This window comes from Anarhichas minor, unplaced genomic scaffold (assembly GCF_050575085.1).
Source record: "Anarhichas minor isolate MPS153535 unplaced genomic scaffold, ASM5057508v1 ptg000011l, whole genome shotgun sequence".
NCBI classification, from domain to species: Eukaryota; Metazoa; Chordata; class Actinopteri; order Perciformes; family Anarhichadidae; genus Anarhichas; species Anarhichas minor.
In genome coordinates, this window is record NW_027466457.1 from 7,693,141 (window position 1) to 7,765,229 (window position 72,089).

General features: G+C 41.5%; 1 protein-coding gene across 1 annotated transcript; it reads right to left on the reverse strand.

Annotated features, from left to right (window-relative positions):
* Nucleotides 1-6,748: 6,748 nt before the first annotated feature.
* Nucleotides 6,749-56,095, reverse strand: megf11 (multiple EGF-like-domains 11). The gene is made up of 24 exons (XM_076089763.1): nucleotides 56,022-56,095; nucleotides 54,509-54,610; nucleotides 53,984-54,084; nucleotides 49,658-49,750; nucleotides 29,387-29,633; nucleotides 29,095-29,215; nucleotides 27,997-28,133; nucleotides 25,905-26,117; nucleotides 25,258-25,432; nucleotides 20,190-20,310; nucleotides 19,490-19,653; nucleotides 19,270-19,372; nucleotides 16,400-16,546; nucleotides 14,897-15,031; nucleotides 12,580-12,708; nucleotides 11,802-11,930; nucleotides 11,075-11,203; nucleotides 10,681-10,809; nucleotides 10,346-10,577; nucleotides 9,485-9,614; nucleotides 9,335-9,398; nucleotides 8,060-8,098; nucleotides 7,180-7,386; nucleotides 6,749-6,924 (listed from the first exon to the last, which is right to left on the reverse strand). Exons 3-24 carry the CDS (start codon nucleotides 54,042-54,044, stop codon nucleotides 6,749-6,751), a joined length of 3,081 nt encoding a protein of 1,026 aa, XP_075945878.1. The 5' UTR covers nucleotides 54,045-54,084; nucleotides 54,509-54,610; nucleotides 56,022-56,095.
* Nucleotides 56,096-72,089: the final 15,994 nt, after the last annotated feature.

The window sequence follows — 72,089 nt, forward strand, 5'->3', positions numbered from 1 at the left end:
TAGATATGGCCATCTGACTATTGTTGCATTGGTTACTGACTGAAACATGAGACAATGAAGTATAGTTTCTGCAGAAACACATCAAATGACCCTAGCTCAAGAGCAATAGATCAAAAAACTGCTTGGAGTTCCACTCCATCAAATAACAAGGAGAATGGAAAGATGAAGGCTTGTCAATACCTCCAATACGTCTTCTGTCAAAGGGGAGAAACAGAGCATCCATGGCAACAGCCTATTTTGAAAAAGTAAACTTCCTATTGCAAAACCAAGAAGCCAAACAGGGTGATTTCAACAGTCTGAGCCTCTTTTACAAACATGTGACAGACAGAGAGAAGGACTTTTCACAGGAACAGCATCTTCTGTTTTCACTTAGGATGTTTACAAGGAGCTACAGTTGTGTTGCAGCTTATTTTGAGAATTGAAATCAGACCAATACTGTGACAGCTTGACTTTGGTCTGTCTTATGTAAATACAATCTGTCATCTTTGAGTTGTGAGACAGCCTGTCATTAGTTATGACTGATAAGAGCATGAATCATAGACACAGATTCAGTCAATATCTCTGCTGAAAAATACAGATGGAGTTACCTTATAATTGAGACTGCTCCACTGAAGGTGTGAGCCTATCGTTGGTGATAATTTACATGGTCAAGAGGAGTCAAAAATGTTTTTTTAAAACTATTGAAATAAACTTCAATAAGGCTGGAAGAACATCAATCAGCCAGCCTGATATAACTAACAGAAAACACTGTATATCATAAAACACAAAAAGCTCAACAACAATGCTGATAATGTGTCATACAAGCCGCATCACCTTTGTGGAGGTAAACTGACATGACGCATTAACTTTTACCAGGTCACCATGGAACCACTTCTGATTAAATGTCAGCCACAACACACCTGGAGCTAGTTGAACATTTCATGGTTTGTCATGTTTTGTATTTGCATTTTCTGCGATTTTAGTTGGGGGGCAATGATTGGGGGGCATCCACACAGAAAGAAAACTCTGTACTCGTGTACTGTCACGAGTCTCATCTCTTCATCCTCTCTCACACGTGGTCACAATGTCTTCCCCCTGGTGGCCAATAGGCGGAACAGCCGTTTTTATCTAAACACCTTTCCTTTTTCTTTTGTTCCAGTTCACTTATTTCCAATACTTCTTGCAGGAGTTTTTATTGTTCTGAGGGAGGGACTATGCTTATGAATAATGAACGCTATTTTAATTAGATCTTTCATAACGTGGGTACTGTGAAGCCCTTTGAACTGTCATTAAGGGCTGCAGCATGAACACCCAGCTTCACCTAATAATAATATTCTAGCTGTCTGACTAAATCTTGATATAATTCACAATATGACTTGGGATTGGATAAACTTTGGCCTTCAAAGTGGGTGAACAATTTAAACTCAAATGAGTTTAATAATAAATAACCCTTTCGCTCGTTTATGTTATTAAATTATAAGGCAACTGATTAAATTTAAATATGATCATTTAATAAGCATGTTTCTGCATGAAGTTGATCATCTATCTCCCCGCTACTTTCACCTCAGCAAGTGGGTGTATACTACAGTGAGTTTATGGACGTAGATGATAATGCTAAATTCCACCAAACTTGTGGCAAGAGTAATAATCAGCTTTTGTTCAGATAAATGTCTGGAATGTCTCAGCTTAAACTAATATGGAAACGTCCAGAGTGTTTTCACGGAGTCCTCCTGACCTCTCTATTTATTCTAATCTAGAATAATCTTTAAAGGGATTATTGGTGTGGATCTGCGTGTGTAAAGGTACATTTTGAGTTTGGGAGCAGTTATAGACACGGAAGAAGTGAAAATGATCACCCTCACTGGGATGAATACTGATTGTGCATTAAGAGTGGCTAAGTAAAGATCCAGCTCTAGTGTGATGGATCCTCACAGTTCCTGTAGCAGGACGTGACCGCAATAAAGATCTGCAGCTGAGCTCTGATACGGACTCATCCACAACAGAGTCAGTCAAATGGCACATGCACTATTAAACTGAGCACGGATTAAACTCCTGATTTCTTCTGGAATATACAAAACGTTAACAGTCGTGTGCCAGTCCCTTCAAAAATGTTTGATGTTCATTTTTCCTCACCCCACATGAATCTACCACTCTGGCTCTAAACAGCTGAAGTCAGACTGAAGTGAAGGTGACAGGTTATCCAGCGGCAGTGTGGTCAGCATCCAGGTACAGCCTCTTGAGAATAAAATATAGGTGGGACTCTGTCAGAGCATTTAGAGGTATAGCCTCTTCCCGGTGGCAGCCTCAGTGAAAAACAGCTTTGGCTGAAAGATGCAGCGGACAGGCTGACTGCAGCAGAAAGGATTACGCCCAAAGCCTGCATTAGTAAGCGAACGTTCCTGCAGTTCTTCTTTGGCTCTGCAATATTTCACATTTTAATAATCAGCCGGAAGACAGTCCTACCTCGAATTGATACATGGTCCAGGCTGTATGAACCTTCTGAGGGATATTTTTACATGAAACTCTTCGGCCTCTTTGGTCTGAAAAGAAACGTGCGCTCTTTTTTGCTAATGTTGGTTGTAATGACACCATTTGATATTGTCTGTTAGTTTGGTAGACAAGGGCTTTGTATATTCCAGATAAAAGTACCATTTTCCAGCAAACCCTTTTCCTTAGTATGTGAACCTTTATTCAAATACTTACAAATATTGTTCGGGAATTTAACACTCATCAACTTAAACATATTAAAGTTACTCTTCACTTTCTCTCTGCTTCTATGACAGGGAGAATGAGGGTTTATCGATATTTAACTTGTACATTCACACTTTTGTGAGGTGGGTGAGGGTTTCACTGGGTGTTTTTTCCTGTAGGTTATTGTTACATTTTCTTATTTTCTTCTTCTGCTGTTACTGATGTTACTTGTTGCTTTAAGAATTTCAATGTTTATTTAGTAAAATGTGCTACATCAATTAAATTGACTTGCCTTTCTACACCAGAAAACATGCAATGCAAAATTGTCAATAGTGAGATAATCGGGTGATAATGCAACTAACTTTGTATAACTTAATTATTCAATGTATCACACAGGAATTTGTTTTTTTTCTCCTGCCAGGATTGATTTCATACCTAAAATATAAGAAAAGAAAACAAATCCTTCCTCTGAAACGGTTGACGCTGCTACAGGAAATTAGAAATGATGGAGCATGGTTGTGTACAGATGTGAATGTGTCAGTGAGACTCTATTAATCCTCGGCGCAGAGGAGGGAAATAACTTTACAATTACATATTTAATGGTCAATGTACTTTGCATTGAAACTTAATCCAGATTGGCTGAGCAATGAAAAATCGAAGTAAATCAAAAATGTGCTTTTTTCTACTGTCACAGTGACTCTGTGTTCTCCAGATACATTTAAACACGAGTAGTAGTTTCAGCACCTTTTTAGTAGGAAGTCGTGCTGGGAGACATTTCATTTTCACACTGTTTAAACTTTTCACCTTTCAGTCTCTGCCCTGCTCTCAATCCGACATCTACATTTTTTTTTATAAAATCTCTGTTCTGTTGCCGTCTTTAACTCTCTGTCCCCTGTGAGCTGTGAGAAATCACATTCATTGTTGGGAGGATATTCAACAAGCTGCACAATCGAAATCTCTCTCTCCCGCTGCAGTGTGACCTCGTCTTTTCATGCTTCTCTCTCTTTCGAGCACTCTCTGAAGTACTCAGAGGTCCATCAGGTCCATCAGGTTCTTGACTTACTGGCTGCATTTCCTTGCAGTGGGGCATCACTCAGGGCTTGTTGGCTGTCAGCTGGGCGGCATGTCTGTCATGTGTGGTGCTCGGAAAGGCTGCTTCTTACTACGAGTTACTGTGGTTCACATTACAGACGCATTGTTTTAACTGCATAATATGTATGTTTTCATACTCACCTTGCTGCAGTGATGTAGGCTACAGGTCAGAGGTGAAACGGGCTTGAAACCTTCAATCATAGCCTTTATTTAAGCTAAATTATGCAAAAAAAACCTGTGCTGAATTCCCTCACACTGTCAGCACTATGTTTATTTGAAATGCAACATTGGTGGTGATGCCTGTGCAGTGGTCAAAGAAGAAGCCTATTCAGATCCTTTAAGAAAAAGTAGCTGTACCAATGTGTAGAACTACTGCATTGCCAGTAAAAGTCCAGCATTCACAATTTTACTTAAAGGTGCTGAAAGCGAAATTGGGAGCAAATCTACTACCTCTCAACATGACGACAGCTGAGTTGGCGGCTCTCAGCTAACAGTGCATACAACAAATGTGCTGACAGAGCTAACAAACAGTGTTTACCTGAGGGGGAACCGGAGGGTTGGTGCTACGTTTAAGCAACACAGCCGTCAGTCAGGACGGCGTTATCAGCTGTAACCACTGTATGCGAGCAGTGCAGTATGGCGGCCGTGAGTTAGACAGTGAAGCAGGCTCATATGCACTAACATGCATTAAAAGCACACACGGCAGGCCCGGCTATGTCAACAAAGAAGAAAAAAGCTCGGATAACAACACACACAGACGGAGAGACTTAATTCTCTGCACAGGAAGACATTATTCCACTATAACTTTACATGGCAAATATATGTTTGTTATTTTTATGTATTATATAATTCGATTAATAAATAAAAAGACATCTTGAAAACATCTTTACAGAACTTCAAAATAATAAAATGCTGTTTAAATTACAAGTTGTTATACAGAACTGTGAAACCTACGATGCATAAATCCTGTGATCACCTCTCAGAAAAGCTTATTTAACATGGGAGTACTTTGACAAAATGTCCCTATTCATGAATCAAGAAGCAAGAAAAATATGAGGCCATGCTTTTTCTGGACAAGAATTTGGCACCCAGTAACAGATATTAGTAACATGTCCTATTTGTGAGAGTGGAATCCTCATCATTCATCAGGCTTGTCAACATTCATTGGCATTAATGTTTCAACATTCAGAGCAACAGATGAAGAGAGACATATCCTGTTTAACACTCGACACTCAACGTAAATTCCTCTTCTATCTATCCAGGTATTAACCTGACCAAAACATGTTTCTGATGGCAGAATAGGCTTTTAATTTGAAACTTATGTACCAAAACAACAAGCAGCATTGATATGACAGCAACTGGAAAAAAATCTTCCTCGGAGGAAAAACAGTCACGTAAAATATGATCCACTGTCACCACACCGGTCAAAGATGTCATGATGTCCAGCACTAATGAATCGCTGTCTGGGCATCGATTGTCAACATGTTATTGCTTCTACAGAGGGTGAAATGGAATTCACATAGTGAATGAATAAATTCAGTTCAATTAATAAATAATTTAATTTGCCTGATACAAACAGAAAATATTTTAGAAATGGACTTTTTACATACGGTGTAGTTCCTTTTGTAAATACTTTGTGGGTCTTGACTTGCTCAGATAAAACCTTATTTTCAATTTACAATCCGACAGAGAGAGAAAGAACATTTTAAGTAACTTCAAAAACACACACAAAATGACACTGATCATCTCACAAGAAGATAAATTGTGTGTTATCTACATCAGTGGGTATCCATTATCTGATCATGCTCATCTTTTTTTTTTTTAATTCTAGTGTCACATTGATAAAAAGTCACCATCACTAATATAAATGAATAAATAAAGCAATTAGCTGTATAAATACAAAACATAAAAGGACAAAGTAATCCCTTCTTAACACCCAATAATTCAAAAATGTAAACTGAGACATTTGCAAGAAAAATGCTTTCACATAGAAAACAACACAATATCTGATACCCTCATCCGTGTGGGGTGAAAATCCAAACTTGAGACCTCTTGTATGTGTGTATCTCTTAGTACCGGCATAATGCTTAAACACTGGTGACCTGAATGCATCTCTGGATACACCAGGCTTCATTTACACACTGCAATTTAAAAGAAGCTCTGGAGTTACACACAAAATGTTACGCCTTACTTTTAACTGTGTGATCATTACTGGATAACAGTGAATAAAAGGACCTTTACAATATTTTACGATTTATCCATGCTTTATCAGACTTGGATCACTCTCAGCTGCGTTTCCATGTTTAACATTTTGAACAGAGAGTTCTCTACTATTTGACTGAACATTTCTTCACATCATAGCAAATTATCATAATCTCTTCGTGTCAGCTGTGTTGTGATCTGCAGCTGCTGCACGCAGTAACAATTCACAAACTCTGAAGTCTGTATGTAGTAAATCTTCACCTGCTTTGAAATGGTCAAGGTTGCCATACCTTCCTTCCCTGTGGAGAAAATCACTTCCGTTTATGGGGCATTATAAACCCTTGGCTGCTCCAGAATAGTAAACCTATATCATGGGCTTAAAATGAGCGTGAGCATAGCTCTCTCCCTGTAAATAATCTGTCCGCCCAATCCATGTATGCTGCCCTTAGCACTGTTTGGAACCATTATGTTCCACTTCAGGAGGTCCATAAAGAGGCCGGGCAGCAGTTTGAATGATCAGTTCTATAAGAAAATAAAATGGGTGAATGGTCGCTGGTGTGTGTGACACTCTTTCCTCCCCTCCCTCCTTCAGGGCCACAGAAAAAGTGTAAGTGAGGGAGCCAAAGAGTGCAGGGTCCAGAAGAGCTGTGGCTGTCCCTCCGTCTCAACATCTCAGTATCTAATTGAACACACTCGGAGACAGAGGGAGGGCCGTTGGTTGAAAGTTGGCTGAACGTTGCCTGGATGCCGGCACCCTTTCAGAGCCGGATGGAGGGTTCGCCCTCTAGAGCAGGGAGCTGGGGCTTTCTGGGGGAGGCGGGGGGGTGTGCGTGGGGCTGTGACGCATGGGCAGTATGTCATAGTGGCTGGGGATGTGGCTGCTGCGAGGGAGGTCATAGGGGCTTTGGGAGAAGCCGGTGGCCATTCCATTGGGTCCCTGCAGGACACTCACTGTTGGCTCTGTGATAGTTTAGGGAAGAAGGAAGGAAACAAGTCGGAGAGGTAGGTAAGAAATACTGAGGCTGAAGAGAGTGGCAGGCACAGGATGAGGAACAAAGGAGAAAGGAGAGGTGCATGCAATCGAGAGGCGGCTCACATTTCCTCTTATCAAGGCTTACAAAGTCTGTACAGGCTCACAGCAGGGGACATGACCAGAGAGGCTATAAGCTGCAGGACCCTGCTGAGCTCCACACACCAGAGCAACAACACACTCACCAACATCATAGACATTCCTGCTTGCACTGCCCAGGAGGGTGGCAGTGCCTCCAAAGGGCACCTCACGGTGGGAGGGGGACTTCATCTCCACATAGCTGCTCTCTGTGTGCTTGCAAGCCAGCCCTGGTGGGTCTCTAATGGTCGCGTATGGATTCTCACTATTCAGGGAGCAGGAGCTGTTGCCGCACATGGAGCCCTTGATGTAATCTGCAGTAGCCGCGAGACAAGGACATATTCAGCATCAACAAAGATGGATGGATTTTCACTGACTTATTGCAGTGGTATTAATGCTGGGCTCTGAAATCCACGACTAAAATTTAAACAGACAGTCTGCGGCCTGGAGAATGGCAATGACTATCGTTGCCATTCTGAAGAAGTTGTACTTCTTTTGTCTCCGACAGGTGACTAATGGTGGTATATAGTAATCAGAGTACAAAGGGGAGAGAGTTGAAGGCTCATCTCATCCATAACATAATCCATAATCAGTCTGATAAGAGGCCTCATTAGAGACCGCAGCAAAGCTCCTTCAGACCACTCTCCACACCCCTGGGTCCCCCACATTCACCACCAACTGCACAGTATTGGGCACTGAGCCATGGAGAGCAATAACCGTTGGAACAAAACCTCAGCCCACCATGATCTTGTCCAAAGCGCAGAGAGTTTTCACATAAATCATGGAGAATATAAGGATATGAGATTTGGGGTCAGAGAATATCTGAGGGGAATAGAAACCAAATGGGGAAATTGATACATGGGATGTTGAGCATAAAAATAATTTTGTAATATTGGTGCTGGTGAAGCTGAACAGGATTCCACACGCAGTATGTCTGCCCACACACAAACGCACGCTCGCACACAGCTACTAACATTAATGACTTACCTTGTTTGGAGCCTCTCTGTGTTTCTCCCTGTTGAACATCTGTAGAAAATGTCAAAACATGATAGTCAAACACAACATTTGAATTCCTTCCCCTAATGTGAGAGGGTTGACAGGGAATACATCATTAAAAATGTTCAACGTAGTATGTCTTTATTTAGAAGAATACGAGAAACGTGAATTCGAGGAGGTACTGGATGTTTCACCTGCTTGCTATCACATTCCCCCAAGGCTTACAAGCTTATATAATCAACTGTGGTCATAACGGGATACTTGCCAAACAACAACACATCACGAAGAGAGGACAAGCCTGTTAAGGCTACATCAGTCCATTACTTAAGTACAGCAGGATGTACATCCAAGACTTTCTTTTTTTTTTTTTTTTAAGAGGGACCTGTCATTATGATTGATCTGCTGTCTGCTTTTACACAAAATGAAAATGTGCAGATTGAGATATATTTTAAGTAAAGCATTACAAAAAAATGAATCATAGATTTTGCATGTCGCTCAGCAGTAACAAGCCTGAAATCAGTACAGAAGCCTATAGAATATATAATCTCAGTAACGCTGTATTTTAGCACCCACTATTCAGCATTTATGAACACTGTATAAATATTTAACAAATGTATACAATAGATACACAGATGGGCATCTTAAAGAGTTTATTAAATGTACAGTATTTGTCTCCTATGACAATTTTATATTATTACAACTGTGTTTTACTATATTGTCATTCATGATCTGTTTATACACCAGTCCTAATGCCCACAGAAGGTTTTGAAAAATACATTAATCATTATTTACATTTGCTCACAACTACATTGCAGAGTGTTATAAACCCTTTATGAAATGTCAATGTATTGTTTATAAGGTTAAAATATGGGTTTTTGAACCAGAAGTAATTTTTTTTGTGACGCTTCATTTTCTATAATTCACAACCAAGGAGTGTAGTATCTGACCCAGTGCAAGCCATCACTGAGAAATGTGCCACTGGGGGAAGTGAAAGAGGACTAATGAGCCCACAGTGAACCCTATTCACCTCCTCGCCACAGCTTTCTCTGTCCCACCCGCATATCTTATCAAAATCAGAGCAAAGGTTATGTCTAACAAGAAACCCCTGGTTCATCTTCATTCACAGCAGGGTGGCTGTGTCCTGGCTGGTGCCTATATGAGGTTTGTGCTAACGACACAAGGGTCTTTACCCTTGAAGTAAGGATTCTACAAAGTCCAAACGTTCAGGCTGTATGTGGAGCATTATAGTAAGTAAGAGAAACTGACCGAGGTCGTTGAGGTTGCAGTAGGCTCTCCATTCTGAGCTATTTCGACTTTTCAGAGTGCTTGACTGAAAGAAAGAGCACAGTTTTGGTGTTGCTTTTAAATTGTAGTGTGATTAAATTGTATGTTAATACACGTTGAGAGTGGCCATACTTTGAGGGTCAGAGTGCCATCCAGGTTGCTGGAGATGGTTGAGACAACGTTACACTGGGCCACAGTGTGGTAACTAGGGTTGGAGAAGCACTGGCCACTGCTGCCCTGGCTCTGGTTGACCTCAGCAGCGCTGGTCCTCATCGCAACAGTACTGCCACACTCTGAGGGTTTAAACAACAGGTGAGAGGTTTGAAAACCAAATAAGTATTCCTGCGTCAATATTTTTGTGTCTACCACCTTCAAAATACTGACAAATAAAGTCATCAGCACTCAGCCTGAAACGTGCCTGTTTCCTTTAGCTGCTGTGCATCATTTGCGAGTGCTGATGACTTAATTTGGCAATTTTGTGATTTTTGGGTGGGCACCCATCATACTCTAAAGACGATTGAGTTGAGCATGCCGGTTCTTTTGTTTATACATGATTTCAAAATGTATTTTGCCAACAAAAAAAATCAAGATTAATCCTAAGTAAAGTCTAATTGATGGACAAATGTAGAGTTTGTAGATTTATAACAAATTTTCATAGTCGATTAATCTGCTGATTCCTTTGTTGATTAATCAATTGTGAATAAAAAATTTAAATTTCGCAGACCCCAAAGCGAAGCTGGTTTTGACCAGCCAACACTCCAAACCCAAATACATTCAGATTACTATCACACAAGGCAAAGAAAAGGTAGCAAATCCTTTCATTTGAGAAGCTGGAACCATGAAATTATTGGTATTTTTGCTTGAGAAATGAAATTTCTCGCCTAATCGATTAATTGACTAATCATTGCAGCTCCACATTTGTCCATGGCAGTATGCAGCATCCGTCCATAGTGAGCAAATATTTTGAGTGGTCTGTAAAACATCTTACCAGACAGGGAATAGTCTGTGTTGGTGATGTGCATCGCCTGTGTGTAGGACACACTGGGCGGGATCTCATGGCCTTTGTCCCTCTGCCTCTGTCTGTACCACACAAACAGGCTGAGCATGGCCATGATGATGAGGAGTAGAAAGATGATGCCCATGACGGCCCCTGCCGACTGTCGCTCAGAGCCTCGTGCTGGGCTAATCTTGGTGTACGGGTTCAGCTCCTCCATCATCAGAGCTGCTACAGAGAAAACACAGATCGTGGGTTGTTTAAACACTCTGTACACATCAGTGTTTGAGTGGTAATACAGTGATGAGCCTCGATCATCTCGATCACCTCTCACCTTGATCGCAACGGATGCCTTTATATCCGGGGCTGCAGTAGCACGTTCCAGTCACATAGTCACAGGTAGCATTGTTCAGGCACTCACACAGCTGCTGGCAACCATATCCAAACGTACCAGCAGGACACTCTGCATGGGAGAGAGGTGCATTACTAAATCCATCAAAATTAAAGCACTTAGAGTGGGAGCCAAAGTGTTTATAGAACACGAACACGAACACACACACACACACACACACACACACACACACACACACACACACACACACACACACACACACACACACACACACACACACACACACACACACACACACACACACACACACACACACACACACACACACACACACAGTAATTTTGCTCAGTGCTAGAATGTGTTGGGCCCACTCAACTCTGCTCACAGCTCGTCCCAATGAAGCCTGTTCGGCAAGCACACAGGCCAGTGATGTGGTCACAGTCTGCGCCGTTTTGGCAGCGACAGACTTCCGAGCAGTCCCTGCCGTAGAACCCTGAAGGACAGCCTGGGACAGAGATGTATAAAATGTTGGGGTGGAGAAAACAAAGGGAGGGGAAAACAATGTAAAGAGTCAAGGTCATATTGCAGGGAGCCACGGAAATCAATACTATTCAATGTGTCTGCAGCATACTCAATAAAGGACAATGTGAATTGAATGAAAGATTTCCTGCTTCAGCAGAAAGTCTGGTTAACATGTCAACGTAACATGTAGGTGGAAATAAAGAACAAGACAACTGGAAATAGTATATACGTGAGAGAAAAAGGAAAACGGCAAAAACAAAAGACATTTCCATGCACAACAGCAGGAGCCACAAGACAAAGACCCTTAGGGTGATAGATAACGTAATTCAAATCAGTTGACTGATGTAGATGATATGCACTAGTTGTTGGTGAATGACTGGAATATATAATTAGCAAATGAATGAAGTGACCATTAGTGTTATTTTGATTTTGTCCCCCCCCCCTTTAAAAAATGCAAATAAAAATCACCGAGTTGCCCAGTTGTCTCTAAAGAAATGATTCCCACTTGTCATCTACTGCAGTTCTGTTTGACTGCCAGTAGATGCCACTGTGTGTCTATTAACTGGATGGGAGAGACTCACGCTGTGTACAGTAGAGTCCGGTCCAGCCGGGGCTGCACCTGCACTCTCCTTCATAGGCGCTGCACTGGGCTCCGTTGTGACAGTTACACGAGTTGAGACAATCAGGGCCCCAGTGCCCAGAGGGACAGGCTGCAGACGCCAGAGAGACAGTCAAGCTCACGGTCACACACCCTCCCACACAAACTCTATGCCCCTATGCATACATGAAACACACAACACTGAATTTTGAGGAAATGCCTAAATATTTTCCACACATACAATATTGTCACTAGCCCATGAGTTAAAGTTAAGTGCAAAACTACTTTACTGTCTCCCATGGGAGAAATTTGTCTTGGAAGTTGCTGCATCAAGACCAGACGAGGAGACGACGAGCAGATGTGTCAGGTTAAATAACTTAAAAGCACTGGCAATGTAACATCCAACTGATGATACGTTTTTGTTTTTTTTGCTTTAATTAGTTATTGCAATAAAAAAGACACATTCATTTTCCATGGCATGACAGCTTAAAGCTCTGCTAATGATCTTTGGCCTACAGCGCTGTAAATCAGAGAGCACAATGTATTGTAACAATCACTTATGAAAGCTATCAGTTTTAAATCAGCTGGGGATGAGGGTACTTCTTGGAATATGTAGGTTCATGAAAATGATTAATGTGTATAAAGGTAATGTGAGGTATAAGGTTTGTGAGGGAAAAATTAGGAGTGGAGACGAACAATGGGAGGGAAAAAATCGGAGAAAAAAAGGCAATCAAACACAGGATGGAGGAGAGAAGTCATACCATGAGAGCAATCCTCTCCTATCCATCCAGGGAAGCATTGGCAGGAGCCATCGATGGGGTTGCAGGTGCCGTTGTTGGTACAGAGGCAGATCTCAGCGCAGACCCTCCCATACCTGCCACTTGGGCAGACTGCAAAACACACAAACACAACAAAAACACTTCACAAAACAACCCTCATCTGCATATTATCACTTACATGCAAAGACTAGTAAAATGTATTAATATTATGACATCAAACTCATTCTGTGAAAGGTTGCGTAAACATATTCCTCTCGTGGATAATACTGTTTTATTTGAGTGGACATGAAGTGAAGTGATCTGTTTAAACAAAAGGAGGAGTCAGTCACTGCCTCCAGTGGCACAACTGCCCCATTTCCGCTCACTAGAGTGGGATGAGTGATGTGCCACAGAATTAAAATAGACCATGTACACAGACCACTGTATACATTTTTTATGAAATTAATATTTCAATGCTCTCTGGCACTCTTCAATAAAAGATCTCATTTCCAATGAAGCCTCCATTGTGTTTTCGTGTTGGCCCATGAGACAAATTGTACCAAGGTGTATCTAACCATCAGGATCAGGAAGCAGCAGCACCAGCAGATACATCAAAGGTCTTATAAAAAAAAGAATAGCCCAGTGTAAGAAACATCAGATAAGGTGGCTGGCTGTGATAGAAATGGGTCTCACTCATTTTAATGTGGGGTGATTTTAATGAATACATTTCAACTGGCTTCCCCCTCTTCTTGAGAGCTCTTTCAAGCAGGTTGTCATTAGGCCATGAGGTTGGCTTCACTGCTGCTTCTGGGATTCAAGGCTCAACACACTGGGAGAGCTTCATTAGGCTGGGACTTTGTGTGCTGGACACAGGACGAGTGACAATGCAAGTTGGGCATGTTGTTGGCCACCTTCGTCCCTCGTGGCTTAACGCCTTCTCACCAGTAATTACAGTCCAGACAAATTAGGGCTCGTTTTTTTCTTTTCTTCCTTCAGCTAACCTATTAAACTTTTATTTGTAAGACATTGCTCAAAGCCATGACAGAGAATTCAAAAGTTTCCCATTGCCTTTCTGTAATTTATATATAAAAAAAAAATAGTGAATCATTAAAATCAAATCTACAGTACGTTTATATGTAGGTGTCATTCCTCAACACGTGATGGAGAGCAGATTCCTCTACACTTTGAGGATACATTGACACGACACACACCCGTGGTCACATAAAGCATCACACGAGTCAATATTGGACAAATGGTTAACATATCTGCTTTTGAATAGATGATACTTTGAATTTAAATTAAACATTTAACATGTCAACCCAAATATTTAACATGTTGACATATTTACATTGTCTTAATCGCTTTATAAATTTCCTTTAAAATGTCTGAGCCTTTAATATATACAACAAGGCTAATGGCTACGTCATCACGAAAAACACGTTTTTACAAGTAACACATTTATGATATTGTCAACACTCTTATATTTAAAATGTATATAAGATGTGCTAAAAGTACTCATGATTTCGAAAAGTGCGAAATCCTAATCAAACACATCTGAGGCTAAAATAATGAACTGTAAGGATGTTTTCTGTCAACAAGATCTACCTATGTGATTCAAACAACATTGCCGAGGCAAAACTCAGGAATAAACAAAAGTTTGCCTGGTTGTCTTCCAATTACCCTTAACAGAAAGACATCTCTTCTGCACATGTTTCTTTGGCTCTGTGTGTGTATAAAAAGCAATTTACATGCAGCTCTCTTTGCAGAATTAGGCAGAGGGACAGCAGCATTTACTTGTTTGTCTAAAGCAAAGTCGGTCTCAGCAATATTCAGGTTTCTGTTGAAGGTTGTTTGTTCCTTTTGGTCTGTAATGCACTGATAATAACCATTATTCAAAGTTTCAAGGCTAAGATGCCAGTGGGATAAACAGCAGGTCATCCATCCATTTGATCTGAAAAGAACACTGAGCACAGCAAGGGCCGAAGAAAACGTACATGTGTCCTCACACAATGCTGTGGCAGGAGGACTTTTTTGGACGTATAAATGAACCCTTCATATTATTAGCTATTGAACGCATCAGCACATAATAACCTTTGATGTACCATCTTTACTATCCTACATTATTGTCTTCCTTTTTGTTATAATCAATGTCATTCCCTGACCATTTTTTTTAATTTCCTGTCTACACCAAATGCCAGACATTTTCAGATATAAAATGAACGTACCGTTTTCCAGTAACGACTAAAAGCTTAACCGTGAATGAATTTGGCAGGAAGTGAAACAGCAGGAAAAGGTCAAAGGGAGAGAAAAGGCTACTTGCCTTGGTTGCACAGAGAACCGGAGAAGCCCGACAGGCACTCACAGTGGCCCGTGACATGATGGCACGGCCCGGTGCTGTGCACACACTGCGGACACGACTGGCTGCAACGATGCCCGTAGAACCCCGGAGAGCAGACTGCAGCCGGCAGAGCGTGGCAGCAGAGCAGAGGGAATCAGTGGACAACATTGGATGGAACAAGGGGTATATAATAATGAAACAGGGCATGACAAGAGTGATCAAGGGAGTATAGAAACAAATCAAGGCCGGAAGAATTAAAGCAGAAAAGACGAGAAGAGACAGCAAAGGGTGGGGGAGAAAACAGAAAAGTCAGTCTTTATTGTAATCACTTCCATTTTATCCGCTGCCATAAATGGAGTAGTAAAGTAGTTAAGAGAATGGGGAAAGTCTGTTTTATGTTAAGTTTTGATCATCTATAAAACACACAACTGTGTTATATTGCAGATTTTATTGAAAGAATGTGGATCATTAAGATATATTTAAAATGGGGTATAAAGGTAATTATATACTAACATTTTATACAAAGAGCAGTAACTGAGCAACCATGATAAGAGACTGCAATTTATATAAAAAACATTTTCATTTCAGTTCAGGGAGAACGTTAAAAATTCATGTTATGTTTCTATTTTCATAGCCGGTGATTTGCTTAGATTCCTACTCCAATAATCACCATTCTCAGAAGACACTCGGGTCCTTTTAGGAGTAGACAAACACAGCCTTGGTTTGCTGTTTTACAAGCATGCAATGTTGACTTTACCCCTTGGGTTCTGATTTGAATTAAAGCACCAGGTGTGATACGCCTTTATCATCTCGAGAAGCATGTAATCCTCCAATTAAAGTTTTCAACAGGAAAAACAGCAAAACTGCAGTTAGGAGGTTTTCACCTGATGAGAACATTATCTGTGTAAACATTGAATTCGGAGGAGTAATAACTTCCTCTCCCTCTCTCACACATACACAGAGCGAGGGAGAGAGAGAGAGAGAGAGAGAGAGAGATTGTTTTACATTCCACTCAAATTGAAGTTTACAGGTTTGTGACTGTGAATATCACCCCTAATCAGTGAGCTCATCACTTGAGAGAGGCCCCAGACAGACCCCATTCAGAAACCAGAGCTAGCACTCCCAGTGAGCACGCCCTCTGATGAGCCTTGGACGAGGACTGTGAGTCTCCCACTGTGCATTGGTTGTTGAGGACAGGGCAGCGGGGTGAGGAGTGTGTGTGTTTGTGTGTGTGTGTTGCTGTAGGGGTAAAGACACTGTGATTAAGTGATAGCAGTGATGAAGGGTTTACACTCAAGCAGTTATGACCGACAACTAAGTGCTCCTCCTCAGCAGGCTCACCCTTCAACAATTCTGCAAAGAATCAAAGCAAGGTCAATACTGGGATGGAGTTTGTAATGGCGGCGTCCTAAAGCTCGTGCCATTATTACTTAAAAGGCTTGGATAAAGAGAGGTTGCTTGGGAAAAAAAGAGAAAGAGGCTCACTTCTTTTGCAGGATGTCCCCCTGTAGCCAGGTGCACACACACATGTACCGTCCTCTGGAGAGCAGGATCCTCCGTTCTGACAGGAACAGCTGACTGAACAGTTGGGTCCCCAGAAGCCTTGTGGGCACACGTTATCACAATGGATTCCTGCGGGAACATTACACAAATATTCAGCGAATGCACACTAAGAAGGCTAAGAGTGGTAGGCTGAAATATTCTTAAGAGCCTGCCATCTGAAAAAACACATCATCAAAGAACAGCATTCACATGATTACAGTGAATCTGTGGAGGGCTATTCACCCAGCATGGATCCTCGCTTGATTTCAGTCCTGAATGAAGAAGCTGCTGTTTGGAGTGTGTTTTTTTTTCAGTTCAGCCCATCCTTTCAGACTCCTTTCTCCTTTCCAAATGCATTTGATTTTTGATCTGACTGGGTCTCCCTGCCAGTGCACTGTGTTGATTAACAGGGTTGGGTCTCCAGAGAGGCCCAGCCTGTCTCCCATTCTCTTTCAGCAGAGCCGAGGTAGTGTACAGAGCCGAAGGGATGTACTCGGGCTACAAGAGCACAGTCTGGAAGTGTCACTGTGTGTTTGGCGCAGCTCCAACCAATAAACGCAAAACACTGCCTCCATACAGTGCTCTCCCCGTGCACACGATAGCATTAGCACATCCGTCGAGGCAGCCTGTTTTCTCTCGGTCATAACCATGCCTTCAAAAAAGGGTAAATCACATGTACTGTACATACATGCAGGCTCATAAAATAAAATATATTGCTGCAAACACCCAGGCACATATACACACATAGAGTCAGATATTCACGCACACGCACAAACGCTGCAACTTTTCAAGCACCAGCCCTTAGTTCGAACTCTCATTTGAAATTTTCTTTGAGAGACAATATCTGAGAATGGTATGGCCATTAAAGCAGCATTAGTGCAGTACCTTTGAATTAAACCTGGGCTAAACTCTAGGGACTGATGTTATACAGTAACCAGGGCGCCTTAGGGCTGAGACGGAGGAGTAAAGGAGAGGAAATGTTCGTGCTGATGAGGAGGGGGCATGGTAGCCGTGATTTAGTCTGAGGCCCGGCCATGGACATCAACAGGAGGGCAAGGGCTTGTGTGCAAGGGTGTTTGAGGTTCTGCTAGGCCAGGCAGAAAAAAACTGCCTGCCTTTACTATCAAAAAATGAATGCGGACAGAGCATCACACTTTTCAGTCTAATGGTGACAAACAGAGGGGCTTTGGATGCCTAGCGAGGGAGAAGAAGAAAGACTGTGAGAAGCCAGAACTGAAGCGTCTTCAAAGGAGGCTTTGCGCTGAGAAGTGCCAGAGGTCCCACTATCCAATTTGTAGAGAGTGAGCAGAGAAAAGCAAACCTCTCTCTCCCTCTTTAAGTCTCTCTCTCAGTGCATGTAAAGAAACACTCATATTGACTGCTCTATGACATGGAATCTCTTCACAAATAAAAGGTGAAACCCTATTTAACATGGACTAGCATGAAGCCCGTGCATCAAGTGTGCAATCACAGCGCTCTCTTACATCTTTGTATAGGCTGATGTCAGGCTTACGACAGTTCAGCAACAACTATGTGGGTCACAGACGACTTACTGGACACACTCCCAGAGTCAAGCTTCTTGACAGTTCACAAAAAAAAACACACAATAAAACAAAGAGCAAGTTGACAGCAAAGTAGGATGCCGTAACAACTCTGAGGCTAGCATGCTCAGTGATATGTCAGTGTTTACAGAAAAAATAGATAGCTCCAGCCTTTCTGTAAATAGCCATTTTATTCCTTTCCTGACTCAGTTCTGTGACAAAACCGACATCTTCCTCTCTCTAGGTGCTCGTTCCTTTAGAGAGCCCCATTGTCAAGCCTCTACAATTCACATGCGTATGTATGTGTGTTTGTCCGGCCCAATGGGCTGCACGTTGCCCCCAGCCCTGCACCCCGGTGACTCAATTAAGGCTGACAGATGGTCCCAACTTGTGCAGGATTCAGAGCAAGAGACGCCTGTTTTGCCAGCTCCATTCTTGCAGATAATAAAACCCACATTGTTTCCCAGAATAAATGCCCTAAGCTCAGGAGGCTGAATGGAGTGGGCTGCTGAGAGCTCACAGGCTTGACCTTTCCTGCTGAATCTATTCCCTCCCTGACTGCACCTCTCCACCCAGGCTCAGAAACCAGGTCCTCAGCTAGCCCCCTGTATTTGACATTCAGATGCGAGGCTTCATTTTTAAGCATAATGATCCTCACCCTTGCTGTGACATTCATACCTCTCCCTCTTTCCTTGTAAACAAATGCTTGAAATGACAAGAAACCAAACAAAGAGCCTATGACAACTAAGAAATCCTCCATATGGCAGTTGGTTCAGTCAGATTGCACAACAACCTGGAACTTTAAATAATTAACAGAGCCAAAAATAGAAAATATCGGAGGCCATGTTTAAAACTCATGAGAGCATTCTGGGCCAATAATTTGATTCGCTCTACAAATATTTACCCAGTGAGTCACTTCACTTTGTCTATAACCAATAAGGGATGCAACATAAGCATGATTGCATACCAGCATCCAGTGTGTTAGCTAAGATAATTAATTTAGAGCTCAATTCTCAACATTTCTCATTCTCATACCCTGCCGGCTCAGTGGCAAAACAAATTGAACATTTAATTATCAAAACACTGGTGAGACATTCTGTAAACATACTGTAAAACACAACTCATGAGTGCCCTGCTCTTTTGGTAAATAAGTATGTCTGACTAGGATCTCATGTCTTTGATTTGATGAGGAGGACATATACATACAGTTTGGATCTCAGAGGTTATGTCTGTCCCGACTCTGAATAGTTTTTTTCTGACAGCAATACTGACCTGTCCAGCCGGGGTAGCAGCGACAGTAGCCACTCACTGGATCACAACCATCAGCATGGCTACAGTCACAGCGCTCACGACACTCCAACCCATAGGTGCCGTCCTGACAACGATAAACACTCGCTGTTATATCTTTAAAACTCCACACGGTGGGACAATGAGACAGTCCAAGTTCAAGACCCGCAGGATTCTTTGCCGCTCAGTTAAAAGACAGACTTACAGGACAGGACTCGTCACAGTGCTCTCCCCTCCACCCAGGTGAACACGTACAGGTGCCATCCATAGGGTCACATGCTGCTCCATTGGCACATAAGCATGTCTGATTACAGCCCAGACCCCACGTACCGCTGGAACAGAGGATGGAGCAGTCCATACCCTGCCAGCCTGGGGTTAGAGAGAGAGCAGAGCCATATATAAACCAAGTATTGTGGATACAGCCACATTGTATTTCAGCCAAGCATGGCTCTAGGGATGTGTCTTGGTCAGTCCTACACTTTGGTCAACACTGAAATATCTCAACAACTACATGATGGATTATGATGACATTTTTTGTGGACAAAGACAGACAGGATGATCCCATGATTTTTCCTGTAGCACCTCGAGCAGGTCAACATTTTCACTTATACAATGAAATAGCTCAACATGAGGGATTGGCACCAAATGTTTCCTAAACAATACATTCATTAAGAATTGCTTGTATGATATTTCATTCATTTAAAACGAAAACTGAACATAGCAAGCAGAGAATAAATGAAAGGCAGCGGTTATCTGGTGGTTGTGTGAAAGACTGCACTTCTACAAAAACAACCTACTTCGTAAAGTCTGTATGTGTGCATCCTTGTAAGATGTATCCGTGTAGCATATCTTATAAAGCTCAGGAGTTGCTTTGAACCTTTAAACATGAGTCAACCGTACTGTACCTTCCCTGCAGATGCAGGAGCCGTCGACTGGAGAGCAGGAAGCGTGATTATGGCAGGAGCAGGTGGACATGCAGCTTCGTCCGTAGAGACCAGGAGGACACACTGTAGCACAGTCCTCACCCTGATGTAGAAATAATGAAATAAAGTCATGAGACAAAGAATCAGCATGGCAATAAATGCTGACTCTGGCAGACCAAAAATAGGAATAATATAGTCTGAATAGATGCAGACAGAAAGGCAGGTAAGGTTCACTGCACTTCTCCAACGCTTACTGAACTGTTTATTTATAGTCATACTGGGTCTGTGCACAGTATGAGGAGCAAGGCAACTGTAAAACTCAATAGATTTATGATCGTAACTGAAGTTCAAGAGGGAGGACCCCCCCCCCGAGCTATCGCCTCCCAGCTTCCAATTATGCACTCTATATATTCTGACAGCACCTACTCCCAGCCACGCTTCGCTTTTCTTCAACCACACTCCACCCTATCTCTACACTTCACTCTCCTTATCTCTCTCCCTTTAGGTTGGTCTCATTGGGGGGGTCTCCACTGTCATTAGAGGAGAGACTGGCAGGACACCAAAGCCAGAGGATCGAGACTCTTCCCGTCTCCAACCACGCTACAACCAAATCTGCAACTCTGTCCAACTAGCTTTAGTTCATTAATACAATCATTACTGTTCTAAATAAACTTGACACAAGGTTCTTGCTTGGTGAAATGCCTGTTGGAACAGGATGGATTTTGGAGACACAAGTGTGGGGGGGGGGGGGGGGGGGGCCATCAAGAGGGATTCAATTCCAGGGGTGAAGTGATGCAGGGCTCAAGGCCAGAGTTAAATCCTCCATGTTGTCCCTACATCCACACACAACTGGATGGACACAACTGACTGTTTGAGGATCTCGTCCTTGTCCCCTTATGAGTGACTCGTATTGGTTGGTTGTGGCGCCTGCACAAAAAGGGTTAGGATGAGAGAAGAATATTGTAAAGCGTCCTGTGCTGAAGCAGCTGGCGACACCATGTGTATCGGAGGAAGCACATATGTCTACACCTGCCTCAGGCCAACAGTGGGAGTTAACAGTACTAAGAATGCCAATTTGATTGAACAACAAATAAACTCGATGGTGAACTGGGTGGACAGGGTCACGGCAGGATGCCAGTGACTGCAACCGACTCACAATCTACTATTAATAAGCACACGGATGGGAGATCGGCAGCCATGCTGGCGCAGCCTTTAGGTCCCTTACCATTGCATTAGAGTGAACTAGCTGGCAAAGGACATGGTGTACTCCTCTGTCCTCTGCAGCCTGCTGTCATTAGAATTCCTCTGCTTTGAAGGCTGAGCACAGCCCACCTCCACTAGTCTTGTCCCTCCCTAAGCTGGAGATCACAGCCAGTCTATGGATTCCCACACCCTCCTTTGCACATGCTACCTTGAGTGACAGGTGACACAATGATTTAGAGTTCCAATTAGTGGCCCAGAGGAGTCCTGAGTGGCGCTTGCTTCGCTCACCAGAGCACTGGGGGACTGCTGGCTGCTCACCGCTCTCATTATGATTTTGAACTCAGTTTAAACAGGAGGCAGGAGGAGATGTGCCAGTGGACGCCAGGGGCAGAACACACATCTTAAAACATCTCTCCTCCCCGTACACCACATGAAAGCGCCCGTCTGTGAATGAAATTTTTATCAATCGGTTGCAATAACCTTTGTTCTGCTGAAAATGACAGCTTCAAGACTGCTAACAATAGCAGTTCAGTTACAGTTGTTAAGTGCGGAGAGAAGTTCGACCAGCCAGTGGGGGCTGGATGGGTTGGGGGGGGTTCAGCCTGTCTTCAGAGCACAGGCAATTTACTGGTGGCTGGACTCATGGATAAAACGTCATGCAGCCACAAATGACCACATGGATTTTGCTGCATCCTTGGCTGCGTCCGATTCCACTTGGTTTCACCCTCGTGGCGCAGAGACCAGCGGTTGGTCTGCTCTCAAGAGAGGATAGGCAGCTCTCTCATTAGTCGACTGATTCATATTCCTTCTGAGCCGCGAAGGATAGAAGTCTGTATGTGGAGAATCATTATTAATACACGGGCTGTCAGTCCATTGCACGAGAGCAGCAGGACCTTACATAACGACACAGCCAATGAAGGCTGCAACCAGACCTGAGCTGCTGAGAGGCAGCCAGGTCGTCCTTGGCCAAGGTACTAAATTCATACCTATTAGTATCTTAATGTAATGGGAGAGCATTTTTTTTCCAGAAAGCCTCTCGCTGACACAACATTGATCAGCCTGGTACCCATTGAGACTAGATGCAAATGGCACCACTAATTACCAATCAGTCTCACTCCTTAACAGTCCATCTAACTGCTGGATGAGCGACTGCAGTTTAAAATTCATGCAGCAAGACAGAAAATGAACCTCTGAACCTTTTGATGAGGCGGAAAAGCCCTGAGAGATAGAAAAAGGATTTGTTTTCACCACCTACAAAGGCAGACTGGAATCCATTTCTAATGCATTCATATTTCAGATTCAACAGTATCAACAGAATCTGTAGAAACTGTACATTGAGAAGAAATGTTACTGTGAGTACATGCTGCAGATTGCAAGTGAAAATGCCTGAATAGGTAACATGTAATCACTTTGTCCCAGTCAAAAAGAGCATGTCCAATTACGAGAGCTAAATCAAGCGTGCAGAAGCTCAGTCTGCTCCAATACTTTGCTTGGTTTGCCCCCTGATGGGACTCCAGAACAAAGATGCAGCAGGGAGGCTTAGTCCTATCAGCTGTCCCCTGAGGAAGCGACTTCACCAGCAACCACAGCCTTAACACCATCATCATCCACATCTTGAAAGCCCCACTGTGTGATAATGATCATGTACAATGCATGTACAATGCATGTGATAAAAAGTTACACACATAGAAATATAATGTACAATTTACATTTTATGCGTTTCTTTGTGGAGAAACTCAGTTTTACTAATCGATTAGTCAACAAAATTGAATATTTTTCAGGTCGAGGACGGCCCTAGAATGGACCATTTCGTTCAAATGTAGCAGGACATTCTGAGCGGTGGCCGTTTTTATATACAGTATACCGTTGCCATTGCGACCATTGTTGTGCTAACTCCAATATAAACTAAACCGACTTCTGGCAAGAGGCAAGCCTCACAGGGGTGAGGTTTTGCACTAATGATTAAAATGAGCAGTGGAGTTGTAAGAGTAAATGAGTAAAATCGTACAACTTAATGCTTCATCAACACACTCTCGTAACAGTTTAGGACAGCATATTGCTATCTCCAGATGTGAGATAGCTTTGTTCGGCTCATTTTCTGTAACCAGTGTAATATTAAATCATGGTGGGATGAGCAAGCTAACTGTTGGACAGTTGTCTAGTTAGCTAGCTTGCTAATTTTGCTGTGCTAAACACTGGTTAAAGAAATTGAGCCGAACAGCAGGCTGGTGGCCTCACGTACTGCCTCTCCGTAAAAAGGAGAAGCTATCTCACTCCCCAGAGTTGCGTCTGATGTCTTCCCGACAAGCTTCGACAACACTAGCAACTAACACAAATTTTTTTTGCACTATTCAAATGACCACACAAAATGTTCAATGTCCGTTCTATTTCTATTGTTACACACTTAACAGGAGCCAAAATCAAAGCTCTTACTTTCCAACAAAGCCGTAGCAGCTTTTGAATAAAATAACTACCACGTCTACTCTCTCCCTCCCTCCCTCCCTCCCTCCACAACACACACACACACACACACACACACACACACACACACACACACACACAAACAAACAAACACAACAATCCTCCATACGAGGTGTGTCTGTTCCCATCTGACTGCCTCCCTTTCTATCCAGCTCTTGCCCTCTAGGTCTGTTTAATGGATCTGGCAGCACTTCCCAGCAGCCGCCAAAGAGAACAGGTGGAGCAAATTAAGACACAGTCTGCGGCCCCGCTCGGTAGCTCAATTCACCACAGTGGCCCGCTGTAAGACACAGGCAATTTCCACTGAAATGTAATGTTGGCAGAAATGTACCCTCTCGGTCTCTGTTGCTCTGTAACTTCAGATTACAAGACAAGAAATACAATGGGAAAACTGATTGAAGTTACCCAACTAATTTGACAGTTGTAAAAAGGGACAATGTGGCTGCACAAAAACTGCTAAAATGAAAACCTATGTAGGTCAAAGATTCGATTTTCTCCCAATGGGTCTAGGAATAAAGATCTTCGTTTGCTCTTTACTTGTCCCTCTGCTGCCACGTTAAGGTGTATCAACCGTATTTGTAAAATACACACGACTCATTATTAATGTCTGCAAAGGGCCGGACCAGAGAATTAATCATTTAGCAAGGAATTTCTTGTGGACATCCATACTAAGGAAATAATAAAATGTCTCACCTTACTTCTGCCTGCCTGTGTACAAAAAGCCTCTAAAGTAATACCGGGACCACTTCCAGAACATTACGACCACATGACGCAAAGATTTTACTACGGCCACAAATAACGTGAAATATAAATCAAAGCAATAACCTTCACTAATAAAGAGCTATAGTCACAATACTGATACCCTTACACGGAACTCCTTTTATCAACATTATTCGATGAAACTACAGATTTTCACAAGTATGACAAAGACTATAAGGAGCAAGGTTACAATAACAATTAACCTATGGCAGTTTTAGAAAAACATGAATGTAACCAACAACATAATTACACGTTGTCACATCGTAATTACAGCAGTGATAAAATTAACACAGAGCGCAAGGTGGCAACATGTTAAATCACTTTCAACACAAAGTAATTTGTTGACTTTGTCAGTCAGTTATTTCAATGCGTTTCCTATTTTTTCTATTTTCTCCTTTCTTAGCTCTTCTTCCTTCAGTGAATATTGTCTTTGTGTTAGTTTGTGTATAATTGTTCTCATGAGGAGATTTAGAGTTAATGAGACCAAGTAAATGTGAAATTAACATGAAACAGATAACAATAAAACATGTAACGTCTAAAATAACAATACAATATTACCATGATAGTGGCCACTTGTCTAAGTACAGTAAGGATATATGATGCTCACCATGTACCCAGGGGCACATATACAAGTGCCTTTGACAGGATGGCAGTCAGCTCCGTTGGTGCAGCTACAAGGCAGCATGCATCCCTCTCCATAGTATCCAGGAGGGCAGGTCTCATTACAGTAAAGCCCTGTCCATCCCACAGAGCAGGTGCATTCACCAGAAAGCGGGTGGCAGCTGCAACATAATGAGAAAGATAGATGGGAAAACAACAGGAAGAATGAGAAAAAGTTTCAGCTCAGAGAGTATCACCACTCCCTTCATGAGCAGGGTCAAAGTGTGAAGTCTGCGGCAACAGCAATTTATCCATCTATGAGTCTACGTGCCTGTTTCAGATAGATGAGGCGTCCCTTTTCTCTGTAATGAATTCTACGGTCGGTGCCCGACTCCAGCCGGAATCAGAGCATTAACATTGCATTAACTATGAATGCTGCTGAGAAATTATGAATGAAGCAAAGGTCGCGATTAAAAGCTAACTGGATGACATGGCTAAGAGGTGTCCAGACTTCAGAATGAGTGCTGGCTTAAAGCTAAGATGGAGCAAAATTGAGTTGGAGAAGTCTTTATTCATAAGGGGCTACAGGGGGCTTCGCTTCAGGGCTTGGTCAGAGTGAAGATGTGTGCGGCCTTGCACTGATATCTCACTTACCTCACCGTGTTGGTGGTATTACAGGGGCAGTACTTGTCGCAGATGAGGCCGTATAGGCCTGGAGGACAGAATCTCTCTTGGCAATTAGGGCCTTTAAATCCTGTTTCACACAGACAGGCTCCATTGATATGGTGACACTTGGCTCCATTCTGACACTCGCACCTCTGGTTACACCGCGGACCAAAGGTGCCGACAGGACAGTCGTCCTGGCACCTGGAGGAGAAAAATAGTCTTTTAAATTGGTGCTCTAAAAAGTACATACAATTTTCCTTTTATCACAGAGTAACATGTAATTCAAATGTTAAAAAGGTTGAAGCACCTCTGTACACATGGCTCATTGAAAACATTTGAGCTGAAACAAGTAGTCAATCAATTATTGGTCCAACAGAAAATGAATAACATCATCATACTCTGAGGATCTTTAGATTTTAAACTGTTGGTCTGACAAAATAAGTCATTTGTTTAGTCTGACATCACCTTGGTCTCTGTGACAGGCATTTTTCACTATTTTTGGATATTCTTTACACTTAATCAATAAAATAACTGACGGATTATTCATCAGTGAGAATAAGCGCTAGTTGCTGGCCTAAAAACATAGAACTAATAATTGTATTAAATATTAGTAATGGTGTTATTTCCCCTTTTATTATACAACCACTGCTGTTATTGCTGCACAATCGACTTCTTGCATAGTATTAACTATTATGACTGAAATGTATAAATGGATATATTGTGCCAGCTGAAATTCATTATTATTGTTCCATTACTTCTACAAAATATGTCTATTTCGAAAGGAAAGTTCTTAGGACCAATAGCAATAATTGTAACTGTGAGCACTTAAATGCAATTGTTTTGTACAATTAATTGTTTGAGTGAGCATTTGAAAATAGTGGCACATTTATTTAGGAATAAAACATTTCAGCTACTACAGTAATATATATATATATATATATATAAAAAATGATATTATAAATAGTTTCTTATATTTCATAATCTAACATTTAATTTGAAAACATTTTCATGAATCCAAGACTGACATCAAGCCTTAAAATCCACCTCCTGCGGTCAGCAGCAGCCAGGACTGTTCTGCAATAGCTGGACAAGACTTACTAATCGTCATCAACCAGATGATGAGATTCTCCACATGAAGAACTGAAGTAGATCAGAAAAATTGATTTTATCATCACTTAAATATACAGATTGAACAATGCAATCTTGGTTGAGTATCAATCTCAAGAGTCTAACAAAGCTATTACAAATAGCTCAATTACATTACAAAATGGGCAAGTTATGTTTCATGTTTAAATTACTCCGGCTTTAGTTTTATCAGGGGACAATGGTATTATTAAACTATTCAGGAGAAGGTGGGGCTAACACAATCTCAGATTATTCCTGGCAGGTTAATTCACCTGCCACTGACAAAATGAATGAGGGCAATTTTGCAAAATAATAAAGGAAAGGTCTTGTCGAGGAAGTGTTTCCATCCAGCAGACAATTGCTTTAGCTGAACTAATAAACCCAGCCTGCTCTGGGCTGCTCTGCCAGGCATGGGGAACAAAAAAGATCTGTGGATTTCAATGAGACCTTAATATAAGCCCATTACTTATAATTAATGAGCAGAATCCCAACAGCATGTAGCCCATGGTGAGATCAATGGGCAGGCTGGGAGTGGAGAAGGATGAAGGCTGAAGACATGAAACCTTGCTGGCCAGCATGAAGTATAAGATTAATTAAACATAAACACCCATATTAAAAGCTTCCAATCCACCTTCAAATGGACTAATGGGCATTTATAAACGCTTATTTCTCTTGAGCTTCAGATTACTCTAGCATTTTCATTCTCTTTTTAAAGAACAGCCAGGTTTGCGCCTCATCTGGACGTCAACAAAGAGAATAGGTCAATGAGTGACTATTTAATGTGTAACTGTCAGCATGAAACCATCCTTTGCATTAAATACTAATATCAATAAATCATGCCATTGTCCGACCTATTTTCAAAGTAGGAGGACAAAAGTTTGCAGAGAGTACTTCACAAAAGGCTTGCGTGCATAATAATTCAGCAGTGTGTTTGCCAGAGGTGGCAGCTGTGTACCTGCGTCCACTAAAGCCAGCTGCGCACTGGCACTGCCCCGTGACGTGGTCGCACAGTCCACCATTACGACAGGAACAATCCCTGCTGCAGTTGATGCCGTACTTGCCAAGAGGGCACGGCTGGGCACAAACTGAACCCTTTGAAAAACAACCAGCAAAGAACCATGTGAGATACATTGCTCACTACTTCGACAGGACTGAAATACCTGTTGGAGGACAAAACTCTTACACTTTTGTTTTACTGATGTTTGAACATTTAGGCATATTGTTTATGTTGTCATCTCGGATCCTAGCATGTAACTTATATCCAAGAACAACACAGTTCTTTTTCTAAAACTATTTTCACAGATTATCTTCAGAATGTTTAAATTAATGCAGAGTTAATTTAAGTCCAAAGTGACTTCCATACCATGGTAGAAAATACATTTACACCAGCACGTGAATATTTTTGGTTTAGACAATTATCGTTGCTGTATCGGCAAGTAATTGATTTAAAAGTAAGGTTGGGCAATATGACGATATACAGCATGAGACAATATAAATATGATGACCCAGAGATTGTATCATACATTTTATATCATGTTATTGGTCCCTTTAAAATCTCTGATTGTGGGCTGTGTTGCACATCAATGAGGAGGAAGTCTTTACAGCAAAATTGGACACAAAAAAAATTAAATATATATATATATATGTATGTCATGCAACAAACATCTCCAGCTGGAATCCAACCAGGAACTTTGCATTAAAACACTAGGCCACTGGGACGTCCCTAAAGAAATACTTTATATTGTTGACTGCCGTTGGCCATGTTCACTTGACATTACTATGTGAACTAACTGAGGTTTGAGAAAGCAAGCACAACCTCCCCACCAGGCACTCCACTTCTTTGTCTCTTGCAGGGAGTGGAGAATCCCGTGTTCTCATTTATAATTGAACACAGCATATTGATTGTAAGGTCTATGTTCTCACCATGTCAGTCTCTGGTGTAAAAACTACATTAGATATATAAACGTTTTTTATACACAAACGATATCCAACCCTTTTATTCTCTCAGGCCTTTCTTCCTAATTGCCTTTGCACCTCTGCTCGTCTGACTTACCGTCCACCCGATGGGGCAGGAACAATCTCCAGTGATGTGGTGGCACGTTCCTTCATTCTGACAGGGGCAGCGCTGCTCACACTGAGGCCCGTGACTACCGGAGGGGCAGCGCTCTCCACAGCTGCTCCCACACAATTCAAGAGTCAAATGTCTCAGACACATTACTTGTGTTTGCCTGTAGTTCTTTGTATGAACAAAGAAAACTCAGACAAACAACAAACGGCACACCAACATATTTTCAGGGACACCAAAGAGAAAGTTGCAATGGAATAAATATGTTGCTGGTACTCACAAAGCCCCCGAGTATCCCGGAGCACAGATGCACTCTCCTGTCTCGTGGTTGCAGGTGGCACCATTGAGACACTGGCAGGGTAGTTGGCATGCCTTGCCATAGTAGCCGTACTCACAGGGCTCCTCACATCGCCATCCCTGATACCCATCAGTGCAGACACAGGCACCTGTGATGGGGTTACACTTAGCCCCATTTTGGCACTGGCACCGATTACTGCAATGAGGTCCCCAGTAGTCACTCTCACAGCCTGCAGGCACAGAGAGAAGTGGCATCAGACAGAGCAGAGTAACAACGCAAAAGAGGTATAAGCACCAGCATTTACCTTCGAGAACATCTGAAATCATACATTATCAAATAAATTCAAGAAATTCATAAACATTTCTAATGAAGTACATGTAAAAGTTCATCATAGATGTTTCTCCGCCCTCAATGAATTACCTAATATTGGGAAAACCTTCGGACAGTGCTCCATAAGCTTGATATTCCTAACATTCATATTCAGTTCATGCCTATATTATCAACTTTGAAGTATTTTATGTAAATGTTTTTTTTAGCATAAAGGACCAGTCTTATGAAATTCTTATTCTTCTTACTGTCAACAAATCCCACAAAAAGATCAAAACCAACAATGAATTGAACCTATTAATATTGCCTGTGCAGCTAAAGCTCCATAGCTTATTCCTCTGTTCCATAGAGCTCAATTGTCGTCAACAAAACATTAAAAACACATCAATGGGCCCCACCAATTCCACATACACCAGCGTGCTGCTGTAGACACTCACAAGCGGACCAACAAACACACTAAATTCTTTTTAGTTTGAGTAATTGCAAAAAGCTACAGTGACCAGCTGTTTAAGACGTGTGAAATCATTTATAACTTGAAAAAGAAAGAAAGCATATATTCATGACCCCATTTACATCCTCAGTCATAATAAATGGGCTTGGGGCTGAGAGACACAGACAAGGTACATAATTCGAAAAGAGTATTAAAAGACGGAAGTACAAATTGCTGTTTTTTGTCTTTTCAAGGGATTAAAATCAGTAATAAAAAATATAGAATATCACCAGCCATATCTTTTAAATGTATTCACTGTCGTCATTCCTGCTCAGGGTCATATGGCTGCAGGAGTGTATCCAGGCATGCCCCGAGCAAAAAGCAGCCGAACAGGCAGCTATCCATCACAGAGTCACTCACACACACACACATTCAGAGAAATGGGCACACAAACACAGGAAGAATATGTGAACTCCACGGAGAAAGGTCCTGAGCCAGTGTGTGTGACAACTGAGCTTCTCTGTCACACCTACACACTCATCTGGTATGTGCGAAGCTTCTGTAAGACAATTATAAAACCAAAAAAATCGAACTGAACATTAAGCGCTCTCCTCATCATCCAGGTGGACCACTTTAGGATTTTAGACAGCTCATTTAGATGCTCTCCTGTATTAACCAGCAAACCGTAGCTAACTTTACCATTCAGTGCTCGTAATTAGCATATAATGGGTTTAGCTTGTTTGCTTTAAATAGCTGTCTAGTTATTGATGAGAGTAGGGCTGCAACTTTTGTTTTTATTGTCCCTTATGTTGCGCATTATTTTCTGGATTCATTTATTAATCATTTTGTAATTAAAAAGGCTTAAAATATTGACAAATTCCAAATCCAAAGATATTTAGTTTACTGTTAAATGAGGCTCAGAAACACAGCAGGTTTTCACATTTAAAAGGCTAGAAGCATCACTGCTTAAAAATGTATTTCAACAATTAATTAAGAGAATTCTTTCATTAATACATTTATCTACTAATCATTTCCACTCAGACTCAAGCATATGATAAAATCCAGGCATAACAATATGTTAGAGAGGCCCAAAAGCTTTGTAGAGTTCATTGATTTCAGCACAACAAGAAGCCTTGTTGACATTATACATTAAGGCATTAGATTTGGTGGTAAAATCAAAAATATTTATACAGGCTTAATGTATTTGAACTCAAATGGTACTTCCCTTAAAACTCTGCATTACCAACAAGTAATGTGAAATGATCAAACAGGTGCAAAATATATAGTTCTGTCACTCAGAAATTGGTGAAGGCATATAATGTGACTCTGATATAGAGTATAGAGTATATGTGATGTTGACATGCCACAAGTATCATAGTGAAAGGCATTAACAGCAGCCTGAAATTATTCTGCAAAAAGGGAAGCAAATGTGCAAGCTGTTCACACCTCTGAGTCTGAGAGGGAAGAGCAAAAGAGGATGCAAAAGATTAAGAACGAGGAACGAGGGATTTTTAAGTGGAACAGTTTGTTACTTGTATGTCTTTTAACACCTTTTTCAGTTGCAACTTCAGCAATCAGCTGTCAAAATGGTGCCGTGGAAGAAAAAAGCTTAAAGTTCAGGAGGCTGTTGCTCTGGTAACAAATGCTCACTTTTCAAACTTTGCAAAATATACTGTAGTGTAAACTGTAATAACTGTTTTACTTCTTGTAGTAATAGTGCAGAAAGCTTCAATTTGATGGGAAAACACCATGTTCGTACTCTGTGTAGACTGCGAATACAAAATCCCTAAACGTGTCATTCCTCAGTAACAATGAAGAGGAAAATTTGTCTTCCCAGCTGTAATGTAATACTGGCACTCAAGAAAATTGGTTAAGTTATACAACCTAGGTGCTTTGCATGGGCGAATGTAAATAGCTACATTACTAAGTGGTACCTAAGGGAACGGTGTAAGACAAGCAATTCCAACATTCATCAAGGAATGTCTCCGTTTAGAAAAAAACTCAATAAGCCCCATAAACTGCTAACAAATAGCTAATCTTCAAGGGTTAAATGAACAAGCGGCTTTTATGTGAAGACCAATCGGCACAGAGCTGGGGTAGTGGGCAGTCTTCACTCTCACCAGGGTAATTGTTCTTTTGAGGATCTAGTGGTGATTTAAGTGATTGGTATGGACTCATGCCTCTCCAGCAGCAGCTGTATTGCCTCACATAAAAGCCCAGCTTGAGATCCAGGCCAGCGCAGCAGCCAGGACGGTGAATATTCCACTATTGATTCTCACATCATCGCAGAATGTAAAGACACTACTCCCCCTCTTTGTATGCTCGCTTTGCCAGAGCTGTGATCAGCCAGACTGAGAGCTTAATGAACCCTGTTACATGGTCGGCACTGAAGGTTGTTTTTCCAGGTACACAGCAGGAAGATGATCAGCTTTTCCCTGATACAGACAGGTCTGCCCTGAAGGGGGTCCTGAAACTAGTGCTGGTGCAGTATTACTTCTGCGGTCGGACAGACTAGGGGCCACATTACAGAGCTCACATTGATTTGATCTAATCTGCTCCTGGCCTCCAGTCTGGCATGAATGAGCTCCCTGAAGGTTGAGCTGCTGCCACGCAAACGACCCTTACACATTAAATCTGAGGTGTATGCAGGCGGCCGGGGTAATGGATGAGCAGTTTAGCTGCAACTTGGTTTAGCAATCTATAAGCACTCATCAGAGCTCCCTCAGCTCAACAGTGCTCCCTCAGTACAAAAACAGGCAGTGCCTAAATAACTGATGGTATCATCACATCTGGTTTCAGCTCCAAATCTTGATAAATTAATAAAGAGTGCATTTTATACTCCTACATGTACAACTCAAAATATCATGTCAGTAAAAAATACCCAGAGTGGCGGATCAAAACTGAAATAAACCTAAATCTATCCAGCGCTTAATTTGCAGACTTTTCTGGCGCTTAGGAGCTCAACAAATGTTACCATTTGAAGTTTTAAACCTTCTTTAGCTTGCAGTTAGAGGCCTCAGCACATTGAGAGCAAAGCCCATTATCTCGCTGTCTTTCTCCTACACAGAGGTTCTCAAACTTCACCCAGTAGTCTCTCACTTCCCGGCTCTGACAGCATTTAACTGTGACTAAGGAGTCAGAGTTCATGATGAGCTGTGGGCAAAGACAGAGAGAGAAACATCAGAAAAAAGCAGCATGTTGCATGAAGGCTTCAGCTTCTAGAGTACGGCTAAATTGTGTGAGGTGATGAGGACTCCCTGTGGGTTGTGGTGTGTAGGCAGTGAATCCCACACAAGTCTGAAACTAGAGAGGCTGCCCATTAACCAGCCTAGCCTGGGTCAGTGAACCTAAGCAGAGGACACATACAGTCAGACCCGACTCTCAGAGCTCACAATGTATAACCATTGGAATGTGGATAACCTCACGCGCAGGGAAAGGTCCAATCCCAAGGTGCTGGGTATAATCCCCTTGACTGGAACAAAACAGATCACGTTGAAGGGTAGCGGCAGATAGTAAACTTCTGAAGGTGATGTCCAAAGAATGGGCTGAGAGAGCCATCGTGGTGGTGCTGCGCTTTGAAGTGTGCTCCGAGTCTGCATGAGCAGGGGCTGCCTGCAACAGGATTAAAACCAAACAGCTTTCTGCAGCTGACTGCATCCAGAAGTTCTCATGAACTTGGCCTCTTCCTGCAAAATGTTTGTCCCCGTTCTCTACGAGGGGGAGCCGGTGCCACAGAAAGCCTCTCAAAGCTAAGTTCAAAATGAGGGCCTGATTCAAGCTCTTTAAATACAGAATATATGTCCCCAATGCACCAGAGTTTTAGACTTCATTTATTCAGCTGGACGCAAGTCAAACGCAAACTTCAATGTGAATCAAAACTGGAAACGTTGGCCACTTAAGGTGGTGGGTGCAGACAGTCGCTTGCTGTTTTGCCAACTTTAACAAGGAAAACTACATTATTGTTATTGGAATATTTGGCACACGGCCCGACTTCACTCCTCACTGCCCGAGTCACTCACTGTCACATCGCTATTATTAACACACACTGTTGACACTTGGGGAATAACTCAACTCATACAAGACATTAGGAGGCAAAATGCTCTGGCTCCTGAGAGCAGTGTTACTCCTCGCTTACTCATTAGCAGAGCTTGTGGCAAGGCAAAGTGTGACTCATTGTGAATCTCCTGCATTCTACCTCACGAGAAACGTGCACCTCTGGGTTTCATATTGTCTGATTCACGCTTTGTACCACCGAGCTTTGGTCCTCTTCTTTTTTTGTCCCCCTCGACAGATCTGAATTTTCAAATCACACTTCATGACCAGAATTAATATGGGCAAGTCACTATTTCAAAATGTGTTAAAGGAACAATGAAACAATTCTGCCTTATAATTTAGCTGACACAAGAATGTGTAATATTCTGTTCTTTAGTCAATATGAGCCATTTTTAATAGGAGTTATTCAATAAAAGCCCGACTCAACATTCAGCTATTCATCACAGCTCCCCTGCTCAATGACGCAGACTAATAGAGCGAAAAGACGACAGCACTGGTACCAGGGTCTTGAGGGAAAGTGATGATTGTTGTGTAAAGTGGTAGATTTGCACTGAGTGATAAATGTCTCTCAGCTTTGTTAAATTTAAACTGTAAAATCTGCCAATACGCTCCAAGACAGGCCCCACTGTCCCCTCCATGTTCTGCTGACACCTATTGCACAGTTATTTATTAGTCCTCAGAAAACCCAGACACGACAAGTAAACAGTTTAGATACATCCCTGTGAGCTTGACAAATGAATTTCTAAATATACAGAAGAAACTGCCAATAGTCATGGGGGCAGTTCTGCTGAATTGGAATAATAGCGTGCTGCGGCTTCTGCTGTTGGGCGTGTCGTTTGTCCTGCCCTAATTCATCTTAGCTGAGCCCCTGTGTGTTCACATTCCCCTGGGGGAAAGAGCAACACGGGACCAAACCCACAACACAGAGACTCTCTTTAACAGAGTTTGAAGCTCAGGCCGTTGAGACCACAATGCACCATCTGCTCCCTCCTGATACTACTTTGCAGTTCGATTAGAAGAAACAAGATCTGACTGTTTGCCTATTTGGAACCACAAACTAATGATCGAATAACTTAATTATTGTAAGACTATACATTACTGATTACAAGGTCCAGCCTGGTTGTTTATCCCGAGGAGGATCTGATCATTTGTCCAAGCTCTATTCAGGATGTGAACCCGGATCAATAAGAGCCGTGCAGGTGCCAGCCGGTTCCTCTGCAGCACAGCACGAACAGGGTTCACAGGGCCGGTGGTTGACCAAGACAGACAAGACCAAGTGACCTCACGCTTTATTCAAAACCAGCACTTAAGAGTGATGCAACTTAAAGCAGCCTTCTCGTTCTAATAAAACTGGCTGTGTTGAGCGGTAACGCAAGCATGTTGTGAGAGACGCTGTTGCCTCAGCACAGTACACCAGTCACTTGTTCAACAGCACCTGACACGGCTCATGAAAGCTTCTGGATCAGCAAATTGTTACACAGCCCATTGCTCGTTCCAATTAATAATTTACCCTTCACCCTCTTCCTGCAGAAAAAACAAAGCCTTTGCTCTCTTGCCACAGGACAACAACAAGAAAGCAATCAGAGCAGAGGTGGACGTCTATCTGCGGTACACAGTGACTGGAGTATAAATAAAGTCACGATTGTGCTGCATATCCCAGTCATAACACAGAACTGTGCCTCGGTCACGGGCAACGGCGTAGCCGCTCAAAAACAATGTCAACCCGATAAAACCCACTGTTAGCACACTTAATTTGCACACATTGATTTCCTATTTTCAATTATTAATCGTAATTAGGATGAAGTAGAATGTGCCATGGGGCAACAGCAGTCGATGTGAAGGGGTGCAGTCACAGAGTGGAGACTGATGTACGTTCACATAATGCCAATAGGGGCACCCCCATCAGCATCATGAGAAAGTGAAAGAATCATCAAGGAAGTGTTTCATGAATGTTTGCTGTGGTGTTGATGCAGCGGAGTGTGTAAACAATTTGGCTTCTCAGTGCACAAGAAGTAGTGAAGTGCATTTACTCAAGTGCTGCATTTAAGTACAGTTTTCAGCTACTTGTACTTTATTTCCATTTTATGCTACTTTATACTTCTACATATTTCACCTAAAGATTGCACTTTAACAACATTACATTTACTTCAAAGCTATAGTTATTAGTTACCTTTAAGATTGAGATGATACAAATAAAACATATCAGTAAATACAATAAGATGCATTGTCATAGATAGAACTACCAAACAGTATTTATATAAAATACGCCCAACCTCGATCCACTGCAACATTAAAGAAGCCTTCAGCTTATGCTACATAATAAAGCATCAATGATTATGATCCAATAATATCATAGTGAGTTTTACTAAACCACATTTAGAGAAGGCACATACTCTTACCCTGAGAAAGCCAGAGCTGCTGTATCATTTGTTAATATGTACAATAGATAGGGTAATAAAAAACAAACAAAAAAAGTTTGCACCACCAGTCTTTTAAATGTGAGAGGATGTAATCAGAGAGCCCAAGATTTCTTGATGAAATAGAAAATATACTAAAACATCAGCTTCAGATGAGATGAACACAACTTGACGACATGGCAATCTCACAGCCTGTGGTGGTTTATAGTGGTAACATGACAGCTTTCACCTGTACTGTTTATGCGAGGCTGCAGTGTGAAGGGTTATTGTTGTGCCTCAGGTAATGGTTATCTTATGACTGTCTTGATTTGCATAAATTGTCATAAATTAGGTTCTGAACTAGAGAAAGCTGCAGTTGTTAAATGTGTGCATGTTACTAATTAGTGCACCTCTATGTCATATAGTTTGACTTATCCAACAGCAGAGATGAAAAAAATTCAACTCAGCCCATGAACCGATCTGGATTTAATGTAAACATTACCGTACACGGAGACTTTAATGTGACACAAGTTGGTTTCTCTCCAAACAGAGGAGGCGGAGACAGTCAGAGGTGAATCTAGGACTTGATATCAGGGCGAACAAGCTTGAAAGAGATTTTTTAAACCAGTCTGTTTTAACATTAACATGACATGAATTATCTATGTACGTGCCAGGCTGCTGTACTGAAAATAGCAGGTAATAAAAGCAGTACAAATATTAGTACCAGTGCAGCTTTTCACACTATAGAGACACCAGCAGCCTGCAGCTGTCAAGCTCAGAGTAGCACACTGCACATCACAGTCAACATCACACCACAGGAAAACATTAATGTCAGCATGTTTCTGACACATTTGCACAAATAACAAAACAGGAATGAGTTAAATGTAGATAGTGTCGTTACAGCCCGGCGAGTAAATATCATTTTGAAAGAATAATTTGATCATTTTGTTTCTTTATGAATTTCAATGATCCCTCTGATGGTCACTCTCACAGCCTGGATGAAATCACCAGTGTGCAGTGTTGTTTTTTGTGAATAAACATTGAAAACATGAAAATTATACATACAACTTCACAAACAGAGAAAATGTGATATAGGAAGCAACCTAAAACAAAACAAAACTGCAGCGAAGATGTCTTCTTCCAATACGAGTACTGCATGACTGTCTTTACCTTCAGTCTTTTCAGAACTTAATGCTCAAAACATCTTGAGGCTTGAAACATGGCACTTTAATCCTTCATAGAGAACAGCGGTTAGCTTAAATGTGTGACAGTTATATTGTACTTAAATGGTGACAAGTTTTCTCAGTAATAAATGTTTTAAAACGTCCACAGGAAATTTCTTGAATTACTTAAGTAAGTAAGTAATATGTATTTATAAAGCGCTTTTCAAAGACATTAGTCACAAAGTGCTTAACAGGAGCAGAACTACAAACATAGAAAACACAAAGTGACCATTTAAGGGCCAATAATTTACATTTAAGAATGCACAAAAAACAGAAAGTACAAAATGAAAACATGGCTTAAAAGCGGGCCTAGGACATGAATTTTATACAAACGCCAGTCTAAACAGGTCTTGAGCTGAGCTTTGAATGAGTTCACAGAAACGGCAAACCGTAGGGGTGCAGACAGAGCATTCCACAACCTTGGTGCTACTGCCTCAAAAGCTCGGTCACCACGGGTCTTAAGGCGAGTGTGTGGGACAGACAGATAATTTAACATGTTTGACCTGAGAGCGTGGGCGGGTGAATAATGGCGAAGTAGTTCAGCCACATATGCAGCAGTCTGACTGTGTAGTGCTCTGTAAGTGAGAGTGAGAATTTTAAAGTGGATCCTATACGCTACAGGGAGCCACTTCTACACTTCAGCATAATTCAATTCACAGGTGACTATACCAGTATGCTCAGTATGTTGCAAACACACATTTTTGTGCCATTTGTTTGCTGACATTGATTGCTTTTGTTCGCTCCAAGATTCAACTTCCAGTGCAGAAATGGAGCCAATGTGGAGGTGCCAAAAACTGCAGGTACTCAAATGGCCAGTAAAGGCATGGCTCCAAAAGCAGGACGGTCTCTATAGACCCCCCATGTAAAAATGCCAAACCTCACAGCAAAAAGTGTTTACAACGTGGTGCAAAAAATTGTTTTGGTCTCTATCACAAATTTTCCTGTTAGTGACATTTTAACTGCTTTACATACTGTACAGAGGGTGATTATTTTTTACACCTCACCCGTTTAAATTGTATTAAGGCTTAATGTTAGGCATAATTGAGAGTGCGGCCGCTTTGGGTGAGTGAGGTGGGTGTCGTACTAGGTCGCTTGCTGTATGCTCTGCTGAGTCCAAATCTAAAATACAAATTGAACTAGTATTATCCTAGGTAGAGAGGACGGGTACTTTTGATCACTTATCACTAGGTTTACAGGCCTCCATGCCAGATGTTTTGCGGTGGACGTCTACAAGCAGACCAGTCATTCAAAACATTTTGTGTAAGGGTGTAAATAATGTCTTCCATCCATCAATTTCATTAGTTGAATGACCTTCGGTTGTACCTTTGGAGTAAGTTATAAAAGGAATAAAATTGGAGTCAAAGAGCATTAAAAACGTTAAAAAACTTTTTTTTTTTTTACGTAAAATCGAGCAACAAAGAGAGGAGTGTGAATGAAAATGTTTGTGGAGTGTAAGCAAACAGCACTTGTCAGTTGTTTAGTCAAACGACCGATTTTATGTGTCGAACACGTCACAGTGTATGGATTCGTCCCTCGCTGTAAACACAAACATGATTTAGTTTAAAGACGGACAATCATTGTGCCTATCCACCTTCCAAATTAATCCCAACAATACAGAAACACACACAAACACAAGGCTAATCGCTTTTTAATGATCTCACATTATGCAAATGCTCATCATGAGGCCATAAATCTTTGGAAGAGTTTCTACCAGCCTGACCATGAGTAATGCCAACAGACTGACATGTTATATTGTATGAGGAAAGTTAAATTTAAATGATCTAAAAAAAACTAAAACAGAAGCCCTAAAAGACCAGAAATGTATAATTTTCACTTCCACAAAAGTCCTGCTGGATTGATATTTATATAAAAATGTGGTATAGCAGTGTGTTTAATAGCCTACTAAATTAGCACGGGGTCCTGTGAAATATTCAAATATCTGAAAAATAGAAGTTTGAAAACCACAACACTGCGTAATGCTCAATTAAGAGCAGCAGCAGCGGATGGATGGCTATGAAAGGACGGAAGCAGCAAAACATCTCTAGCCTTTGATTAACACAGAAAAACTGTAGATTAAGGGTTTTTCCTTTATACCATCATCTCTCCAGGATAATGCGCACCCTTTGGAGACTTCTTCCCCCTAAAAAAGTTCATCTCAAATGAACTGCTGGCTCTGAAAGCAGTGTTGTTCTTCCAGCCTCTGAAACTCGCTGAGGTCCATGAATTATTCTCCCCGATTCTCAAAGTCAAAGTGAAGTGAAAAGTATACAACAGCAACTTAGGCGGTATTGTGTGTGTGTGTGTGTGAGACAAAGAGAGAGAGAGAGAGACAAAGAGAGAGAGAGAGACAGACAGACAGACAGACAGACAGACAGACAGACAGACAGACAGACAGACAGACAGACAGACAGACAGACAGACAGACAGACAGACAGACAGACAGACAGACAGACAGACAGACAGACAGACAGACAGACAGAGAGACAGAGAGAGAGAGAGAGAGAGCAAGAGGCAGCTAAGAAATGAATCGAGCCATCTGGGAAGAGCAGGAGGTTCCAGCACCTGTCAGCATGGGGCATAAATCCTAAATCTCAGTCCACATGACGTTTACTATGAGTGACGGTAGAGTGTTTAAAATATTTAAAACAAGGGCAACAAAAGATTTAATCACTGGTCACTTTTGATTAAACTGAAGTTGTCTAGTTTGAGGGCAGACAGAAGACATAAGAGAAAACATTTCTATCGAAAACCTTATTTCAGAGTCAAGCACCGGTGATATTGATCCATGGACCTTAACCCTCTTTTTGTTCTGTGGCTGAGGGCGATTTTGTCATTCATACTACAGTATGCCTTCGCTTGGAATGGAAGTGAGTCCCAGAATCATAATACAAGCCAATGTTTAAAGTGTGAGGCTCCGAGAATCACATGGTGTCAAGTTTCTTTGCAAATCTAATTTCTCAGGGGGGACTCATCACTTTGAGGATGCGGGTGCCTGAACCAGTAAGTCAGCATTTTCTGTCTTTTATCCATCTTAATTCAACTGATGGGTCTTAATGAAGTTCACGCCACAGGACATGATGAACTCCTATAGGTCTGGTTTTCTGCTCAGACTTGGCCGACGACACATGCTCGGCTGCTCTGTGCAAGACGTCAGTGGCATTGACCTTGTTTTTGTGTCGGGGTTTATTTTTTTAGCTTTTCAACAAATTTTTGCACAACACAGATTGCATCCTCGTGAATGCATTATTGTGTCTGGTAATGATTACATTTCCTCTCGAACTTCCTTTGATCCTTATCATCCAGATGCCCTTTTCTCATGTTTGGATCCCAAGCTACATCTCATTGTTCCACTTAGTACGACCTAGCTATGCGTTTTGTCCTCTTCCTTTTTTCTGTGCAAAAAGACACCAATTTAATTGAATTTCTTGGCTTTTAATGTCTCCATTACGCTAATCACAGTAAAGGAGAGTGGATTTGTTTATCTCGACCTTGGTAGAATTAGCAAAGGGTATTTGTGGAGATGTTAATGCTTTGAAAAAAAACATATCTGCACAATCGTAACCTGAGTTTATATTGATCAACTAGACATAAGTGCTTATAGACATTATAGACACCGACAGTCACACCAAAGATACACTCTACTCTGCTGTGATTTCACAGACCAAAGCACTGCGTTTTATATAAAACAATGCCAGAGTGGGCAAATAAATTTTGTATGAGTTGACCTAGCTTCCTATTCTTTTTCAGCTTTGTGACTGTATAATAATAAAATACTAGCGCTGGATGATTCATCAGTCACAGACTGAGTGCAAAGATAGGGCTGTCATTAAAAGTAAGGTGCAGGCATTCTGCTATCTCACACAAACAACATGCAATATAACCTTCTGAGAGCGCGGCACGACTGCAGGCGAGGCAGAACACAGTGGAATGCAAAATACAACCCCAAATACCCTGGGGCCCGGAGGCAAATTTGATTAAAAGTTTGTTTTTCTTCACTCTCAACAAACCGAGGAGCTCGTCGATGCGGCACTGACAGTTAATTGGACTTGGCAGGGCCACGAGTTCATTCGTCAGCATTGTGTGGGACTTGCCTAGGAGGAGCAGGACAATCGATGTCCCTCAGGACGGCCTGTAATCACTGCAACACTCCAATGAAGTCCAGGGTTAAACATCAGGAGATTGCAGGTGCACCAGAGGATCTGAGAAAGACTGCTAATATGCTCCCACACCCAAAGCAAACCAAGGACACTGCAACACTGCTCCCAAAGGACTGTGGTGATACCTAAGAACAGAGTTACACCTCAAGCTATTATTCTGACCAAAATCATCATGAACCCAAGGTCCTGAGAGATGATGCGGGTGTCTATAACAAATATCTTGCAAATATACACTGTATGAGACTTTGCATGAGTGTAGTCTAGATCAGTGGTTCCCAACCTGAGTGTCGGGACGCCTCTACAAGGGGTTGGAAATTCAATCTGAGGGGTCCCGAAATGATTAACAGGATATTAAAGCAGAAAAAAATAATTTATTCTACGCAATATTCTGTTCACGCCTTTCAGGCGTTTCTCTAATCTTTTCTTTGTTAATTATTGGGTAGTTTCAGGCATCTAGCCTTTTAAAAATAGAATCACGCTTTCTTTGAAATTATCACAACTTGTAGATGTATTGTACATTGTATGCAACCAATTATGGAGGGGCTACAAGTAGACATTGTTGTTTTTAGGGGGCCAAAAATGTCCACTGGTCAAGATCAGTGGTTTCCAACCTGGGGGTAGAAATTTTAGGAGCTGTGAGATGATTACAAAGGTAAGAAAAAAGAAAAACTAAATTATATCCAATCTTTCTCTTTTCATTTTACAGTAAAGAGTAGTTTTACTTCTTCATCTAAAAGCTTCCAAAGAAGACGCTGCTTCACTTTAAAAATGAAATTAAGGACTGAAAGGAGAAGATTTGGTACTGCTGGAGAGACTTCACCAGCGTTTTAACACCATGCCAGTCTGAATCAGGTGTGTGGAATTATGTGTACCACACACAGAACTGTGAAAAGATCATCACAGGCAATGAATCAACAAAGAAAATGTAAAAAATATAATGAAGAATCTTTGCTAAAAAACTTCATAAACATGGCAAAAGAACACAAAATCAAGTGTGACTTATAGACTGTGAAATAAGCCTAAAACAGCTTTTATCTTCATTAGTATTCAGGACATATCTTATCTCTTTAAACTGTTATCATAGCATTTCAGCTATTTTAGACACGCTGACCTTCTCTTAAGGACAGGAGATAAGGCTTTTTAATGTCCTTATTAAATCAAGCCATCTATGCAGACTCTCAGAGCTTGGTAGTGTCTTCTCTCTCTCTCTCCCTGACTGACTAATAAGCATCACGGTGATAATGACCAGTGGGACTGGATACTGTTTCTGTTCTGTTCAAAATGATCGTATCATCCTAACCATCACCAGGATGTGCAGTTATATCCATCGGCTTTTTGTGCTCAGGTTATATAGAAGCACACACACAGACACACACACACACACATTTTAGGCATCCTCCCAAAGGTAATGGAGCAGTGAGCTCTTGGGGAACAATAAATCCTGCTTAATGGTACAAAAAATCTTAAGAGCCGGGCAAAGTCAATCTGCATACTGGGCCAATGAGGCTTACATGAACAGACTATGTTCTAAAGACATGTATGCATGTGTGCGTCAAACCAGTTAATGCATGATACTAATGCGAAACCTCTTCAAAAGATTGTTTGTCCCTTTCACTGAGAATATTTTAATATTTTTTTCACATTATCAACATTTGTGCATGTGTGTTCAGCAGTAAAGAAGGCTGTCAGCTACAAAGCGTGTGCCACAATTAATTCAGTCAGCCAGCTAAAGGGTTGGTGCAGTGATTTACGCCACACATAAGTCACGTGAGTAACTAGAGAGCCACATCTTTAAACATCTCTGTCAGAGCCTCGTCAGTAACATCCACACAGTTCAATCTGATCTATTTAACCGCCACCATCAGTGTCTGTTTCTAAACTGCACAACCAAATCAAATCATGCATTATTTGCATCCAGCTTGCAGTCTACATTTCTACTGCCATCAACTGTCAATCAAAAAGCACCAGCAGGATGTGGTTGCATGGAGTACCATGTATGAAGAGATGGACGACATGACAGCTGTCCAAAGGTGAAGCAAAAACATCTTGATTGCCCCCTGCTGGCTGGATGGGTCATAAAACAGGTATTAGAAAATGGTTAGTTGTTAAGTCTTTCTAGTCCAACAGCCACCGTGGCAACAACATCAGCCAAGTACAGAAGCTACGTGGCTCTCATGGTCTCCAATCACTACTGCAAAGACTCAACTCAACAATATTTTTTGGGGGTAACTGACAAAACTAGTATTTTTATATCTAAATATTCTCAAGAATTCACATAAATAAAAACATACAAATTCAAAAAGCCTAATTTTGATGAGCAGTTACGTCTAAATGTCACCACGCTAGCTAACATTTCCTCGGATGCAGTGACACAAATGGAGCGAAATGACAACTCTGCACCAGTACAACCTCCAAAGTGTGTGTTGAGGAAATATGACCCTGAATACGTTACATTTGGATTCATAGTGGCAGGCAGTGATTAGGAGGTTATATATTACAGCTGACACATATTTCCAACAAGTTTGTTTTTTGTCATGTTGTGTTTTTTTCTAATTTTTTTGGGAAGGGGTTTCTCGTACAAATTCTAAACAATCAGAATTGGGCCTTGAGATAGAAACGGTTGAGAACGCCTGCTCTACAGGGCACCTTTACCTTGTGATCTTACATGTAGGTATGACTTTATTTTATTTATATATGCAAACATGGAGAAACAAGTGTGTTTCAGAGTTTGTACAGCAGTATTTATGCAGTTTAGAATGAGTGGAAGATATCTGATTACGCTAAACTACTGTAACCACAGTTATTTGGGCTGGGTGCTAACACAGGGGGCTCTGGAAAAACACCACACAAGGACGTCCAAAAAAAATGAAGCCTGGCTCAACTTTTGCAAACAGCAGTTTGCCAGATGTCGTCGCACAGCTGTTCAAATACGTGCAAGCACATATTCCTGCTAATTACTTATACCATTCTACTGTTTCTGACTCGAAATTGTTGCGATCGAAGATGAAACACTTGGTGCCATAGTAACTTTCCAGAGTTGTAAAACCCTGTCTCAGACTTTAAACCGCTGTGTAGAATTTTGACATCTGAAAAGCCTTTGAAATCATGGATTTGTTACGAGGTTACTCAACCTGGACTTCCTGGATTGTATTCGAGTGTCTCACCAGTATCTTAAAAAACACACAACCACCAAAGCAGCTTACGTAGTATTAATGCAGGACAGTTTTGGGACTAAATATTTACACTAATAAACATGTAATAACTTGGTTAAGTTTGAATTTAAAAAACACTGGTACAACCAGCTTTAGTTCATCAGTACGATAAAGAGCCAGAAATGAGAGGACATCTCAATGAGAATGAACTCATATAAACTGATTGCAACACTACCGGGAGCCCAGTGTATACAAAAACAAAGCTCGGTCAACACTGGATGGATGGACACACACACACACACACACACACACACGCACGCGCACGCACACGCACACGCACACGCACACGTCCGTCTTCTGTCCCCGCGAGAAATACAGATGCCTGAGCCCTTTGATCTATCAAAATGAATGAGACAGGCGCCATCGACTGTTACAAGCAACAAGGAACCTCTTTCAGAATGATAGTTAGAATATTTATAGTTCTCCCAAAATGTCTCCTCCAACATGGTTGTATAATGAGGAATTCAATTGATTTAGACTTCTTTTTTTTTAAGTTGGTGTGGAGATCAAACCTCACTTTTTTCAGTTTTTTGTTGATATGGGGCCATCAGCTCAAAGACAAGCGACTTGTTGCCTTTCTGCACATTCAATGGCACACACAGATAAACACACACACACATTGAATTCTCTATATGTAAGATTAATGAAGAGAGAAGTGTTGAGAGAAAAGGACAGAGACGTTTTGAGGGACGAGTGTAGCCACAGTAAATCTGTGTCTGCATCTCTGTCCCAGTGAGTGTAATTCACAGTCTCTTGGTCTTTGACAGCGATGCATGTCAATGCCCTGCTGCTGTGGGATTGGAGAGGAACCATCTGGCTCAGATGCACTTCTGATTATAACGTGTAAATTCTGTCGACGGGTGCCAGAGGGAGTCCTCACAAGGGTGTTTTTCAAGGCAAAATGAAGTTTACTTGCACAGTCTTGGTCTGGTTAGTCTTTCATATCGCGTCCCCGCTGGTTGGAAGAAATGTCATCTGCAAATAAATAAGTTAATGAAGCTAAAGGAAATATCTACCATCCCTGCTTGACCCAGCCCAATGAGTTCAATATCTAATGAAACCAATCACCGATTTACAGCCTTAATAATGAATAATCCTACTGTTTTAGTTGACAATTAACATAAAATAAGTAGCAGTAGCCCCCTCTGTCTGGTGCAATATCCCATAAACAAGTATTCATAGGCCACATTCATCAATTAACCATGTGTAGCCCCCGCAGCAGTGGCTGCCTTACCATTTGAATACATTAGGGAGGAATATGTTACCTCATGGACCACGGCTGACCAACCACATTAGATTTGACTATTAAGTGTGATAGATTTCTTCTTAAAACACAAAAGATGCTTTGTGGTTAACAAAGCTAAACTACTCCTTCGACTTATCAGATACTTATCTTGGTAGCATTGATTTTTACAATCTCTGTACAACAATGTAAACATTTCCACCGCAACAAGGAAAAGCAAAATCCAAGAAGAAGGAGAGGCTCCATACACTAAAAGCTCCATATTTATGCATATTTCATCTCCCTCAGCACTTTGGAACATGTCATTATCCGATTGATGCACATGAAATCAATGATAGTGCTTCATTGCACCTAATACTTTACAAGTGATGGCAGTCGCAGCTAAATATACCTTGTACATTTAATGTCCATCTTTATCATTCTCTTTATTTGAAAGGTGTTATTACTGTAGCATATAGCGACCCTGTGTGACACTCATCAAGAGGCATTAAATCATATGAAACGTAGACAGCGATGGAGGCAGAGAGACTGGGTCATTTCTCTGCAACTTTAGAAAAGGAAAGTCTACTTTTAAACCCAAGAAACTCATAAGATTTAGAAAATCGTATCTTTATATAGTTTTCATTCAATAAACTCATGATATTCTACAAAGATTTGATTTCCCATTTCATCTCATATTGCTCCGTTGTTTTTACAGCAATTTACTATATTTGTTGCAGACTACACCCAATAATATAACTACTTTGGCAAAGCCTAGCACTATACTTCAGTAAACTAAAATGACTAAAGACATACTGTTCAGTCCCATAAGCAGAGCTCCATCTATCTGAATTGCCTTTGCAAAAATGGCTGCTTTATTGAGTCTTTTTTTTTTTATTTACATTGTTTTTGAAGACGAACCCTACTGACAAAAACAAAGTATACACAGTGGCACAAAGAAGACAAACAGTGCATTTCAATATAAAAACAGAAGAAGGCAAAGCAACAGCACGCAAGCACAACAGAGAAGAACAAACAAAGCAAACATTAACAGGTACATGTCACCACACTGCTTTAATACCCTGAGCTGTTCAATGAAACAGCAAAAAAACAAATCAATTCCATGACATGTGATCAGAGAAACATGTTCCACAAACACAACACACAGGCATTAGAGGAATCACACCAACCAACAACAACAATTAATCATTCATCACTCTATTGGGAGAACACAACCTCAACTCAGAATGCTCCAAATCCACGTGTCATAGATGTAGAACTAGACAGCGTTCGCAAACAACAGTCAGCGGCAAACATTATGTTTTGACGTTTTATCAGTGGTCCACATCTACCAGTGTGTCCTTGAGATGAGTCTAAGACACCCCAGGACTTCAGGCAGGTCACAGGGCAGGCGTGGTCTCAGTGAGACCTTTGCCTCAGGCAGGGAAGAGGATAAAATGTTTTACGGTTACAGCAGGTGGACACCAGCAGGTGAGAAACAGGAGATATCTCTCTTCAGCCTTTGCTACCGCACTCAACACAGCGTACTCTCCCACCTTTTCGCCTTCTCTTTTCTGGCCGCAAACAGTCCGACTCTTTATTTTCACCACCTGACCCATATACAAAACCGCTTCCTGGTGGGTGTTGCTCCAGAAATGAGGTCCAAACCTTTGATGTAGCTCCAGATCACTGGCTGAAAGGCTGTCACTTCGGCTTTAGGCCGCTCAGCATCCCACGGTGCTCTTCATCTCTCAAGCCTGGGCTGCACACTTTTTCATCACATTCACGCATCATGTGACCGGCTCACTTTGCCTTCTCACCAGCTACCGAATCAGGGGATTGACTTTTATGTGAACATAAATACCTCAACTCAAACATAACAGCGGTAAAATAAACAGCGAATAAACCATGGTATTGATTGTGTTGGAACTGAATAAATGTTATTAGTGTGCTTTTCAGCCCACCTGACCAATAATATGACGGCTGCATCCACTAACACGAGGACTACTGTAGCTCACATCGCCTACCTGAGCTGGGTGAAAGTAAAATTTACCGTGAAAGACAAAAAAAAGCCATGCTGAACCATTTACATGAAGGAAAAAGAGGGCAGATTTAATTTAAAAATTGGCACGCATTCCTCATTTCTACAGATGAAAGCTCGTAAATGAAAAAGCCTGGAATCATGCCTGGTATGGAAATCTAAAGTTATGAATAATGCCTCCGTCTCAATCATCAAGTCTGTTTTAATAAGGTGGATTAGCCCAGCACCTGCAGGCTGAAATGCACACACGGCTGCACTCCTAACCAACCAAGAGTGGGACAAGAGTCCTTGGGGGCCCTGAACCTCACATCCTCCCCGGTGGACCCTCACCAGTCTGTAGGAGTGAGCAGCAGCAAACAGCTCAGACTCGTCATCATGAATCCACCTCCACCGGGCCGCCGCAGCCAGAGCAGCTGATTTACACACAGTTGCTAATCAGGGAATGGCTCTCTTGCTAATGAAAACTCATAGATCTATACAATAACAGTGATGATATGATTTTAGCTCCCATTAATCATTCTTAAATATGCAATGGGCAATAACAGTTAAATGCTACTGGGAGCAGACCGCTGAAGTTAAGAATTTGGGGTCAGAAATGTTGACTGGGTCACTGACCTCCTGTATGCACATTCACTATTTCTCTGCAGACATAAATATCACAAAGGAGTAAATAAATTATGTCCCCCTCTCTGGCCTCGGTGACGCGTTTTACCAGCATTTAGCTGATTGCAGGATGGATATGCCCGAACTCCACCCTCCCATCCCGCCTGGAGAGCAGCTCTGGGAGCTGGGAGGAAACCCCAGTAAACAGAAAGGCCAGCACAATGGTTTGTTTCAGCTTGGCATTGATCCATCATTCCAGTGAACAAGTCATAGGCACCAGTCTAATCATGATTAAGACCATAACAGAGAGCTCGGCAGACACAGGGGGGGGGGGGGGGGGGGGGGGGTGGGAAATCACTTCCACTTCCAGCAAAGGAAAATTAATTCATTGTGACTTACCTCTTCCACTGGCTGTGTTTGCTAAGAAGAGAGGATACAAAGCTGAGCAGCTTTGAGATAGACGTACATTGAGGCAAAAACATTTGAAGGATTCACAGTAAATTCTTACGGGCTAACTGGCTGTGAACGCCATTTAGGAATGAATGAGTCTAAGTGACTAATTGTGGGTTTAGGAGTAAAGTGCACTCACCACTAGAGCAGTCCAGTCCGCCCCATCCAGGCTCACACTGGCATGTATCAGGAGATACACAGCGACCATGGACACAGTCCTCTGTACACAGAGCTGAGACACACAGAGACATTTTCTCATCAGTGTATAATTGAGTTACCACACACACACACACACACACACACATAAGCAGAGTGTAAAACATCATTAAACCACCAATAAACAGCATAATGAAAACCACCAAGATAACAGCTGAAAGAAAATGGTCCATAAAATTGAACACTCAATATCTCCCTAATACCATCAGGGGACTAAATCTTAGCCATGGCACTCATATTCAACATCCATCTGCACTACTTGACACTGGGCCCAATGATTTCTTCGGAGATTGAGTCCTTGGTTAGCATCTCTGTTTATCACATAGCTTTACTTTCCAAAACGAGCTGTTATCAGAAGGCTGAGCAATGAAAGAACAAGCTGTAAATCCCCTCTAATTTGATCAGCCGGTGCTTTGTCATATGGTGATGCTTTAATGTTGCAGGTCCAGGCACCTCAGTGTTTACTAAGTGTGCAGTTTTCTTGATCATTCATATTGAGCAACACGGCACCCGATTGATTGGGTCGGCATTAGTATTCCTGGGAGCGTGTTCACAGGAGTTGGAGGTTTGGTTCAGCTGGATAATATAGTGACCTACAAGGAGAGGGTTTTTTTTTTTGCCACAGTGCCATTTTTTTGTGTTAAGCCAAGAAGTAAAAGTATCACAAAAATAGGAACTTAGTATGAATAAATCTGTGGCAGCCAAGGTCATCTGGCCAGCAGGGTTAAGACAGACAGGCTCTTATCTGAGGAATGAGACAGTCAGGCCAAAACGACGAGAGAGAAACCCCACCTGATGGGAATCAGCAGTCCACTAGCACAGCCTGTGGAGGGATGATACACAATCCAAGGGCAGAAGAACAGTCAGACCGTCGCCTTAACTGATCAGACCTCATCCAACACTTCATCCAAGCGATGCTTCTTTTGTTCTGTATTTGTTCTTGTTTTATGATCAAAAAAGTGAGAAAAGGGCAGCAGGAAAGCATCTGACATACGCCCTGGAGTGCTTTTGCAGCTCTGTGTGCAACACTATGGCGCTCATCCTGCAGGCAAAGAGGTCAGTGGAGAGCTGGCTGCAGGCCTGAACAGTGCTACTATAGATTATCACTCAATCAGGTTTCGATTAGGATCCACCGCCAGCGGGAGAGATGCAGCGGGAGAGAGGAGAAAGAGGAGTGAATCCCAAACACCCACAAGCCGGTGCTAATCGCGGAAACGCTCTCAAGGCAAAAATGGTAAACCAGAGATTGAAAGATAATTTAGGACAGATTTCTGAGCGTCAGTACTCTGGTAGAAAACCGTCTAATTACAGTAAGCCGGCGAAAAGAAAAGGGATAGGAGCTTGAGCGTTTTATGCTGACGAAGGTGTGAGTTCGACTACCTGTAATCAATGAGTCCACAGTATGCAGAGTATTCAAAAGAGAAGAGGAGGCGAATTCAATGTCACCACGATGAATTGATTTCGTTTACTTTCAATCAGCAAATTCTGATCAGCGAGAACAGGGAAATGCAAATGTGTCACATCCTTTCTATAAAAAAAGAAATATGGAAATGAAGTTTTGAATATGGGAGAAAGGATAAAGCGCACCCTTCTCCTGAGATCTGAACCGGTGTTCTGAAGGGATGGCATAATAAAGTAGGAGGAGGTAGGTCTTTCATTTTAATTGAAATTCATGAATCACTCTGCTTAACTCATGTCTAAGGAATCTGTTGGAAAATTGAGTCTTTCATCTAGATAAAAGGCTAATCTAACTCATTATGCAGAGGTGTTATCAGAACAGGGAACAATGGAGCTAATTGGTGATTGTCATTCGGTGTTAATAAATTCAATATTTTTGACCAAACCACAATCTTTTAAAATGTCTGATAAAATAGATTTTATTATTCCCCATGTGCGTTATTCTCCCTGTTTTTGGAGAATTTTGCTGCAGTAAGGGAAAAAAGACCCACCAGCGAAAGTCTGTGTTTGTGATTTTTGTAGTAGTTTTGTAGTACACTAGCGGTGAAAATGAAGTGCACAAAATGTGGAACATTATGATGACGCTGATGGATAAATCAATCTCAAAGATATGCCTACAGAACATATCTAACAACTCCCTCCAAAGCTTCTTCCTCGTGCCTCTATCTAGCACAGAGATGATTCATTTTAAAAACAGTCTTTGATGCATTAAAAAAAATGCAACAAAGCCAAAAATGAACATGAAATCAAAGGCACAGAATCCCTTTCTGGGGAAAAAAATCTCATCTTCCCAAACCCGATTAATTTTGCCGCCTAAATCATTTTTGGAATTACACTGCATCACTGGACAGGCAAGAGTCATGCAGAAGTCATCTGGCCTAAATGCACTGCAGGAAGAGGGACTCATAACCCTGCAGAGCCTGTGAGCCTCTGAAGATATTACGAGCTGTTGTGATTAGCGAGTTCCCCTCATGCACAACTGTAATAATCATGCTTATTAGGAGGGAAATGGGTTCCTCACTTTCTCTACATAGTCTGGTTACAGACTAAGGTAATGACTTACGCCAGATCAAAGGTCACAAAATTAATAGAGACCTCTAGTCGAAAACTTCAAGCACTAATTACCAAGAAATGGATTAAAGTTCAACATTAGACAGCGACTTCCAGAAGACAGAGTGAAGCAAAACAACAAACTAAAGAAAAACATCCTTAAAGATAATGTTAGAAGTACTCGCCTTGTGTGCGTTTATGTGATAATTGTGGTTCATTCAAGGTCTTCACATCCTCAGAGTCATTTAGATGTCTCTCATTGGAGCTAAGTGTTGATGTGGTGCCATGACAAAAAACAAAACGGGCAGGATTAAGAGGCAAACACTGTTGAAGTATGTTGGCCTTTTAATGAAATAGACTTCATGAAGAAAGCTACAGTAAACTAACAATACACAAGGGGGGGTATTTTACTTTTAGCAAACAACAAAATGTCCTGAAATAGACGACTTGAGTTCATTTTGGGTCGATTTGCTCTCCAATGCACTCTTTTGTCACTCTATGCAAAAAAGCTCGGGGAGTACAAATCTCTTAATCCTTGTAGTGAGAGTCCTAGGATTAAAAGGGGTGGAACAGTTTGCAAAGGCAGCAGAAAGCAAAACTGCCCTCTCGGCCCCTATCAACTCAGTCTCCCCACTTCACCTGAAGGGGAGGGCAGCCGTTTTCACTCTGAGTCTGACATAATATCAAAATAAAAACCTTTTGTTAATACAGTGGGGAGGCCAGATATGAGAGTGCCGCCTCCTCGTTTTGTAGATTCACCTGGTAAACACCCTGAAAATACTGTAAATGAACAAATAGCTCCATTGTCAGTCAAATGGTTAATGAATACATTATTGATCAATCTGCGCTTCCCTTCTCAAGACCCCCAGATAATCACACCAGCTCTTTTTCTTTGCTGGCTGGCTTCCCGGTGCTCTGCTGCCATGAGGCCAGTAAAGTCGAGACAAGGACAAGCCTAGCCGTGGTCAGAGAGCATACCCACACGGCTGCAGTCACTGTGTCAGTAACTCCCTCATGTTGCAAATAATCTAGGAAAATATTAAAAAGTGATTCAAATCTCACTTAAAGGGAATAAAATATTAGCTAAGGCGAGAATATCAAAACCGTAACTCTCAGAAGTTATATGTTCTGTCTTTATTTGGCCAACATGCAAAAATATTCAGTTTGATGTGAGTGAATAAAAATAGAAATCAATGACCATTAATGAAGCCATAAAAACGACAGGGAAGGGTTGTTATCAGCACATTGCTACAGTCCAATTTCCACGGCTTCTGCTCTTTTTATGTTATTGAATTCCAGGGTGGTTTTATGGCGGGTGCTATACCCACTCAGTCTGTAACCAGAACCCTGCTGGCTCGTTAATTTTTCTCATTGTTATACAACGTCAATTAAATTCCTCTTACTGGAAGGGCAAAGCAGAGAGCAGACTACTGTGCCTTCATATTAAATCACGCTCAATCACCTTAAGCTGAGTAAATACACATGGATGGTGGCATGCTAACAGAGGAGGTAGTGGTGGTGTGTTATTGGTTGTTCACGATAAAGAGGATCAGACTGGAGCGGTGGGGGGGGGCAGAGGCGGAAGGCCGATGGTGGCCTGGCGGGGAGTAGTGGCTTTATCGGCAAGCCACCCACAGTAACAATCAATCCTAATATTTACTCCTGTTCTCTAAAAGCCCAGCAGACATAACCTGAAATGTCATCATCAAAGGAGATTTTTTTTTGTTAAGAGGATACTCACGAACACACAGGTCTCCGCTCTCAAAGTAACCGGGGCAACACTGCGAGCGGCGCCTATACATGGTCCTCACTCCCCGCCGGTAAGCCGTCTTATAGCTGATCCTGGAGAAAACACACCGAGACAGCTACGTGACGTAAAGAATGACTCTTTCTGAAGGGCACCGAACATATAGCAGGTAAAAATAACACGTTTATTTGTCGTTATTGGCAAGTATGAGGAGGAAAAAAGAGAATTAAAAGACTTTTGTATAAAACACCTGCTACATAAAAGCCAATATTTGGGAGGTGACTCTGTGTACTTATATAGTTGGATGCCCACTATAAACCTTAATGGAGTAATTAAAACATTTACTGAGAGATGATTATAGTCAGAGGCATCCTACCTCTGAGCACTTCACTGTCAGCCACACTAACAAGGACATTTGCCGGGCCTTCAATGACTGGGCTCTGATTTTGGGGGACAGTGGAGGGTGAGTCACTCATTAAACAAATATGGGGACAAATAAGGAGGCTCCTCCAAACGTACCTGTGCCTTGTGCATTTAAACCAGTTGAGGATGTCTGTGCATCTGGTGTAGTAGATCTGGTCAAATGGGTGAGCGTAGGATTCCTGAACAGTCACAGCGTAGCTAAAAGACAGAAATGTAAAGACACCAGTAGTAGAAAGTTAGACTGTATATGTACTAATAACAATTGTGAGAAAATGTTACTATATTTGACTATTTCCATTTTATGCTACTCTATACTTCAGCTCCACTACACTTTATACTCCACTACATTTATGAGACAACTGGCCTTGTAAGTTTTACATACAATTGATTGTTATACATTAAATCAGCGGTGTCAGATTTTTTCTATTAGTTGTTAGCAGTTCTCACTTCTCAGAGGGTTTCACTTCCTAATTAATTGTTTGAGGCACAAAAAAGAAAAAGTATCCAATATTTCACAAAAAAACGAAGAATAATACAAAAAATAAATAATGTGTGAAGCAGAATTTAGTTTTTACTTCCTTCACTGTATGGAGCATCTCGAGTCAGATCTGTCACGTCTTTCTTTGGGTTGGCCTGACCCTTAGGTTGGGAACCACTGGACTGAACTGTTAAACTGTATAAAAACGTGGTTACTCAACCTCGACCAGCTACAACAGTAAAATTCTGCTTTGGAGAATTTTTTCTGCCGAACAATTACGTTCTTAATTTAAGTACAATATAATGATAATACTTAGACTACCTTGACTTAAGGGGTATTTATACATTGGTGTACTGGTACTTTTACTTTAGTAAAGGATCTGAATACTTGCTGCAATCACCGTAAACGTTCCTGGGAACATAGATTCTCATGCTCCTTGGAGATGTTTGGAAAGAAAAAAAACAATAACAGCACACAGGTCCTGTCAATGGACACAGTCCCAATCAAAGTAACACAATGACTGATATGCAAAGAAAGGACTTGAAAGGAGCTTTTAGGCGATTCATGTTAGTGATATATGCAGCCGGAGGCAGTCTGAGGATATTTCGGGACCTCAAAGCCACGAACACAACCCACTTAGGGAATTCATTTCAATGCCAACAAGGTGGAACCACGATCCCTAAGTACACTCACCTTGGTCAGGCAATAATTCAGATCATATATCTTCACAGCTTTCTTTCCGCCCCTTTGTACCGAGGACAGAAATTATTCCTGCTTATTTCTCATAAATGACACTGCCCAGCACAACTAATAATTATTCAGGCTCCATGGCTGTCGTGATTGATTGGGATGAGAGTACACTGATCAATTTGCCTGCGTATTTCATTTGAAGCTGCAACTCCTCCCATCTCTCAGAGCTTGGCGACATGAGCTGTGTGAGATCGATATACTGCTGTATAGATTTGGGAATAGATCTGGAACTTTAGTTAAGAGCGCTTGTAGCAGGTACATCGAAAAAGTTCCAAGATCGACAACGTCAGTGCTGGAAGCGTGCGCTGCTTAACTACAGCAGGTTCTCTTTCAAATCTAAAATTCAATGTACTGTGGCAAACATATGTGGATAATGCTCACCTCTCCCAGTGGCTGCAGACATTGGGGTCGTCCGGGTTCAGGCTCCATACATTAGTGGTTAAGCCCAGAACAAGCAGCAGGCACGGCAGGGCAACAGATGACCCCATTCTTCACTCTGAGAGGGGGACAGCGGAGGAAAGATAGATGGCTTTAACTTGGATCCGTTTTCAAATAAGAACCTTTTGCTGGTACATCTCCAGTCATCTAGTAGTTTTAAGTTAAGATCATCAAAACACATGCCTATATTCTTGTTTAAGGGAATAGCTTGAATGTTTTAGAAATACATTTAGATAGAAACCACTCTCATGTCTGTCCGGTAAATATGAAGCTAAAGCCAGCAGCCGGTTAGCTTAGGTTAGCGTAAAGGCTGGAGCGTGAAAATGGAAACCGAATGTGAAATGATGAAAGTTCAAAGACAAAAAACATGGTCAACACCAAGACCGGACACCACCCAGACCGGACACCACCGTGGTAAAGACCTGTCAATCACAAGGTAGCCACGCCCTAAACCATACCCTGCTTTATGGTCCATTTCACCCTTATTAATTTTGTAAATTGACATGATGGCGTATTGAGGAAGAGTAAAAATTAGCAATTGTAACCTTAAAATCAGGTTTACAATGTTTAATTAATTAAGTACATTGGCTTCACCTTTCAGACCAGGAGGTTGCCGCCCGGTACCAACTGAGGCAAAGGTGCAACCAAGTGAGTTGAACTTCTCCTGTGGCTTCATAAATGTACAGAGATGAGAGGTAAAAAAAAAAAATGAGAAAGAGGGAAATGCCAGAAAAACCAGAGTTCCTGACGAGGTCCGAGAGCGGTGAGAGGCTGAGCTGTAGATAAACATGCACACGGATCGTGCGTACATTGCTAGCTGGCTTCTGACTAACGTCTGTACAGTTATTACATTGGAGTGAAAATTAAATTTGCGTGATTGATGGAAGGCGAATTGTTTCACTTTCTGAACACACAGTTGAAAGGTACTGGCAAGTGGATTTTGTTACCTTTGCACAGAGCCAAGCTACTAAGTGTATTTCCAAAAATGCCGAACTATTCCTTTAAAGTAATTTTCAAGCTAGGATTGTTACAATACATGCCTGTGCTGATGCTTAACAATTGCTCCTGTGCTTCTCTCTTTCAGTAAGACCTTCAAAAAGTGCGTGCTCTACTCTGTGAGCGGCTGCAGAGATGAAACGTCTGTTTGACAGTGACGGAGATGCTGATTTGTTTAGCGCAGCAGGTTATTTCATTAGACCTGTACAGAGGAAGAGTCTATATGATCAACGGGCATGCGTGACAGTGATGGATTCACCTCACGAGCAGGTCTTACCTTAGCACATCGCTACCGGAGATAAAGGATGTGTGACACATGTATGACCAACACACAACATATCTCATACTTTAGGTTAATGCCTGGATGCCAACAGCAGTAACGTTAATGATTGATATGTATGCCGATGTGTCTCGGGACTCTGAACTTTATGTGGCCTCACGGGAAAAGAAAAACTCACACATCGTTGTGTCATAAACAACAAACACAGGAGGAATAAATACAAGGAAACTGTATCTTTGTATGGCTCAATGTATGGTGATCACACGAGATGGTGCGTTTACATTAGGCTGTGTGCCCTGCATGTGCTTCGTTGTGTTATAGGGGATGTGTTCAATATTTCTGAGCGACTGTATCCAATAATACAGGCATTCACATGTTCAGCTAAACGTCTGCATTGATAGCTGCATGTAGTTCACTCACATGTGACAGAAAATCAATCAGACCTCCACTTCCTCTAAGTAGCAGTTCATCTGAACAGGCAGAGGTTAAATTCATGTTCATTTCCGCAACAGGATGATTAATCAACATGCACACATGTTAAAGGGCTTCAGCTGCTTTTAAATGTAGCCCCTCCTCTGAAACAATCCTGTTAAATACTACAGGGACTCTGCTTGATTGACTAGAAAGCTTTAATTCCTCCTGTGATTGGACCACCACCCTCAGTCGTTTCTCTGAATGGCTCTGGGCGAGTGGAAATACCTCACAACACATTTTGCAAACCTCACAAGCTCTCAGTCACAAGCCTGCTGCGGCAGGCCGAGAGGTGAGAAAACTAGGATTATCCTGAATATGTGGCGAGGTAGCCAGTACAAGCAGCCAGAGGCACTTGGCCTTAAGCTCACCTAATCCTGCAGCCTGTGGTCTTTGGGTGGGGTTTTTTTTTGTGGATGCTGAGGGGGCTCTGGAAGCACAAAGTGACAGAAGTGCCGCTGTGCCCCGACACACACGCTCGCTGGGAGAGGTGATGACAGGTTGCAGATCTGTGGGAGAAAAGAAAAATAATGAGCTTATGATGACACACACAAGACACATGCTTCCATCCTCGCTTGCTCTCACACGCATGCGCGCACACAAACTCATGAATTTTTTTTTTTATGGGATCAAGAATCTCAACAGGGAAATAGTTCACAAAAGCTGCTCTTGAAAGGCCAATTTACTGTGCGCAGCCTCCACATCCGACCACACAGTTTTTATTCCATTTTCCAGTGTCCCTCCTACCTGGTATCCACAGACACACTACGTTACCCACAGGAATAAAAGCCTACATTAACTCAAGAGGGCCTAGTACAATGAACTATGCTCACACTTCAAAACTACAAGTGGCTTGGGACAAGATGACGTTATGTGTGCTCATTAACGAAGCCTACACAAGGGTTATTACAATCATAATACAGGCATGAACAGAACGTTGATGCGTTTATCAACTCTCTCACTACAAAGCTCTTAATGATTCCTCCAGAAGGTCAGAGGGCGGGTTTGAGATTCTTCTGCCCTTCATGTGCTGTGAATTCTGATTTAAAATGTAGACATAAGCACTACAACATAATATGGCCGTTTTTGTTCTTGGCTAAATGAATAATTCAACATATTTCACATGTAAACTGTTGCTAAGGCCATTGTGGACATTGAGACAGAAGACTGAATCAGAACTGAATTCAAATGATCTGGTCTACAGAAGCACCATCATACAGCTGGCTAACAAATACACTAAACCTTTACTATATCAAGCATGAATATATCAATAAAATTACATTAACCTTCTGATAACTGGGTCAAATTGAGCAGATTAGATAAAGTGCATTTCACTCAACAGAAACCATAATAAACTTTTGGTATTTTGCTTCTGCTCAATTGTGGTAAAATATGACTTTTTCATAACAAAATATAGTATTTTTAGTTCTCTAACTATATTGAGGCAACAAAGCACTTAATCCAATAATTACGGAGGTGGGGGACGGGGCAATATTCTGAAAAAAATACAGAATTTACAAGATTTAAGCAGGCAGCAACCTCCGGTTCTTAGAATTTGCATTTTCTCTAATGGCTAGCACCAGGCGACTCCTCTGGTTGCAAAAAGATGTCCGAGTGTATGGAAGTCTGGAACCCTACTTCTCACTTGATTTATTACCTCAATAAACATGGTAAACATGAGTTTATGGTCTCAATCGCTAGTTTCTTCTTCAATACAGCATGATGTTCATTTAGTAAATTATGGTCCCATTTAGAGTACAATAGACCATAAAGTAGAGTATGCTTACTGTAATGACAGGTCGCTGTCGCTACCAGAGCCGTATACACTTTCACTCTACGTCACTCCTTCACATTCCAGTAACTTCCGTACATTGGTTGCAAAAAGCTAGTCCAAGATGGCGACGGCCAAATCGACGAACTTGAGGCTTAAAAACAGCAGTCCACAAACCAATGGGTGACATCATGATGACTTCGTCCACCTCCTATATACAGTCTATGGATTTGAGTCGTAAATTTGCGAGAAAAAAAACCTCCGCAATTCTCTGAGATTAAAGTCCCAAATTTTGGTTGATCTAAAATTTCAAAGTGAAGCAACGAGGTACGTTGACAATTTTTTCTTTTCTCTTAAAATGTGTGACCTTAATCACAAAGAATTTCCTGAATTTCTGCAATGGCCCCAAAACCCTTGATTTGCCTATAACATTTTTTGTTTGTAGTGAACAGGAATTATTTAGAACTCTGCATTTATTTCTCGATCCACCCCATAATCTGCAAGCACCATGCAGGCAGCACACGTTTGTTGTCCAATGTCATCAAAAAAAAGCAAGATTGCAATTGCAAATTCTGATACGACATAAAATCTTCTACCCACTGTTGTTATTATTACACTGAGATGCTATGCCAAATACTACCCTGTTTGATCTGGTCACAGTTTTTCTTCCACTGAGTTATTTGTGTGCAGCACAGCATATGTCAGTAGAACAGGCTGGTGACTTTAAAAAGCTGAATGTCAAGGACAAGGACTCCCTGATTTGTAGTCATACCCAAACAGATCCCCGCCGTGTCCTTTAACATGGATTTTAACATTTGAATGTTTAAGAAAAGACAAATTGTAACACACTTTCAACAATGGTACACTGGGTCGAAGTGAACTCCTGTTCATTGTTGATTCTGCAGAGCAAAGCATAACTGCATAAGACAGACAAGTCTGATCAATAAGACATGTATCACTTGGGGCTCTCCTGTATTTCTCCTCCCTGTATCTGCCGACATCCACGAAAACAGTTTGTTTTTGTTTTCACTTCAAACGTGTTCAATTCACACCAAACTAAATGTTCTCCAGAGACCTTATTTCCCGCTTACGAATTTCTCTCCTGTTCCTCACCCCTTTGATTGCTGAGACTATGAAACCATCTCAAATCGGCGAGCTGCTGCATCTGTTCGCGCTGACAAACTGCTGAAATAGCAACATCTTTTAGGCTACTGATGGAGACACAAGTGCAAAAGGCATGGGTATCGTGTTAAGGTGTATGTAGGATGTAGTGTTTGTGAGAGTAAGGAATTCTGAATCTTGACACGGGTACCCATGGTTAACATCGGACACCAGCCTGCTGAAACACTGACATTGATTAGCCAGAGCCACCTACGGCCCCCAGCGCTGCCTATCAACAGAGACATCTGCATGATTAAAGCCATGTGTCTTCAGCGTGTGACTTATTAAAGTGCAATGCAATTATCCACCCCGTCCCCTGGCTGACCAGCACCTGCACTCTTCCATGAATGATGCTCAGCAGGCATGACTGACTCACTCAAGACAGAAGCTCACCTCCCATCTATAGATCCCAGCTGCTTCTCAGCCTCGACTTAGTCATGTGCTCATTCATCACAATGCTCAGTTTCATCTTGCTTGTGTTAATTTACATCTACATAATGGAAACCAGTCAACGGAAACATTGCTTGATATCGCAATCTTGTCTGGAGCAACAGAAAGAATGCCTGATCAGTTGTGGGCTTGTGTGTGTGACAAGTCTTTTGCACAATCAGCCTATTATCACTCCTCCAGATTCAAGCGGAGGGCTCATATACAATTTTTATGAGACTTCTCCAGTCCACTCTGTTTTGTAATCACTACTGAAGGATTCCCAGAACAACCTAATTTGGAGTGATCTAAAGGTTACAGGTGTAACCGCGCAGCAGAGTGTGCCAATGAGATAAGCCCCACTGCTGGCCATCGCTGTCTGCTGCTGGGGGCTGTGAGTCATTACGAGTCAGGCCTCATTAGAAAGGCCATGGTGTGGCACATCATAGACACTGCTTCCTGGCTTCAGCCACACACCTCAGTGTCTAATGTGTTGGAGGCCAGGAGGACAATGACATGTCGGGGGACAAGCTGGTTTCTGACAAGTGGAGAAACTAATCAGCACAAAACTATAACCTGCTATCGATCTCGAAAACCGAAGTTAAAAGCTCCTTGGATCGTGTTAGTAATGTTTCAACGGTGCCGAGTGGTGGAAAGTTATGAAGTACATTTAAACAAGCACTGTACTTAAGTATAAGTTAGTGGTACTTTACTTTCTATTTTTTCAAATTCCAAATTCCAAATTCCAAAATTTGCCCTCAGCTTTACAGATTGGTTAAAACAAATCAAAGTAAATCACAAGTAGCACAACATGCACAGTACAGAGAACATGGTCCCAGTGTGAATGTTGTTTCACGAAGTTATGGCATTTATATAGATGCACATATACTTACACTCGGCTGCATTTAAGAGGAAAATGATCAAATATGTTTCACTCTAGTGCATTTATCTGACAGTTATAATTATTAGTTGCTTTGCAGATTAAGATTTAAAACAACAACTTGCATCTCACAAATCCCACCGCTACAATATTAAAGTATTGCTTCATGCATTAATACTAATACTCAGACAATATAATATATAATGATAGAATGGGACCAGTCTACACAAGGAGTACTTTAACTTTTAATACTTTAATTACACTTTTGAATGAAGGAGTTTTACTTGAAACAGAGTACATTGTAGTATTTTTCCTTTTTGCCAGGAAAGGATCTAAACACGTCTTCCACCACAGACAAAAATCTCCATTAAAAGTTTATCTGGGCTGTGCTTTATAGGAATGAGGAATCTAGTTAGGGATTTTTTTTGATTTCTTGTTGTATTCCTCTCTTCACACATCACTTTAACGAGACAACGCATGCATTGGCATAAAGCGTATTGAAGTCGTAAAGCCCAAGAGGGTGTTTGTCGCTGCATTTATGGGAATTTCCGTAACGCTGACAGCATGAAGTGCAGCCAAGGCAGCAATGTCTTATACCTGATCTCAGTAAAAATGCACTCCTGGGTACTTCACTTTTTATTACACCTGAATGATTAGGAATGCCAGCTTGACATGATCCAGCTAAGGATTAACTTCACAATCTCTCAATCTCAGACCGGACACTGTGTGACTATAATACTGCTTAGTTACAGTAATGGACACAGGACATAGTGAGTTATCATTATTTTAATAACACAGGAAGAAAGTTCTGTCCTACTTTAGCTCTGGGGTTTTGCATATGATTTCCCAAGCAGAGAGTGAAGATGATCCGAAGACAAATGCGCAATATTCATATTAATAGCATGGATGACATTTGTATGCAGTATTCAGTTTCCCATGAGTACTGATGTCCTCAGCCAGCACAGTACTTCACGATGCATTGTGCCTCTGATTATATATTGTATTAAAGAATAGAAAATATACAGAAATTGTTATTTCATTTGAAGACTTAATCTTGAGTATTGCAGGTGTCCACTACAAATTCTAACTTTGATTGTTAAGTACACTCACGCAATCAGACAAACGGCAGAATAATAAAAGTCACTAGTTGCAGCTCTATATTTTAAAAAGGACGGTATTTATAAATACAAACATTTTAATTCAACAAGCTATTATGGTAGTGAATAAATTATAAGATGGAAATACATTATTTAGTGGAGTTACACTCTCCTGTGTCAAACCATGTCAACTTGGTGAGATTGAAGTTGGGTTTGCTAAATCACTCTCCAACCAGTAATGACCATGTAACCATCCACCCCTCAGCTGGTAAAGCGCTGGCCAAGTCGTGGGAAGTATCAGCGATTAAGAAAATCCCCAGAGAAGGTTTAAAACTGGTAGCTCTTCAGCTCGTCAACAAGCAGTCTCATGAAACCGCTATAACATAACAGCAACAACACAACTTTTACGACTGTGATTTCTACTTAGAGGTTGAGGCACCTGGGAAAATGCTGTGCGTCGTTTAACAGGAGCTTAATTCTGGCCACATGGTTTATTCATGTGGCGACCGCTGATATCACGACTCTCATAAATCACGCAGTGCGGCATGCTGGACGTCCACGCGCTCGGGCAGGGCTCACTAATCTCAACACCATCTTTCATCTGAATAACCTTGCTTTACCGCAGGGCAGGCAGACACCAGGCATGGCCCATTGGAGGGAGGCTCTCCTCATACTTTTATTTCTTTCACTCAGGGCACAAAGACTTTTTGCAGCTCGTCCGTGCAGACAAAACACTGTCCTGTGTGAACGCAGGCAGCAGTCTGCCCACTCTCAACCACAGGCAATAATAAGAAATTGCCTCGTGGACATCAGAGGAACTAATCTAGTCTAACGTTAGTTTTATGAATTTAGATTCAGACACACTTGGGAGGGGAGCAGCGGCGCCGGTCGAGCCATCTGTTCAGAAGTGGTTCAAAGAAAGAGCAGAAAATTTGAAACTAATGTGAGTAAACATGATCATCAAATATAGATAATAGAATAGAGTGTATAGCAACTTTGCCCCGGTAGTTTTTTTTTTAACTGTCAAACATTATTTTAAAAAGTGTGTAATTAATTGGATTTGGTTCCTTCTCCACATAACAGGCACGGAATCTCTACAGTCATAAACATGTCACAATTACCCGCTTTAGGCGTACATTTTCCCTAAGAAAACTAATTAGTGAAACAGCAGCACTTGATGAATCAAAACAATGTGCCTGATGTCAGATTGCTCCGCATGCTACTTTGAATAGTCCCTATGTTTCACCCCATGCTTCTAATAACAAACCCCAGGCATCACAGTGACAGCCAACTGTCTTGCAATGCCCTCTGTGCTACACGTCTGGCCTCTCTCCATGGCCTGGCTCTGGCATCCTGCTGCCACCAGGAGGAAGCACCAGTCCTCCTCGCACCAGTAAGGCTCTGTCTCCTTCCTCGCACAGACAATTTGCCTCCCTGTGACTGACTGCGAATAATGAGAGCTGCTGGAGAACAGTTGGACATCTTAGGACAAATTAACGTGTGATTATTAGCCTGTTGAACCGTCTGCTCTCTCCCACCAGGAGAACAAAACCCGAACTGTTCATCTGGAGCTCCGGTCAAGGAAGCACAACCACAAAAGTATGCACACGAAGCAGCCAAACGGCTATTCTATAAAGTTACACCCTCTACAGAGAGAATGGTGTGAACAGCAAAACAAATGGAAAAACGTGAAGGGGAGAAGGCACTGAACAGGCAAGTATAGGGACGCTATAGCTGAGCAGCTCGCCATGAAATGCTGAAACAACAGCACGGCTGCCAGGGCAATTTTACACCCCAATAGTTTCACACCTCAGCCACCAACCCCATCCAACTCTGAACCTTGAGTCTTCTTGGTGTCTTCATTTATTTTGTGTCAGTGTCCAAGATGTGAGAAGCCAAGCAGTGAGAAACTCGTCCCAAATGTCGCAGGGTAAGCGGTGTGTGAAGCAGACGGGGGGAGCGAGAAAGAGAAAAGCCACTGCGCCTGGATGCACCTTGCTTTCTGTGCAGACAATCCTCTGAGATCTCACAGGAGGGTTGATTTTTGTTTTTTAAGAATACTGCACTTCACATTAGTCTCACAGATAGGAACATATAATAATGATGTACTGATCACTGTTAGTGCTGCAGTGGTGGAAGAAGCATGCAGATACATAAAGCAGTACGGATACGTTAATCTAAAAATACTACATTACAAGTAAAAGTCCTGCACTTAAGATCTTACTAAGATAAAAGTACAGAATAAAATGTACTAAAGTAAATGGTTCTACAATAAAATAGTCTCTGAGACTGATATATTATTATATATGACATTATTAGACTTATTTGTTGTGATATACGTACTGGACAATTTGAAAAGCTTTTGAAATGAAATCAAATTTAAAAAGGGGATATCTTTGGTGGAACGATTCATACATCTGAAACATGAAGAGGATTCAAAACAAGGCAGATGTTTTTAGAAGGGGTCACCAATAAAAGGGGCCAGAATATCAATTTAATCTTTAAAAATGTGTTGCGCTTTATAAAACTTATCACATAGTTGTTTTATGTAAAAAGCTTCATCTGAAAAGTAACTGCAGCTATCATAACAGTATACAAACATAGAAGAATCCCATTGTAAAATGTAGTGCAATTGAAATTTAAAACAAAGTAGTTAACTACAACTACCACAAAATGATACTTGATTACAATAATTGAGTTAATGTACTCAATTACTTTCCACCAGTGACGTACCGTAGTTTTGGTATTTTAACAATCAATCAAGTGCAAGCCAACGAACTCTACTGCTAACTCAGAGAAATACAAGACGCTGTGGGATCTCTCACAGGATGAATCCGTGTATATTTAAGTGGAATGTTTATTCTAAAAAATAACCAATTACAAATATAACTCTTCATATTCAACTAAAAGCTCCCACATTTCTCTCTAGATCAATGGTTTACTCCCTCGTGTAGCACATTAACCTTCTGGATGACTTGTCAATGGCTGAAAAAGAGGAATGATTTACCATCATGATTATTACATCTGAAAAAATGCTTCTGCAGCACGTTAGGCCCGGCCATCGAGCAACCAGGTGATCTCAATGTGGTGAAATGAGAGCTCCAGCAACCGGATTTGCATTAAAGATGTATGCCCAATTTTTGCCACCATGACCTTTTAGATATCCTTGAAGCCCCTTGAAGCAAAACACGCCTACACTTCGACTGAATGAATTTTTTTTAAAAAATGAACAAAAGAGAGGAGCGCTTATGGCTCTGTTCAGCCTGCCTGATGAATACACGGGGAAGATGCCTGTATTCATCAGTGATACGACAGACTCAAATGAAGCCAAAATGTAATAGATAGAGAAAAAAAACAGACAAAGTCAAAGGTGTTAGTAAAATCATTAGAGTACAGAATACAACCACCGGGCTGAAGAAACAATGCACGGAAACACGTTCTTTATAAATAATCTGCTTCATTGGAGATTTACTTTGTTAAAACTATTCCTGTATCTCCATTATAAAATACTAGAATATAATTGTGTCATATATTTGATCCTCTCCTCGACACCCTCACAGGTTACTTTTCCAGCCATTATTCTCTCCACTCTCCTATGGCAGGCAGGGCTGCCTGGTGCTGGTGCTTGGGGTGCCAAGTATTTGTGCCCCGACCTTCTGCTCTCTGGACGGAAAGCATCGCCTGCGAGGGGCCAAAGGAGACGGGACACTCGGCTGCCTGGTGTATAATTCATGAGTCGCCCCTGTTGAGTGGGCAGTTATTCAGCATCCGAATCCCAGATGTGGTTCAATCTGTGCCCCATTCACTGTCCCGACTGCTGGCCATTGATCACAAGCCAGGTACCCGGGTGCTGAATAAGCGCAGGGGCTTTATGTTATAAGGCTCGAAGTGCCTCACTGATAGCACAGAGATCCATCACTTGCCACTGGAAATGAGCCAGAGTTTGCTCGCCAGAACTGATCGGACAGGCTGAGAGGAGCTATGCAACATTTATTAAAACAGGAGTAGCACAGCATGTGGCTGAGATGTGGCATTAATACGTTATATGTAAATTATCTATGGAATGTAGCAATAGAGCTGCGTGTACGCAAGTAAGCATCTCTGTCTCTGAATCAGATTCCACAGAAGTCAGCTGCATTATATCAATAGAACAAGAAGTACACACACTCACACACAGACAGACAGAGAGAAAATACTATGATGAGGTCTCTTACTGAAAGGTGCCAGAGGCAAGGTATCACACTCTAATAGGCATAACACTACTAATGGACAGTTGAGCACACTGAATCATTTGTCCACTCAAATCATCAATCATCAATCAAATATAGGCAGCCAAATGTGGCATGACCACAACTCTCCCCCGTCTGCATTTATCAGGATGATGATCGTCCATCATCGATCATGCTGCAGAATTTCCGTATAATCTGAATTATGAAAAATAATTAGTGTGTCAGTTAGCCTACTCAGACATACAGGAATAATTGTGGTACTTGGTGATACGGTCTACGTAACAATCTTGTGGCCTCAAGAGACGCATGTTCAGGTTGCTTTTCCTGTTAATTACATTTTTATAATAATATAACAGTATTAAATCAATTTTACCTTTCAAACCTCACACACCGGATCTTTCTTTTGTTAGCAGGTGACATTTCTGACTAAATCGTGTTCGATAACAAGGAAACAATCTGAGAAGTTTCAACACATTTAAGACCCATGAAAAGTTCACACTGCAAGATGAGTTTGTTTTATAGGAGTGGGTATTTAACTTAATTTAGCATGTATTAAAAATGGCCTCACTCTTTGATCACAGTTATGAATCATCTTCTACATAACATTTCTTGAGACTTTTATAAATAAATCACAATAACAATTTTCTTAACATTTTAAAACCCTCTTAGTGCCTCTCAGGACCTCTTTGGATGCTGTCAAATTAACATTTTTTTCCAGCATGTTTCTGAGAGGACTGTATTTCGGTTCGTCAGCTCAACAACCTCAGTTCATAAAATAAAAGATTAGCCAAAACCGAAGGTGCCCCAATGAACATCTTTGGTTTATCTACAGTATAAATATGTGATTAAATCATTTATAAAACTTTACAGTCATCAGTCATAAAAGCCGTACAACTCAACGGCAAATGTAAAGCCGCCAGCATGAAAATCATGTGCCTGAGATGACAAAGTGGATTTTTGCCGTCTAAACCATAATGACGAATAATAGCCTTATCAACAAAGCACAACACATCCCACCATGCTGAGATCTTATCACTGCTCATTTCCTCAGCTCGTGTATTTTCTGTATCTCCGGTGGAAAATGTGTTGTGTGGTTCCCTGCACTCCGCCTGACAACCTAGTCATGTCAAAAGACTCAGGTTTTATGGTAACGGTCCTTTCACAAGACAAGAAAGAAAAAAAAAGTGGCAGGTGTGAGCAGATGCATCAGCAGTATTTGTAAAAAGTCACCAGATTCCCACAAGGGACATGCTTGTCATTAAAACAAACAAGAAAAGAACTGACGAGTGCATTAATCAGAGTGCGGCCAAGCATCGGTGGTGAGCTGTAGTCCGTGGCGTTCCTCCCCAGGAGCGGCTGCACCTGAGGGAGGGGGGATTAACGCAGCTGCACACGGGAGTTTCTATCTGAAATCTGCCTGAGCTCATCGTTTCTGCTCCTCGCTAAGAGGCTGTGGCTGGATATCAGGCTCAGGCAATCTATTCCCCTGCAGAGCGTTGGCTGACCGACATCAATGCCGTGCATTGTCGAATTATTAATTAAATGCATGCAAGCGTAATCAGATGCAGACATGGTCAGACCTTTGGGACAGCGAACATAGAATTGAAGCTGAATCTAAATTGCAGATTTCTTCTCATTTTCCAATGCCAGCTAGCTTTGCTGTTTTAACAATTTAGCATCACTTTGCACTTGTTTAACTTTGGTGTGATGCAAATCATGCACAGCCATGACTTTTCTTTACAGTCCAGACAAAGACAAAAAAAAAAAAAAAAGGACTTAAACAAGCCCATGTCTGCTTTTACAGTCAAACATAATACAGTAGGCTGCAGCATCAATATGTTTACATGGACACATAAGAGATGTGGGTGTAGGCTGTGTTATATTGTTTTTATTCCCTCTCCACAGGCGTGCAAAATGTAAATGCCATAGCTTTCAAACGTAAAGCAAAGTCCAGGTTCTGCCTCCATATATTTCATTAACTTTTGTTAATGTAGTTGCTATGGCTCCAGGGCATTTGCTCAATGCTCAATGTACTTTTGCTGAAATAAGATCCATCAGTCAGCGCGAAAGCAAAAACAGCTTAATTTGCAGAATAAAGGTCATTGGAGCCGTTACTTTTGAGGGGCTTTGACAGAGAACAGTGTTCAAAACAACAAACTCTGGAGAAACAATGCCTGAAAATATTACAGTATACTGAGGCGTTCACTTGTAGTTCTCAAAATCAGTGTCAAGTTGATAACGCTGAGCTGACTATTATGATTTGCCCTTGTGAACTGGACCCAACCCACTCATTTTCCTGCACACCGAATACACTGCTTATCTCGATATGCTGCTGGAGACTCCTCACACTGCCAACAACATAATCTGGCCTGTGGAGAAAACTATTTCTCAGCATATGTGCTGATGAGTGTTTCCAAATCTTTTAATTTGAATGTGATTAAGTGATTATTGCGTGCATGGGTCCAAACCAGCATCTGATCAAGTGTTAATTGCATTCATTGAATATTTAAAGAACGAATTAGTGTGTCCTCTAAATCCAGCAGATACGTACATTGTACTTACGCACTGTTTTCGAATAGTCTTTATAGGTATAATCTACATTGTGAATGGTTTTAACTGTGTAAAATCACATTCCTTCCATGTTTGCCGATAGAACGTGTCCTTGTGAAGTGAGTCTGCCTTCCACAGCCAAACTCTTTTATTAATCAGCAGTAATTAAACGTATCGATTGAGCCAAACATCAGGATTTCCAGTTGAAAGGGTTTACTAGACTGTAAAGTGCACACAAAAAAAACAAATGGACAAGCCATTTATGTGCCTTTGAAGGTGCCGTCGCTTTGGAAGAGCTCAGAAAATGAGACAAAGATGTGTCCGCTCACTTCTCATTAAGTAACGTCAGAATTCACGGCGTCTCGGAGGCAAACGTCGCCCTTGGCTCGACCAAGAGCGGAAGCCACTGAGGCTGAACTGAGTTTCAATTTGTTTTCGAGCAGCATGACCTCTCATCCCAGGAAAAAGTTGTATGAAATGAAATCACAGCTTGAACCAACCCGGTATGGACCACCGGATGGAATACAACAACAACCTACAAGTTGTGATGAATAGACACATTATTAGGAGGGGGGGATAACTTTAAAGCTCACTGAACATGTTACAGCACTTCAGCAAGTGCATGTCATCCCGGACTGACCGAAGCTATGTGGGTCTGATAAAAAAACGAATACATCTAAAAGTCTTTTTCACCACTTACATGTTCTGCACGCACAAATAAATGTATTTTTGAATTGAATAGATAAACTGATGGATTGAGAAAATTACAGTACTTTTTAAGCTAAATAAACAATCAGGTTAGCTGACGATTACATTGTCACAAATGCAGAAAACCAGGTGGTTATTTATGTTGAGAGAAAGTAGGGCAGCAACGACATATAGAAAAGGATTTAGTGGATTTAGTCGACTTGTTTGACAGCCTAACTACACCGATATAAAAGTGATAAATGAAAGAAAATAAAAGAGTGATGAGATCCGTTAGTCCATATTATATGCTATTCTAAAGGCCCACGGTGGTCCAAAAATCACAACTGGCTTCGTGTGTTGCTTCAGTGGATTCAAAATAGTTTTACTCCTTAATATAAAAGACAAACATGAGTTTGCATGCATGTGAATTATTTATTTGTGCGTGGGATTTGTGTAGTTATAAAAGGAGGGAAAGAAAGAAGGATGTTAAGATTGGGAACTGATAAAAGACTAAACGAGAAGCCATTATACACCCAGAAACAAAAAGCAAAGCAGAATGTACATTTATGATAAATGACTTTATGACAAATTGCTGTGATGCAGGGAACCCATGCAAAGCGAGGGGCTACAGTGTGTGCAGCTTCAACAGGGCACAACAACAGTATAGGTCTTCAGTTGCTCCAAGGAAAACAAAGTGCGTGTGTGTGTGTGTGCGTGTGTGTGTGTGTGTGTGTGCGTGTGTGTACCTAATGTAACTACAAGTGAAACATAATCTTACAAATGCCACCTTGGTCTGTTTATTTTTTCCACAGAAGGAAATCAACAGCAGTAATGATTTCATTATTAAACCATGGTGCAGATCTGCTCATTGACTAATAGACTAATGCGAGTTTGATCAGCTGCTTTAGCTTGCACTCTGTTGTCATCTAGTGGCTAGAAAATGACATAACATACTGCATGTGGTCTTCTTTCTGGACTGAATGTAAATGTTCGTCACAGAAGCTGGATTGCCCTCTCATCCTCGACATTGAAGTACACAGAATTGTGTAAAATGCTGCATGACAAATGCCTCTTTGATTAAGACAGACAAAGTGACTTTGGCGTTACACAGGCGTCACTTAAAATCAATCACAATATTAAATCTAATAATTGAATGTGAACCAAGAAATGCTATATTGTGATCAGCTACAGTCAACTATTTATCAGAAACAGTAAAAAACCATTATCGTAAATAATCTGAACTTTTAATGAAGCAGTTCAAACTGATTGCATATGCGTCCTGTAACACACTTCCACAGCATTAGCATTCACTGCATCACAACAACAGGCTTTTAAACCTCGGTTTCTTCAAACTAATAGTTTTCCTGGCAGAACGCGCAGCCTCCGAGCCGTGCAGAGACAACAACAAAAACACAGAATACATGTCTGCAGAATTATAAAAGTCTCCGGGATGATACAGCCCT

Bases quoted from the DNA above. Each gene is read 5' to 3' on its own strand.
- megf11 (XM_076089763.1), bottom strand. From the start codon at position 54,044: ATGTATAGGCGCCGCTCGCAGTGTTGCCCCGGTTACTTTGAGAGCGGA. The intron at 10,578-10,680 runs GTGAGAGGTGAT...TTTTCTCTGTAG, and splicing joins AGGCATCCGTTGCGATCAAG to CAGCTCTGATGATGGAGGAG. The intron at 8,099-9,334 runs GTCAGTTTCTCT...CATTTTCTACAG, and splicing joins CTGCAACCTCAACGACCTCG to ATGTTCAACAGGGAGAAACA.